Source organism: Manacus candei, unplaced genomic scaffold (genome assembly GCF_025592945.1).
Source record: "Manacus candei isolate 608988 ecotype Guabito, Panama unplaced genomic scaffold, ASM2559294v1 h1tg000032l, whole genome shotgun sequence".
Classification (NCBI taxonomy): Eukaryota; Metazoa; Chordata; class Aves; order Passeriformes; family Pipridae; genus Manacus; species Manacus candei.
Genome location: NW_026138080.1, coordinates 219,427 through 291,023, shown reverse-complemented (window position 1 = coordinate 291,023; position 71,597 = coordinate 219,427).

Below are 71,597 nucleotides of genomic sequence, written 5' to 3'. Positions count from 1 at the left end.
CAATATCCCACTAATAAGACAGGTCAAGGTATAGCTCATGAGATGGTAGAAATGGGTTACATTTTCTAGCATAGAATACCTCACGACAAGGAGTGTGAAATAACCCCTAAAAGGCGGATTTAGCAGTAAAGCAGGATAATAATGCCTCCTTTAAGCTGGCTCTGAAGCACGTACATACCGCCCGTCACCCTCCTCACAAACTATGATTAATTTTATTTATAATAAACCCTCAAACTAGAGATGAGGCAAGTCGTAACAAGGTAAGTGTACCGGAAGGTGCACTTAGTCTACCAAGGCGTAGCTATAACTAAAGCATTCAGCTTACACCTGAAAGATATCTGTTCCATATCAGATCACCTTGAAGCCTAACTCTAGCTCTTCTACCAGATTACATAGAAACCAAGTTAATACTACCTATTAAATCAAAACATTCTCTTACTCAACCTAGTATAGGCGATAGAAAGGTAAACTCGACGCAATAGAGATCATGTACCGTAAGGGAAGGATGAAATAGTAATGACAACCCAAGCAATAAATAGCAAAGACCAACCCTTGTACCTTTTGCATCATGATTTAGCGAGAAACTACCCAAGCAAAACGCCAATTTAAGCTTGCTTCCCCGAAACCCAAGCGAGCTACTCACGAGCAGCTATCTACTGAGCAAACCCGTCTCTGTTGCAAAAGAGTGGGAAGACTCGTTAGTAGTGGTGAAAAGCCAATCGAGCTGGGTGGTAGCTGGTTGCCTATGAAATGAATCTTAGTTCCCTCTTAATTCACCTCCCAGGACTACACTCAACCCACATGAAGCGAATTAAGGGCTATTTAAAGGAGGTACAGCTCCTTTAAAAAAGAGTACACTCTCCCCTAGCGGATAAATTCAATTACAGCTTAACTGTGGGCCTTCAAGCAGCCACCATTAAAGAATGCGTCAAAGCTCCTCACCTAAAAAAACCTAAACTTCCTTATGACTCCCTCTTCCCCAATAGGCCAACTTATATTAAATAAGAGACTTTATGCTAAAATAAGTAACTAGGGATCCCCTCTATGGCGCAAGCTTACATTACAACATTATTAACAATCCACAGGATATTTTTTAACCTTAACAAGACCTTATACCCAAAACTCTGTTAACCCACCTATGGAGCGCCCCCAAAGACGATTAAAATCTGTAAAAGGAACTAGGTAAATCCAAGGCCCAACTGTTTACCAAAAACATAGCCTTTAGCAAACCAAGTATTAAAGGTGAAGCCTGCCCAGTGACAATACGTTCAACGGCCGCGGTATCCTAACCGTGCAAAGGTAGCACAATCAATTGTCCCATAAATCGGGACTTGTATGAATGGCTTAACGAGGTCCTAGTTGTCTCCTACAGATAATCAGTGAAATTGATCTTCCCGTGCAAAAGCAGGAATAACCCCATAAGACAAGAAGACCCTGTGGAACTTTAAAATCTGCTACCACTCCCATTAACAATACTCACCCACAGGGCCCACACCCCCGGGATTTTGCTGGTGTGCATTTTTTGGTTGGGGCGACCTTGGAGACAAACTCAACCTCCAAATACCAGACAATCCATCTTAACCAAGAACTACCCATCAACGTGCTAATAGCAACCAGACCCAATATAATTGAGTAATGAACCTAGCTACCCCAGGGATAACAGCGCAATCTCCTTCAAGAGCCCACATCGACAAGGAGGTTTACGACCTCGGTGTTGGATCAGGACATCCTAGTGGTGCAACCGCTACCAAGGGTTCGTTTGTTCAACGATTAACAGTCCTACGTGATCTGAGTTCAGAACGGAGTAATCCAGGTCGGTTTCTATCTATGTTACAACTCCTTCTAGTACGAAAGGATCGAAGAAGTAAGGCCTATGCCACAAGCACGCCTTCGCACCCAGTAATGAACCCAACTAAATTACTAAGAGCTCCACCATAACCCCCTCCTAGAAAAGGACCGCTAGCGTGGCAGAGCTTGGCAAATGCAGAAGGCTTAAGCCCTTTACCCAGAGGTTCAAATCCTCTCCCTAGCTCCAACACAAACCACATGACAATTCACTTAACCCTCACTTACTTTATTATATCAATATCCTGTGCTCTCTCCATCCTCATCGCCGTAGCATTTCTTACCCTAGTTGAACGTAAGATTCTAAGTTATATGCAAGCCCGAAAAGGGCCTAATATTGTAGGACCATTTGGCCTCTTACAACCTATAGCAGATGGAGTAAAGCTATTCATTAAAGAACCAATTCGTCCATCAACTTCATCCCCTTACTTATTTATATCTACTCCTATCTTAGCCCTTCTCCTAGCAATTACAATCTGAACACCACTTCCCCTACCCTTTCCCCTTACTGACCTAAACCTTGGCATACTCTTCCTTCTAGCTCTATCTAGCTTGGCAGTCTACTCAATTCTATGATCAGGGTGAGCCTCTAACTCAAAATATGCCTTAATCGGCGCCCTCCGAGCAGTCGCACAAACTATCCCTTACGAAGTTACCCTGGCCATTATTCTCCTATCCGTAATTATCCTTAGTGGTAACTACACAGTCAATACCCTAGTTACAGCTCAAGAACCTCTCTACCTCATTTTCTCCTCCTGGCCCGTAGCAATAACATGATATATCTCCACTCTTGCCGAAACAAACCGCGCTCCATTTGACCTGACAGAAGGAGAATCTGAACTAGTCTCAGGGTTCAACGTAGAATATGCTGCAGGGCCATTCGCCTTGTTTTTTCTTGCCGAATATGCTAATATTGTACTAATAAATGCACTCACAACCATTCTATTCCTAAACCCCAGCTCACTTAATCTCCCTCAAGAACTCATTTCCCCTACTTTAGCTACAAAAACCCTCCTCCTTTCCGCAGGATTCTTAGGAATCCGCGTCTCTTACCCTCGATTCCGATATGATCAACTCATACATTTGCTTTGAAAAAACTTCTTACCCCTAACATATGCCTATGGCATACCAGCCTTCCTATCTCCTATGCAGGCCTACCCCCCTACCTAAGACACTCAAGGAAATGTGCCTGAATCCAAAAGGGTTACTATGATAAAGTAAACATAGAGGTATACCAACCTCTCATTTCCTAATTTTAGAAAAGTAGGAATCGAACCTACACTAAAGGAATCAAAATCCTCTATACTCCCTCTATATTATTTTCTAGTAAGGTCAGCTAATGAAGCTATCGGGCCCATACCCCGAAAATGATGGTTTAACTCTACCTTAAACCCCAAACCGTAAACCCTAAAACCTAAACCCTAACCCTTGCTAACCTTAACCCTAACCCTAACCCTAACATCTCATAGCAGAGGGAGGGAGGGGCCTGATTCCTCATCAGATATATCAACAGTCAAAAGCCTGTAAGCTCAGCTCTTGCCTTTTCAGGGCTTCACACCGTCAGCACTGGAGGGAGGGAGGGGCCCGACTGCTCATCAGAGGTATCATGCAAGTCAAAAGCCTGAAAAGTCTCCTAGAATGCATAAATCATTAACCATTTCAGTCTCTGACAATTGGTCCACACAGTAACTGCAAGCTATGCCCAAAGCCTGTTCCCTAACCTTAGAAGAGAGACTGCAACCCTCGAGATGTTGGAGGCTCGAGGCATGGTCCGTGACACTAATCATGACTATAACTCATAACTTCTTGGAGTATGGGGACTTCCCTCCTTCACCCCCGGCAGATCAAGGCCACCACTTCAACTGACAGACATGGAAGCATCGCTGGACCCCGCGGGCAGTGACTATATACATCTGTCCACTCTCAGTTTTTCTTTCTCTTACTCTCCCTTGCTCTTATCCTGCCTTTCTCTCCCCTATGCATTTTCTTTCCCCCCCCAAAGGTTATCTCTGTGTCACATTGTGGTATGACAGCACTCAAACTGCTAGCATGCCTGTTGATACAGAATTGTTAAAATAAACCTTGCCAGTATATGTTTTCAGACACCGATTATTTAGTGTCGTTTCACTTTAATCCACCCCAAGGGAATTATTAATAAAAACCTGAGTTACCCCCTCTCCCCTTTTCCTGGGGCGGGTTGTAACACCAATCAGCACTGACTCCGCCCAGTAGGCGAAGCCAGTGACGCAGAACAATCAAGACGGACTCCACCTCTTGACTCCACCCAGTGGGCGGGGCCAGTGCTCTATAGAAGCAGAGTACATACCGGACGGCAGTGGGTATTCTGCCAGACACGCAGCAGAACAGCAACAGCAAAAGCAGAGACACAAGAGAAAAAGCAAAAGATTCTGACAGTGGTGGGCACTGAATCGGGCTTATAGCCCGAGAGGGGTTTACTGGGCACCACTGCATTCCTGGAATGGGGTAAACCCGCGATAGTTAGATCCCGCATTGAGACAGATTCTGACTAACCCTAACCCTAACCTCAACCCTAACCCCTAACCCTTACCCTAACCCTAACCCTAACCCTAACCCTAACCCTAAACCCTAACCCTAACCCTAACACTTACCCTAACCCTAACCCTAGTAGCTTGCAGTCTCTTTTTTAAAGTTAGGGTTAGGGAACTGGTTTTGTGCATAGCTTGCAGTCTCTTTTTTAAGGTTAAGGTTAAGGTTAGGGAACAGGGTTTGCACATAGCTTGCATTCGCTTTTTTAGGATTAGGGTCAGGGAATCGGGTTTGCGCATAGCTTGCAGTCTCTTTTTTAAGGTTAGGTTCAGAGAAAAGGGTTTGCGTATAGCTTGCAGTCTCTTTTTTAAGGTTAGGGTTAGGTAACAGGGTTTGTGCATAGTTTGCAGTCTCTTTTTAAGGTTAGGGTTAGGGAAGAGGGTTTGCGCATAACTTGCAGTCTCGCTTTTAGGGTTAGGGTTAGGGAAAAGGGTTTGCACATAGCTTGCAGTCTCTTGGTTAGGGTTAGGGTTAGGGAACAGGGTTTGCACATAGCTTCCAGTCTCTCTTTTAATGTTGGGGTTAGGGGACAGTGCTCTATAGAAGTAGAGTAAATACTGGACGGCGGTGGGTATTCTGCCAGACACGCAACTGAACAGCAAGAGCAAAAGCAGAGACCCAAGAGAAAAAGCAAAAGATTCTGAGAGCGGTGGGCAATGAATCGGGTTTATAGCCTGAGAGGGGTTTATTGGGCACCGCTGCGTGTCCAGAATGGGCTAAAACCGCGATTGGTAGATCGCGCACTGAGACAAATTCTTCCTAACCCTAACCCTTACCCATACCCCTAACCCTAACCCTAACCCTAACCCTAACCCTAACCCTAGTCCTAACCCTAACCCTAACCCTAACCCTAACCCTAACAGTAACCCTGTCTTTTGCTAACCCTAAACCTAACCCTAACCCTAACCCTAACTTTTGCTAACTCTAACTCTAACCCTAAATTTCCTAACCCTAACCCTAACTCAAAACCTAACCCTAACCCTAACCCTAACCCTAACCTTAAACCCTAACCCTAACCCTAACCCTAACACTGAACCCTAAACCAAAAGGAAACTTCCTTTGCTATGCCTACTGGGCGGAGTCAGTGCTGATTGGTGTTACAACCCACCCCAGGAAAAGGGGAGAGGGGGTAACTCAGGTTTTTATTAATAATTCCCTTGGGGTGGATTAAAGTGAAACGACACTAAATAATCGGTGTCTGAAAACATATACTGGCAAGGTTTATTTTAACAATTCTGTATCAACAGGCATGCTAGCAGTTTGGGAGTTGGGCTATCAGTTGGGAGGCATGGCTGAAAATAGGAAACAACAGCCCTAATTCCTAGGAAAGAAAACCTGGAAGCTTTGGCTTTGTGGTGCAGTTGGTGGGCCACACTGGGCACTCCATGGGCAGGTAGCAAGAGTTTTCTGGATCTGGGAGTCAATCTGGGGGCCTCGGAGTGTTTGAGGGTGTGCTGGTTTAAAAGTTAACCAGCAGGGGGAATGAACCCAACTCAAAGGAGAGATTATAAGTCAGAATAACAATTTATTAAAATAATACAGTAAGTACAATAATACAAACAAACAATTGGTCTCAACCCACAAAAACCCAAATGTATAACCCAGTACCCTGGGGCCTGAACAAAGTGGTGTTCCTTGGGCCCTGTTTGAGTCCAAAGTAAAGGGAGAGGGGAAGAACCTGCTGGTGGGAGAGCTGCTGCAGTCTGGCCAGAACTGGTGATCGCAGTCCAGTGGTGGTCTAAGTCCGGTTGAGAGCGATGAGATGCAACCGTCCTCTGGATCCCACGAGTGGGTTGAAAAATGTTCCAAAACTCCAAGATTATATATCCTCCAGTTCAGGCAGGAATGCTTGGTACTCCCCTCAGGGTGGGGAGTTTCACAAAGGGTGTGAGGACAGAAACATCCTCCTATCTCACAGGCCTCTAACACCTAGTTTATAGCCTGAGGAGTCAGGCTCTATGGGCAGAGGGCGCGAATAGTCTATTGACAACAATAGTCTAGTTTCTGGGAAATGACATGGAAGGCTATAGAATACAGTTTTGGGTTACACCCACCATGATGAACTGATCTCAGTTGTCCTAAGTAGGACATTATCCACCCCTTATTCTATGCCATCCATGTCATGCCCAAATTAACCCCCTTTAAAAACTATATCCCTTTAAAACTATATACATCTATCTATATATATATATACAATGAAACATTACAGACCATTCTCACTCAAAATTAGGTCCCCTTGTGGTACACAACGTGTCTCCCCATCTTTTTGCATTACCCACCAGGTGGAACCAGGTCCCTGAGCAAAAACAATCCCTCAGATGGGTTTGCCTTTGCTTGAGGTGGGACTAATCCAAACAGTTTTCCCTAACATTCCTCTCATATGTACCACGGGGACTTTATCTCCATCTACAGTATGCAAAAGTTCTGATTGGGCAGGGCCAGCTCGATTGATGGAACTTCGGGTGTTGACCAACCAGGTGGCCTTTGCTAAATGCAGCTCCCAGTGTTTGAGAGTCTCCCCACACAGTGCCTTCAGAGTGGTTTTCAGCAGTCCGTTGCACCGCTCAACTTTTCCAGCAGCTGGTGCATGGTAGGGGATATGATACACCCACTCAATGCCGTGCTCTTTGGCCCAGGTGTCTACGAGGCCATTCTTGAAATGGGTCCCATTATCAGACTCAATTCTCTCCGGGGTGCCGTGTCGCCACAGGACTTGTTTTTCAAGGCCCAGGATGGTATTCCGGGCAGTGGCATGAGGCACGGGGTATGTCTCCAACCATCCAGTGCTTCCTTCTACCATGGTCAGTACGTAGTGCTTACCTTGGCGGGTTTTGGGGAGCGTGATGTAGTCAACTTGCCAGGCTTCCCCATACCTGTACTTCGACCACCGTCCACCATACCATAGAGGCTTCACCCGCTTGGCCTGCTTGATGGCAGCACATGTCTCACAGTCATGGATGACCTGTGAGACAATGCCCTTGGTTAAGTCCACCCCTCGGTCACGAGCCCATCTGTATGTTGCATCTCTCCCCTGGTGACCGGAGGCGTCATGGGCCCATCGAGCCAGAAATAATTCTCCTTTGTGCTGCCAATCCAGATCTACCTGAGAGACTTTAATCCTGGCAGCTCGGTCCGCCTGCTCGTTGTTACAATGCTCCTCATTAGCCCGTTTCTTGCCTACATGAGCGTCTACGTGACGGACCTTCACACTCAGCTTCTCTACCCGGCCAGCGATGTCCTGCCACATCTCCGCCGCCCAGATGGGTTTCCCTTGGCGCTGCCAGTTGGCCTTTTTCCATCGCTCCAGCCATCCCCACAGAGCATTGGCCACCATCCATGAGTCAGTGTAGAGATAGAGTCTTGGCCACTTCTCTCGTTCAGCTATATCCAAAGCCAACTGAACGGCTTTAAGCTCTGCAAACTGACTTGACCCACCTTGTCCTTCGGTCGCTTCTGCAACTCGCCGTGTGGGACTCCATACAGTTGCCTTCCATTTTCGGTTTGTCCCTACAATGCGGCAGGAGCCATCCGTGAAGAGCACATATCGCCTTTCATCTGCTGGTAGCTTGTCATATGGTGGGGCCTCCTCAGCTCGTGTCACCTTCTCCTCCTCTTCTTCAGAGGATAGTCCGAAACTCTCACCTTCGGGCCAATTGGTGATAATTTCCAGAATCCCAGGGCGATTAGGATTCCCTATCCGGGTTCGCTGCGTGATCAGAGCGATCCACTTACTCCATGTGGCATCGGTGGCATGATGTGTGGAAGGAACTCTTCCCTTGAACATCCAACCCAGCACTGGTAGTCGGGGTGCCAGGAGGAGCTGCGCTTCGGTGCCGATTACTTCTGAGGCAGCTCGAACTCCTTCATAGGCAGCCAGGATCTCTTTCTCAGTTGGTGTATAGCTGGTTTCAGATCCTTTGTATCCCCGACTCCAGAATCCCAGCGGTCGTCCTCGGGTCTTCCCAGGCACTTTCTGCCAGAGGCTCCAAGAAGGGCCATTCTCCCCGGCTGCGGTGTAGAGCACGTTCTTCACGTCCTGTCCTGTCCTCACTGGCCCAAGGGCTACCGCATGGGCAATCTCCTGTTTAATTTGTTCAAAGGCTTGTTGTTGTTCGGGGCCCCACTGGAAATCATTTTTCTTCCGTGTCACAAGGTAGAGAGGGCTTACAATCTGACTATACTCGGGGATATGCATCCTCCAAAAGCCCACAGCGCCTAGGAAAGCCTGTGTTTCCTTCTTGCTGGTTGGTGGGGACATGGCTGCTATTTTGTTAATCACCTCCATTGGAATTAGGCGGCGTCCATCTTGCCACTTCACTCCTAGGAACTGAATTTCCTGAGCAGGTCCCTTGACCTTACTCCGTTTAATGGCAAAACCGGCTCTTAGGAGAATCTGGATTATCTTCTCTCCTTTCTCGAAGACTTCGCCCGCTGTGTTCCCCCATACAATGATGTCATCAATGTACTGTAGGTGCTCTGGAGCCTCACCCTTTTCCAGTGCAGTCTGGATCAGTCCATGGCAAATGCTGGGACTGTGTTTCCACCCCTGAGGCAGTCGATTCCAGGTGTACTGCACACCTCTCCAAGTGAAAGCAAATTGTGGTCTGCACTCCGCTGCCAAAGGAATGGAGAAAAAGGCATTGGCTATGTCAATGGTGGCATACCACTTGGCTTCCTTGGACTCCAGCTCATACTGGAGCTCCAGCATGTCCGGCACAGCAGCACTCAGGGGTGGTGTGACTTCATTGAGTCCACGGTAATCCACCGTCAACCTCCACTCTCCGCTGGACTTACGCACTGGCCATATAGGGCTATTAAAGGGTGAGCGAGTCTTGCTGACCACCCCCTGGGTCTCCAGGTCACGGATCATCTTTTGTATAGGGGTCACAGAGTCTCGGTCGGTGCGGTATTGCCGACGGTGCACTGTTGCTGTGGCTATCGGTACCAGTTGTTCTTCAACCTTCAGCAGTCCCACAGCAGAGGGGTCCTCTGAGAGACCAGGCAAGGTGTTCAACTGTCTAATTCCCTCCGTCTCCACAGCAGCTATGCCAAAAGCCCAACGAAGTCCTTTTGGGTCTTTGAAATACCCACTCCTCAGGTAATCTATGCCAAGGATACACGGGGCCTCTGGACCAGTCACGATGGGGTGTCTGTGCCATTCCTTCCCAGTCAGGCTCACTTCAGCTTCCAGTACAGTCAGCTGTTGGGATCCCCCTGTCACCCCAGAAATGGAGATGGATTCTGCCCCTACGTATCTTGATGGCATTAATGTACATTGTGCGCCAGTGTCCACTAAAGCCTTATATCTTTGTGGTTCTGATGTGCCAGGCCACCGAATCCACACAGTCCAATAGACTCGATTGTCCCTCTCCTCTACCTGGCTAGAGGCAGGGCACCCCTAGTCCTGGTCATGGTACTCATTGTGCTCTTCTTGTGGGTATGACCTGGAGGTCCCTTCAAGAGGATCATTCCTGTACCGTCTGGAGTCTTGCCCACGAGAGACTGGAGCAACATTTACCCTTGAAGAGTTCTTTATGGTATTTGTTCCTTTTTTCAGTTCACGTACCCGGGCTGCTAAGGAAGAGGTGGGTTTCCCATCCCACTTCCTCATATCTTCTCCATGCTCACGGAGGTAAAACCATAGATCGCCACGTGGAGTGTACCTTCTCTCCTTAGCTGGGGGACGCTGGTTCCTGATAGCAGAGACTCTTGTTTGTCCTGGCGAGATATGGAAAATCCCTTCCTTAATCTCTTCTCTTAGCTTCTGGTGTCCCTCTTCAATTTTCTCTTCCAGGCTTCGGACGTGTTCAGCCAGTTTGGTTTCCACAGATGAGACGTGGGCTCGTAATGGGGCGGTGACAGTGTCTTCATAAATCCTGAGTTTGCTAACCAATGCTCCCACCTTGTCCTCTCCCTCCCTCCATTGCAGCGTTGCTAAGTAGCGGGAATACATTTCTGGCCCGAGTCGTGCAAACTTTAACCACATTTGGGAGGTGCACTGTACGCCATCTGGACTCTTAGGGAATCTTTCATCCTCTGAAAAGATTATCTCCAGTACAGCTAACTCCCTTAAGCACCGGATACCTTGTTCCATCGTGTTCCACTGTCCTTGCTGTACGTGGAGGTCCTCCTTGCAAAGGTATCTCTCCCTCACACTGGACAACAGTCGCCGCCAGAGGCTGAGAGTTTCCTGCCTCCTTCCAATCCCCTGATCAATGACTACATCTCGAGACAGGGATCCCAGCTGTCTGGCTTCACTCCCATCTAGGATCGTATCGTTAGCTGCGGCATCCCAGATTCGGAGCAGCCAGGTCAGAATGGACTCATTTGCCTGTCGTGTGAACTCTCTCCGGAGCTCACGTAGCTCACCCAGGGATAGGGACCGAGTGATTATTTCTGGCTCTGTCTCCTCCGGTGGATGTGAAGGTCCTGCCTCTTCGTCATCATTTGCTATACGGACTGATTTAGTCTTTGATTTCCTTTTCTGGACAGGGGCGACTGCTATTGGTTTTGCTTGTTCTTCTGGCTCCTCGATGGTTTGTGTGGACACGGTGCCGGTTGGTTTATTTCTTTCTCCCTCTGACTCAGCCGTGGTTTGGGTGGACGTGGTGTCTGCGGATTTGCTCCTTCTCTCCTCGCCCTGACAGTGCTGTACCATGTCAAGCAGTGCCCGGTAGGCAGTGGCCAGGGCCCAGCAGGTTGCTGTGAGCTGGCCATCTCTGGAGCTGCCAGAGCATTTTTCCTTCACCAGTCTTATCATGCTAACAGGATCCTGCAGTTGTTCAGGGGTGAATTTCCAGATCATTGGAGGAGAAAACTTTTCCAAATACTGGCTGATGTCCTCCCACTTCCTGTGCCACTCAGCATTATCTGCTCCCAGGGCAGGTGTCCAAACAACCTCCCTAAAAGGCACTTTTCTGACCCTAAACATGGTGTACACAGTACAGAGCAGACAGAGCAACACTAACAATAACATTATGCTGTCCTTAACATCAAAAGGGAACTCAATATTTTCAAAAACTGTTGTAGCAGGTCTGAAGGGGAAGAAGGAGGTGGGAGGCTGGAAACCATCCACCCCTGTTCCCCCAAAAAGCTGGGTACGATTTTTAATGAGGCCCCAGAGGTAGCAACCCAAACCAGGACAGGCAAACAGGACTGAATACACATTTATAATGAAACTCATTGCTTCTGATGTTAGAATGACATAAACATAATATACTAATAAAGCAATTTGGATCCCTCTCCCTGGTCTTAAAGAGAGCATCAAAACAGGCAAATAATACCCCATCTGTGGAAATATGAACAGGCTCAAATACAACATCCATGTGAGTGCATCAAACAACATGGTGATCAGGGAGTTTCTATATTCAAATAGACAAATGCTTAAAATGAAATTGTGATTCTGACTTCTCTCTCTCTGCCCGACGTTTGGGCGCCAAAATGTGCTGGTTTAAAAGTTAACCAGCAGGGGGAATGAACCCAACTCAAAGGAGAGATTATAAGTCAGAATAACAATTTATTAAAATAATACAGTAAGTACAATAATACAAACAAACAATTGGTCTCAACCCACAAAAACCCAAATGTATAACCCAGTACCCTGGGGCCTGAACAAAGTGGTGTTCCTTGGGCCCTGTTTGAGTCCAAAGTAAAGGGAGAGGGGAAGAACCTGCTGGTGGGAGAGCTGCTGCAGTCTGGCCAGAACTGGTGATCGCAGTCCAGTGGTGGTCTAAGTCCGGTTGAGAGCGATGAGATGCAGCCGTCCTCTGGATCCCACGAGTGGGTTGAAAAATGTTCCAAAACTCCAAGATTATATATCCTCCAGTTCAGGCAGGAATGCTTGGTACTCCCCTCAGGGTGGGGAGTTTCACAAAGGGTGTGAGGACAGAAACATCCTCCTATCTCACAGGCCTCTAACACCTAGTTTATAGCCTGAGGAGTCAGGCTCTATGGGCAGAGGGTGCGAATAGTCTATTGACAACAATAGTCTAGCTTCTGGGAAATGACATGGAAGGCTATAGAATACAGTTTTGGGTTACACCCACCATGATGAACTGATCTCAGTTGTCCTAACTAGGACAGAGGGGAAGTTGGGAGTGTCCTGTGGGACCAGGATGGGATTTGAGGGCTCCTGGAGGGGTTGGGACGGGTGTATACTGCGGGCATCGTCTAGTATTGATGGGGGTAATCAGTGAGCTGACTGTTTCATAATCATCCAAATTTTAACATACAATATGATTATTAGAATAAAAAGCAAAAAGGTAATATCAACAAAACAGTAACAGGGTGAAGCTCTTGGTTGAAGACTGGTTTCTTCTTTTTCTCCAGTGATTTTAATTCTTTTTCGTCTGGGTTTTAATCCCATCTTTGGCATTTTGCTGCCAACATTTTGTCCCCCTATCCATTGGAAATTGTATTAACTGTTGAGGAGAACAAAGTGGAATCCCAAGGTATGTGATATATTGATAGGATTTCACTGGTTGGCTTTTAATTTGTCCAGGTTTATCGCCATAATGCTTCTGCTCTTTAACCACTTGAATCAGAATGAATTGAGTTGTTTTCTGGGTCGAGTTCTCTTTTTGAGTCCAAGGTTTTTTAGTGGATTCAGTATCAGGCACAAAGGAAATTGAGGGAGGTAAAGAATAATCTTCCCTTTGTTCATTATCACAGGGATCACTCAGTCTATTTTCATTAATGTGAGGAAAGCTGGGAGACTCTAGAAACATCAGTTGAACTTCAAATTCTCCTTGTTTCTTTCTCTCCTGAGACTTAGAATCAGGGTTCTCTGTGGTTTCCCAAGTCTCAATGCCAGGGTAAGACACTGGTTTATGAAGTTGCCTGACCAAACCAGGAGCCTGTTTTTTTAGCAACAGTTTTCTCTCTGCACTCTGGCGCAACAAGACTTTGAAGGTGGTCAACCTCAGTTTGAAGCAGCTCATTTTTAGCAACAAGTTTATCCGATTTTTCTCCTGTTTCCCTCTCAAAGGCTAACGATGACTTCAGCATCACATTTTCTGATTTCAAAACAGTAGACTCAACATCAGAAATCCATTCATGACTTCCCTGTCAGCACTCCATCCAAATGTCTGTGCTCTCACTTTGACCTGAGAGAAACCTCAGGCAGGTGGAAAAGGGCAGATAAAGAAAAAACAGATGGGTCCAGCAGAAGTGATGCTGCTTCTGTCAAAAGCAGAGCAGAGACCGAAAGCACTTCAGGAAGCTGCTTACAGAAGCACTTGTGCATTCCAAGTTACAGCTCAGGAGTCTCAGTGACTTGTCCAACATGAGAGTTTCTTTTCCATTTCTCAACCCCCAGATTCCTCAGGAGTAGGAAACTGGAAACACTGACTGAGAAAAGCTGCATTCCTTCCTAATAATTGTGCTTTGTCCTTCCCATTTGACAGTGCTCTTGGAAATGTGCTGCTGTGATCTGGATCTGTGAGCAGCCCTGACCTCCCAGAGCACTCATCCAATGGCAGGAAGACCCCAGCTGGCTCCTGCTGGGGTTCTTGCCACCACAACCCAGTATGGGTCAATGGAATGGGGAGCAGGGTGGTGGGACCGGTAAGGACCAGTTAAGGGGCTTGGGGGCACTTCAGCATCTCCATCAAGGTCAGACCAGTACAGACCGGTACAAACCAGTATGGACCAGTATAGACCAGTATAAACCAGGGTAGAGCAGTATAAACTGATATAAACCAGTACGGGTCACTGAAACAGGGAATGGGGTGGTGGGATCAGTAAGGACCAGTTAAGGGGGTTGGGGGCGCTTCATCATCTCCATCAAGGTCAGACCAGTACAGACCAGTATAAACCAGTATAGACCAGTATGGACTGGTATAGACCGGTATAGACCAGTATAAACCAGAACAGACCGGTACGGGTCATTGGAATGGGGAATGGGGCAGTGGGACCAGTAAGGACCAGTTAAGGGGGTTGGGGGCACTTCAGCATCTCCATCAAGGTCAGACCAGTACAGACCAGTATAAACCAGGGTAGAGCAGTATAAACCAGTATAAACCAGTACGGGTCCCTGGAACGGGGAATGGGGTGGTGGGACTAGTAAGAACCAGTTAAGGGGGTTGGGGGCACTTCAGCATCTCCATCAAGATCAGGTCAGTATAAACCAGTATAGACCCGTATAGACCAGTATGGGTCAGTATAAACCGGTATAAACCAGTATGGACCAGTACAGGTGACTGGAACGGGGAATGGGGCGGTGGGACCAGTAAGGACCAGTTAAGGGGGTTGGGGGCACTTCAGCATCTCCGTCAACGTCAGACCAGTACAGACCAGTATAGACCAGTATAGATTAGTATAAACCAGTATGGACCAGTATAGACCAATATAAACCAATACGGGTCACTGGAACACGGAATCGGGTGGTGGGACCAGTAAGGACCAGTTAAGGTAGAACTCAGCTGGGACTTAGTGGTTTGGGGGTGGGCGTGTCCCTTCTTTAGGTGGGCGTGGTCTCTCCCTGGTGGGCGTGCCCCATCCCAAGGTGGCCATAGTCTCTGCAAGTGGGCGTGTCTTTTGCATCCTCTCCCCCTCCCTGAACTGGGAGCTCAAGTGGGACTTACTGGGTTTTGGGTGGGCGTGTCCCCTCCCAATGATGGACCCACTTTCAGCCCCTCCCCCCACCTTTAAGGGTCCCCCCAAAGCCCCTCCCCCCCCTTCCTGCACCTCCCCAACCCTCAGGGTCCCTCCTGTCCCTCCCCCACCCTCAGGGTCCCTTCCTTCCCCTCCCCCCAGTGAACCTGCTACCCCTCCCCCACTCTCAGGAGCCCTCCCTGCCCCTCCCCCACCTTCAGGGGCCCTCAGGACCCCTCCCCCAACCTCAGAGACTCTACTGCCCCTCCCCCACCCGCGGGGAACTTCCTACCCTTCCCCCACCCTCAGGGACCCTCAGGGCCCCTCCTTCACTTTCGGGGTCCCTCCCTGCCCCTCCCCAACCCTCAGGACCCTCCTGCCCCTCCCCCCACCTCGGGGTCCCTCCTGCCCCTCCCCCACCCTCAGGGACCCGCCTACCCCTCCCCCACCCTCAGGGACGGTCCTGCCCTTCCCCCACCCTCAGGGAACCTCCTGCCCTTCCCCCATGCTCAAGGACCATCCTTCCCCTCCCCCCCCCACTGGGGCTGTTACTGGTCCCTTACTGGTCTGTACTGGGAAGGGAGAGGGGAGGGGCTGCCCCCTCGAGGCCCCTACCCCCCAGTGACGTCACCGGGTCCCAAAAATAGCCCCGGGGGCCCAAACTGGAGGGGGGACCTGGAGCCGCTCCCAGTGTGACCAGTTCAGGTACTGGGAGGGACTGGGAGGGAACTGGGAGGGACTGGGAGGGACTGGGAGGGGGCAGGGTTCCCCCCCTCCCCCCCCCCGTGTCCTTGGGGTGACCTTGGGGAGGGAGGGGGATGGGCCGCTCTCAGTGGCTCCCAGTAGCTCCCAGTAACCCCAGTAATACCTCCGGTATCTCCAGCGACCCCCCCAGTAACTCCAGTGACCCCCCCAGTAGCTCCTAGTAGCTCCCAGTAACCCCAGTGTCTATCCCAGTAGCTCCCAGTAACTCCCAGTAATCCTAGTGTCCATCCCAGTAACTCCCAGTAACCCTGGTGTCCACCCCAGTACCTCCCAGTAGCTCCCAGTAAGCCCCCCAGTAGCTCCCAGTAACTCCCAGTAACCCCAGTGACCCCACCAGTAGCTCCCAGTAACTCCAGTGTCCATCCCAGTAACCCCAGTGACCCCCCCAGTAGCTCCCAGTAACCCCAGTGTCCATCCCAGTAACCCCAGTGACCCCCCCAGTAGCTCCCAGTAACTCCAGTGTCCATCCCAGTAACTCCCAGTGACCCCCCAGTGCCTCCCAGTATGTCCCAGTTTAACCCAGTTCCCCCCCCCCCCGTGGGCCCTGGGCCGGGTGGGGGAGGGGCAGGCTCACATTTCCATGGCAATATCCCTTTCCCTCTGGCCCAGTTTCTCCCAGTTCCTCCCAGTTTAACCCAGTTTTTCCCCATTTTTCCACATTTTTCCACATTTCCCCCCATTTTCCCCATTTTTCCCAGATTTCCCCCCATTTTTCCACATTTTCCTGAATTTTTCCCCATTTCCCCCCCATTTTCCAGATTTTTCCCAATTTTCCTACATTTTCCCAGATTTTTTCCCATTTTTCCCCCATTTTCCCAGATTTTTCCCCATTTTCTCCAGATTTTCCCAGATTTTCCCCCCATTTTCCCAGATTTTTCCCCATTCTTTTCCACATTTTTCCCACATTGTCACACATTTTCACACATTTTTCTCCAGATTTTCCCAGATTTTTTTTCCCATTTTTTCCACATTTTCCCCGATTTTTTCTCACATTTTTCCCAGATTTGCCCAGATTTTTTCCCCCATTTTCCTGGATTTTTCCCAGAATTTCCCATATTTTCCCCATTTTTCCAAAATTTTTTTTATCTTTCCCCATTTTTCCCCATTTCCTGGATTTTCTCCCATTTTTTCCACATTTTCCCAGATTTTTCCTCATTTCTCCCAGATTTTCCCAGATTTTTCCCCATTTTTCCCAGATTTTCCCAAGATTTTTTCCCATTTTTTAAAATCTTTCCCCATTTTTTCCCCATTTTCTGGGATTTTTTCCCATTTTTCTCCATTTCCCCCCATTTTCCCCAGAATTTCCAGCATTTCCCCCCCAGTTTGTCCTCGTTTTCCCAGATTTCTCCCAGATTTTCCCACATTTTTCCCGATTTTTTCCCCATTTTCCCGGATTTTTCCCAGATTTTTCCTCCACTTTTCCCAGAATTTCCCACATTTTCCCAGATTTTTCCCACATTTTCTCATATTTTTCTCCAGATTTTCTTCAGATTTTCCCACATTTTCCCACATTTTCCCAGATTTTCCCCCATTTTTCTTGATTTTTCCCGATTTTCCCCATTTTTCCAGATTTTTTCCCATTTTTTCCCATTTTCACACATTTTTCCTCATTTTCCCCCATTTTCACGGATTTCTCCTCATTTCCCCCATTTTCCCACAGTTTTTCCCAATTTTTTCACATTTGCCCAGATTTTTCCCCATTTTCCCCATTTTTCCCAGATTTTTCCCCATTTTGCCCCCATTTTATCGGATTTTTCCCCATTTTCCCACATTTTCCCAGATTTTCTCCCTATTTCCCCAGATTTTTCCTCAGTTTTCCCATTTTTTCCCAGATTTTTTCCCAATTATTTTCCCCATTTTCCCGGATTTCCCCCCTTTTTTCCCCACATTTCCCCGGATTTTTTCCCAATTTCCCCCCATTTTCCATGATTTTTCCCACATTTTTTCCACATTTTCCCAGATTTTTCCTCATTTCCCCCCATTTTTCCCAGATTTTTCCCCATTTTTCTCAGATTTTTTTCCCCATATTTCCAGATTTTCCCAGAATATTCCCCAGTTTCCCCCCATTTTTTTCCTATTTTCCCAGATTTTTCCCATTTTTTCCCCTTTCCCTCCCATTTTTTCCACATTTTTCCCAGATTTTCTCCCATTTTCCCCAGAATTTCCCAGGTTTTTTCCCAATTTTTCCCCATTTTCCCAGTTTTTTCCCATTTTTTTCCCATTTTCACGGATTTTTTCTCGATTTCCCCCCATTTTCCCAGATTTTCCCCCCATTTTTCCCACATTTTCCCAGATTTTCACACATTTTTCCCCATTTTCCCCCTTTTTTTCCTCATTTTTCCAGATTTTCCCAGATTTTCCCCCATTTTCCCAGAATTTCCCACATTTTCCCCCATTTTTCCCCATTTCCCCGGATTTTTCTCACATTTTTCCCAGAATTTTCCGCAATTGCCCCATTTTCCCACATTTTCCCAGATTTTTCACCATTTTCCTGATTTGCCCCCCATTTTTCTCACATTTTCACAGATTTTTCTCCAGATTTCCCCCACATTTTTCCCCCATTTCCCCACATTTTCTTGGATTTTTGGGTCCCCAGTTTTCCAAATTTCCCAAATTTCCCCAGTGGGAAAAAATGGGGGGAAAAAACCAGGAATTTGGGGGAAAATGGGGAAAAATTGGGGAAAAAAGTGGGAAATTTGGTGAACGTGAATGAAAAATTGGGAAAAATGGGGGAAAATTTGAGAAAAAAGTGGGAAATTTGGGGAAAATTGATAAAAATGGGGAAAAATGGGGGGAAATTTAGGAAAACTGGGGGAAAATCTGGGAAAATGTGGAAAAACGGGGGAAATTTTGGGGAAAAAGTCAGAAATTTGGGGAAATGGGGGATTTTGAGGGGAAATGGAGGGAAAATTGGGAAAAAAGTAAGAAATTTGGGGAAAACGGGTGAAAAATCAGGAAAAATGGGGGATAACTGGGAAAAATTAGGGGAAATTTAGGAAAAAATTGGGAAAAAATGGCGGAATTTGGGAAAAATGGGGTGAATTGAGAAAAAAATGGGGGAATTTGGGTAAAATTGGATGAAAAATTGGGGAAAGTTGGGAAAAATGGGGGGAAATTTGGGGAAAATGGGAAAAAATGGGAGAAATTTGGGAACAATGGAAGAAATTTGGAAAAAAATGGGGAAAAATTGAGAAAAATGGGGAAATTTGGGAAAAATGGGGGAATTGGGGGGAAAATTGGGGAAAGAGTGGGAAATTTGGGAGAAATGGATGAAAAACTGGGAAAAATGAGGGGAAATTTGGGAAAAACTTGGATGTCCCCACCAGGTTCGGCCCCGCAATGGCCCCGATAGCCCCGGGATCAGGTGAGACCCCTACCCCATGCCCTGACCCCTCCCCCTCCCCGAGGTCACTGCCCTGACCCCCCGAGTCCAGGCTGTGACCCCTCCCCCACCCCATGGCACCTCCCACACTTTATGGCCCCTTCCCCATTCTGTGGCCCCTACCCCACTCTGTGACCCCTCTCCCACTTCATGGACCCTCCCCCACTCTCTGACCCCTCCCCCACTCTATGGCCCCTCATCTACTTTATGGCTCTCTGAACCCTCCCCCACTCTATGGCCCCTCATCTACTTTATGGCCCCTCCCCCACTCTCAGACCCTTCCCCCACTTTATGGACCCTCCCCCACCTGTGGCTCCTCCCCCACTCTGTGACCCCTCCCCCATTCTGTGACCCCTCTCCCACTCTGGGGCCCCTCCCCCACTTTACGGCCTCTCCCCCACTCTGTGACCCCTCCCCCACCGACAGCTTCTCCCTGCAGAGAGAACAGCCAACACACTATTTCACTTCTCACTTTAACAAAGCTCTTTTCTCCTTCAAGCCCCTCAAAGGCGCCAAGGCCACATAGGAGGCCACACACAAACAGTACTCCTCTTCCCACTTGACTACACCTTCTCCCTCACTGTTCTACAGGGAACACCAGGAATCTGCTCGCAGAGGCCTCTCGTTTCCCAGCAGTAGCTCAGCACAAGGAGTTAAAGGAGCTCAAGCCTTAGGCCACAAGAGTTGACAGTGAGGAAACTTTGGGAGCAAACTCATGCTACTAACACGGACCCAGCTGAATCCAGCACACAATCACAGAATCCAAGAGTCCTTCAGCTTGGAAAAGACCTCCAAGCTCACTGAGTCTTGTGCAGCCCCTCCCCGACCACCTGCAGGGACTGGATGATGCTTTGCACAAGCACCAAAAGGAATGTTGTGAAAGCCATGGCCTGCAGAACAGAGAAGGGCTTGGTTGGGGCTGGGAAGGAGGGAACTGGCGCTGGGGGAGCGGGGATGGAGCCTCGGAGATGTGGCGCAGCAAGGACAGGGGCCCAGGCAGCTGGCAGGCGGCAAGACCTCACCCCTTGCCCCAGCAACAGCACCGGGCCCTGCCCAAGGCGCTCCTGCCAGGGGCTGGGCCCTGCAGGCAGGGGCAGAACCCACTCCCTGGGGCTACCTTGCTGCCCTGGCCCTCGTCCGGCCCAGCCTCTCCCTGTTTGCACGCTCCCCACAGCACAGGCTGCACTGGGCAGCATCCCCTGATGGACCCGGCAGAGTTGCCCCACGGGGACACTTCCCTTTTATGTCACAGGTGCCACAGCCTGTCCCAGCCAGCCCTGCCCATTGTCCCACCCCGGTTCAGTGACTCACAGTGGCCCCTGGCAACCAAAGAACCAAAGCCCCACACCCCCAGAGTGCAGCCCTACCCATGTGCAAGGGGCCCCCAAAGGGTTCCCTGCACAAAGCAGCCCCTCCAAACCTTTGTCAGATAGAAAACTGGGGGACGTGACCCTTGGATGCTTTTAGTACAGAGATACAAGCTTTTCTTGAATAATGGAGGGGCTCACTTTTTAATTATTAATATTTACAGTTATCCATTTGGGGACAGGATGTCCTACAGGCTAATGTGGTGTCACATTTGGAGTGAAAAGTACTTTTCAAAGAAACCCAGGGTGCATGGGTGATGCAGAGGAAGCTGCCAAGTCACCCAATGTGAAGCTCAACACTGCTTTGCAACAGCACTGCCCTTTCACACACATCTTTGGCAAAGACAAAGATGTCAGGCTTTAGTTTCTAAATCAGTAACACTTGACAAGACCTCTTTATGAACTGACAGCAAGAGAACTTAGGAGCAGCTTAGGGTTGGCAAGTGTAGGAGCCAAGAAGAGAAGGGCTGATGGGTATGTCATGAACACTGACAGCTGGATGGTCGTGGAGCTGACCAAGGACTGCCAGATACAAAAGACATCACCTGCTGGACTTGGCCCAAACACCAGCCCCCTCCTCTCCCTTCTCAACCACTCAACCACAGCCTGCACACACCCACACCTGCCAGGGCCAACTGGCTGTTTCTCTTCTCTTTTCTGCCTGGGGGTGAAGGAAGAAGGACAGGGAGGGCATTTGCCTTCGGGCCAGAGGGAAGGGGAAGGAGATCCCCCCAAATCCATCCCTGGCAGGATGGGGGCTGGAGGAGACATTGGGGGACCCCCAAGAATATTTTCGAGGGGAAGAAAGGATGGGGGCACCCACAGGGGGTTGGGGGGTGGGGAGGGACCCAGGAATCTCATGGTGGGACACTGGGGAGTTCCCAGTAGTTTCTTGGGGGGGTGGACCCACAGTAGTCCAGGGTGGAAAAATGGACGAAGGAATCCGCCGTAAAGGGTTGGTGACACCCAAAAGACTCTAAGAGGGGGTCGGGAGGGGCCCCGGAGTCCTGAAGAGTGTTTGGGGTCCCCAGGAGGGAGTCTGGGGGTCTGAGGTGGTCCCAGGAGATTTTCAAGGGTTAAGGGGATGCACAGGAGATTTGGGGGAGGAGGGGGAAAGGCGGAGGGTCCCCAGGAGTCCTGAGGGGATCTGGGCGGTTCCCGAGAGTCTTGGGGGAGATTCGGAGGGGTCACCAGGAGCCCCCGGACCCCCTGAACTCACCCCACACCACCATGGCCTCGTTGGGGCTGCACGTGAAAAACAGCGCGGCGGGGGGAGACCCTGGGACTGGGATCGATCGGGACCAATTGGGTTCAATCCCGATCCTCCCCTCCCCCGCCATCACCGCCCCGCTCCCGGCAGCCCCCGCGGAAGTTTCGACGTTCTATCGGGTGACTCACCGGCACAAGGACTGGGGCCCAGCAGAATTTGGCAATGACGTCATTCCAGCAGAACCGTCCTATTGACTGCGACCCACGAGGGAGCCCCAAAACCTGTTCATGGCTTGGGGGGGAAGGACAGCCGGCACGGTCAGGAACGGGGGTGCAGAGGGTGTTCAAGTGCCCAGGAAAGGGGCAAAAAACTTTCCCCTCTCCCTCCCAGTACCCCCTCAGCCCATCCCAGTGTCTCCCCTCTCCCCCAGTGCCCCCTCAGCCCATCCCGGTGTCTCCCCTGCTCTCCCAGTGACCCCGTCCATCGAGGTCCCAGCCCGGCCCTGCCCCCTGCTCTGCTCCGACCTGGATTTCTCCCCTGCAGGGGCAGCTGAGGTGGCTCCAGGGCGGGCGGGAGCTTTTGGGGCAGGGGGTGGCTCCTGACATGTTGCTGGAACCGCCCCTGTCTGGGCGGGCCCGTCAGCCTGGGGCACCTCCTCACCCGAGCCTGGGGGACGGGCCGGCAACTGGGAGGGGCTTTGGGAAGGAATGGGGAGGCTGAGAAGGGGTTGGAGGTCGTGGGGGTAACTGGGAAGGGGCTTGGGGGAGTTTGGGGGTTTGGGAGGGAGGTTGGGGAGATTGGGGCAGCTGTGAGGGGTTTTGGGGAATCATCAGGGATGTGGGAGGAACTGGGAGAGAGTTTGGGGGCATACTCAAGGGGAAGGGGGTAACTAGGAGAGGGTTTGAAAGGTCCTGGGAGGGCTGGAGGTAACTGGGAGGGGTTTGGGGGCATCTTGTATGTTTTTGTGGGTCTGGGAGGCAGTCTGGGGGCCTCGGAGGGTTTAAGGGGAAGTTGGGAGTGTCCTGTGGGACCGGGATGGGATTTGAGGGTTCCTGGCGGGGCTGGGAGGGCTTTATGCCTTTATACTGCGGACATTGTCTAGTATTGATGGGGGTAATCCGTGAGTTGACTGTTTCATAATCATCCAAATTTTAACAAGACTTTTAAGGTGGTCAACCTCAGTTTGAAGCAGCTCATTTTTAGCAACAAATTTATCCGATTTTTCTCCTGTTTCCCTCTCAAAGGCTAACGATGACTTCAACACCACATTTTCTGATTTCAAAACAGTAGACTCAACATCAGAAATCCATTCATGACTTCCCTGTCACCACTCTATCCGAATGTCTGTGCGCTCACTGTGGCCTGAGAGAAACCTGCCTGTTTGCAGCGCACTGACTGGACAACTTTTCTTTTTGCAGGTGGAAAAGGGCAGATAAAGAAAAAACAGATGGGTCCAGCAGAAGTGATGCTGCTTCTGTCAAAAGCAGAGCAGAGGCCAAAAGCACTTTAGGAAGTTGCTTACAGAAGCACTTGTGCATTCCAAGTTACAGCTCAGGAGTCTCAGTGACTTGTCCAACATGGGAGCTCCTTTTCCATTTCTCAACCCCCAGATTCCTCAGGAGTAGGAAACTGAAAACACTGACTGAGAAAAGCTCCATTCCCTCCTAATAATTGTGCTTTGTCCTTCCCATTTGACAGTGCTCTTGGAAATGTGCTGGTGTGATCTGGATCTGGGAGCAGCCCTGACCTCCCACAGCCCTGACCACACATACCTCATCCAACGGCAGGAAGAACCTGCCTGGCTCCTGCTGGGGTTCTCACCACCCACCGACAGCTTCTCCCTGCAGAGGGCTGGGCAACTACCCAGGCAGGATGAGACCTGACCCCAGCAGGCAGCAAAGTCCCTGCCCTGGCACAAAGAACCCCGGAGCACAGGGACCCTGCTCTGCAGGACAGCCCCAGGCATCCCTGGCTGCACCCTCACCTTCCCACCCCGCAGCCATCCCTGGGAGAAGGAACCCACCTGCGCTGTCCCTCTGACGGTGCTGCAGGGAAGGCCTGCCCTGGAGAACATCCTCCTCTGGCGCAACAGAGAAACTGGGAGAGTCCTGACAGATGTGCAAGGCTGTGGGATGTGGTAGCTTTAGGAGATTCCTCCAGGAACACAAGCGACATTGCCCTGCACCTGTAGACTCACTCTGCAGAGGAGTGTGAAGTTGTGTCCCCAAGTTGTGTCTCAGCTGAACACCTGCCATCTTTCTGCTGCCTTTAACCTCCCTTTGCCTTTCTTCTCTTCTCTCGTGCCTACAGGCAGTGCCCTCGGCCCTGCTGGGCTGTGCAGAGGAGCTGCTCCTGGGCAGAGCTGTCTCTCTGCAGTGCTGCCCGCTTGCCAGGATTTCCCTGTGTGCCAGGAGCCCGGCCCAGCTGAGCAGCACAGCAAGAGCCAAAGGCAGCCCTTTCTCTGCCCCTCTGGGTTCCCCACAGGTGTCCCTGGGGCTCCAGGGGAACCTACTGTGGAACAGACTGAAGGAAACAATGATGTTCCCTCTTCTCACCTCTTCAGTGACACTTCTTTCCAGCAGTGACACTTCTTTCCAGCAGTGACATTTCTCCTCTTAGAAAATTACCAGGGTATGATGATCACCTTTTCTAGTTTCATCATTACACAGGACACCAGGAGGGTGACAGCAAAGGATCTGGTAACTCCCTGGCACAGCGGGGGTTTTCCTGGAGTCACACAGAGAAATATGTCAGTGCTCTGAGAGGTGTCCAACCCTGAGCTGGACTGATGCACACACGGAGGTGTTCAGAGACACGAGTCCTTCCCTGGCACACACACAGGCAGTTCATTGCAGCAGGGGCAGTGTCTCCCTGGGCTCCTGCTACCACTCCCAGAGCCTGGAGCCACCTCAGCCCTGTAATGCTCCCACCCTGCCCACTCCTACACTTCAGATGAACATTGGGGTTTTCTAGTCACTGGAACTGCCCAGACCAGCCCCTCCCTGGTCCCCCCATCTCCCTGTCCCGCCCCAGCCCAGCAGAGCAGCACAGTCGTTTCTGGTCCTGCAGCAAGAAAGGGAGGCAATAGAGGACAGGGACAGTGACTGCATGTCTGGACTGCTCAGGAGATCATCAGCTCAGACGGCAGTTCCTGCAGCCCCAGGGCCAGACCCGCTTCCCAGTGGCCCAGGCAGCTGCTGCCACGTGGGCACAAGCTCTGCTGCCCAGGAGGGTCCTGTAGTGAAGGACTTTGCAGATGGTCACGTAGCGGTCATAGGACATGATGGTGAGAAGGGCAAGGTCCGCTGTGATCAAGAAGAAAAGCAAAAAACACCTGTGCAGCTCATCCTGAGTAGGACATGCCCCTGGTGTTCCAGAGGGAATTGGCCATGACTTTGGGGAGAGTGGTGCAGATGCAGCCCGGGTGTGTGAGGGAGAGGTGGAGCAGGAAGAAGTCCCTGGGGGGTGTGCAGGTGGTGGTGGCAGGCTACGGCGCTGAGGATGAGGCCGTTGCCCAGGAGGGCAGCCAGGGAGATGCCCAGGAAGAAGCAGAAGTGCAAGAGCAGCAGCCAGGAGGAGGAAGTAGGGGATGGAGCTGCTGTTGGACATGAGCTTCCTCCGGGCATCAGGAAATGTCCAAGGAGGAAAAGGCAGTGAAAACTTTGGGACAGGTTTCCTAGATCAAACCCATGAATTCCTCTGAGCATCTACCCTCATCCCAAGTATCTGCAGTCACACATATATAGATTCTGGACTGTAGAAGACAGGCTTAGCATGACTTTAAGATGATTTCTTCTCAATTTTTTGATTTATTTTTCTACTGCCAGGTCTGAGAGGGGCATCGTGGAACCAAAGGAACCCTGAGACATTTCAGAATCCCACATGTGTTGGGTCTGTCTGAGTTGGAGTTCATTTTCTCACTGCAGGCGTCACAGTGCTGTGCTTTGCATTGGGAGCTACAAAGGGGTTAATCACACCAGTGCTTTGGCAACCGCTGAGCAGGGCTGGTGCAACATTGTCGGCTTCGTCCCCTGAATCTGGGGCAAGATCATGGGAGGCGATACAGACAGGTCAGTTGAGCCAAATGGACCAAAGAGACATTGCAGAATATATGGCGTCAGCTCAGCTACAAGAGCTCAGGAAAGGAACAGGAAAGGGGGGAAATCCATTTTTTTACAATACATGCCTTCTGAGCGGCTTCTCTGTGTGGTGAAACCCTGCTTCCCATGAAGTGGCCAGGTATCGCTGCTGACAGGAAGTAGAGAGAAAATATTTTTATTTTCCTCTTCACTTATGCATGCGCAAACTTTGGCTTTTGCTTTAGTAAAGTGCCTGATCTCAAGGTAGAAATAATTTTCCATCTTATTCTGTCTCTTCTGTCTGGCTGGGAAGGGCAGCAATAGAGCAGCTTGGTGGGCACGTGGCATCCAGGTAAGGTCAACCCACTGCAACATTGCAGGGTCTCATGGAACCAAAGGACTGCTGGGAGACTGGGGGAACTCACAGAATCAAGTGGTCGTCGTGGCACTGCCCTGCATCATAGAAGCAAATGTTCCCTGGGAAACTACAGAAACCAGGGACTTAAGGGACATCATTGGGATGTGCGGGACCTCATGGAATTAAACAAACCGTGGGATATCTTTGGAACTTCATGGAATCAAAGGGATAAAACAAAAGAATTAAACCTCATGACCAGAAACCATTGGATCGAACGTTTCTTTAATATGCCAACTGGGGATTCATGGGGGTACTCTGCCATGCATGAATCAAAGAATCAGTATAAATTTCGGAGTATAAATACAGTGATACTTGAAAGACCCTCCCCTTCACAAGCAGTCCAAAATTCTCTTCTGATTTTAGGGTCAAATAGCCTCTTGGATTTTATTCGTGGAGCAAGACTGCCATCTAGCGTCCATTTCTTCTGGGAGGGGCAGTCCTTTTCACAGAGTGGTCTTCTCCCTTAGCAGGCCTCGTAGCATCTCTGATTGATCTATCCGACCCCTAACCCCTAAACTAAATGCTTTAGGACCAGCTAAGACGTGTCTTAGAAATTCCCATTTGCTTAAAAAATGTATAATTGACTTTCTTCTTAACAGAACAATCTCTTATTAAACAAGGGCCTCATGGAAGACGGAGACCCCACAGAGAGACCTCAAATCAGAGCTTTGGGCAATCCTCAACCAGAGGAAGTTCAACAAGGGGAAGTACCAGATTCTGTCCCTGTGATGGGGCAACCCCGAATGTCCGGACAGACTGGGAATGATATTCTGCATAGCAGCGCTGGAAAATGGCCTCTGGGGTCCTGGTGGATGGCCAGTTGGCCAAGAGAGTCAGTGGTGCTCTGGCCGGGGTTCACTGCTCGGTCACAGGAGGGTTTTCAAACACACGAGTCCTTCGCTTGCACACAGAACCAGACAATTCATGGCAGCAGGGGCAGTATCTCCTGGGGTTCCTGCTACCACACCAGGAGCCTGGATGCACCTAAGCCCTTGTGGGGTGCCACCTGCTCTGCCACTATCTGAGACGTCCCACCGCCTGAGAGATGGAAACGCAGAGCTCTGTCCAAGAGAAGTACATCCCAGAGCTGCACGCATGGGCTTTGCCAGGATTTAGAACCGTAAATGCAATGTGACACCGAGACACTCTTTGTCCCACCTAACTTCAAGGCCTCCCCAGGAGGTTGATGGCAATTGTTCTTGCTCAGGGTCATCTCCCCACACCAACAGCAGGTGTGTGCTCAAGACTTGTCTGTGCAATGCAAACAGATACACCCTGTCTAGTTCTTCCGGTCTCTCCAAGGAAGGCAAAAGAATCCCTGTGTGCCGGGTGAGAAGCCAGTGCTGGAAGTTGTGGTTCTATTGTGAGTGCCAAGAGCGGATGGCAGGTCTGTGATGAATGCCCTGAGGAGATGACCTCGGTTTTCCAGTGCACGTGGCAATAGATCACACCCTGCTTTGGTGGTCATGTATGTCCTACGGAGGTGACAGATATGGGAAAGAGAATGAAATTTTTGAATGTGCCTCTGAGTGCCCCTCAGCCTGCTGCAAATGTGCAGATTCCAGTACATCCAGTTCAGGTGTGAGAGGCTGTTCCCTGGTCCTCTGAGCAAGAAGAGCTGGACGAGGGACACAGCAGAACTCACTTACTGAGACTGCATCTCCATGAATCCCAAAGCAAGTGCGAGGTGTTATGCCACGTCCGAGTTTTCTCGGGGGAAGGTGTTTCTCCCATGCTCTGCCTCCCCGTGGCACCGGTGCCACAGCCCCCGACAAAACCACAAGTGGTCTTTGCCCCTAGCAAAAGTGCTCCTACTACTAGCAGGGATGTTCCACGGGAAAGGCCAGGAGAGGTTGAGCCCGGAGGGCACTGAGTCCGGAGGGATGTTCTGCCTCTCGTGCCCCTCGACAATTCTCGGAAGCGCTTGCCCTGGAGGACAATTCAGAAGTCTCCACGTGGCAAAAGAGAGATGTGAGGGAAGAGACAATGGCGGTGTAAGAAGCACATGGCCTGTCAATCTGAAGATCCTCGATACCAAACACCACCCCTGCCACCCAGCCCGGCCCCACCGGTTCTACGTTGCAGAGCACGGACCGCCGCCGCGCTGCCGCCGCTGTCGCCTAGCCTCCGCCTCCAGCCAGCACCCTAGGAGAGCCCGAGAGGCGCCGGCCCCTGTCCCAACCCCGGGGCGGATTTGTTGGAGGAGGACAGAGGAGGAGGGACAGGAAGGCAGAGGAGGTGCAGAGGAGGCGACCCACCAGGAGCAGAGAGTCGGGGCTGGCGGGGGCAGTGGGGCGCCGGGAAGCGGATCGGCGGCTACGGCGCTGACGGAAAGTGGGACTGGAGGTGCTGGCCGCGGTTTTGATCTGTGCGCAGGGCTGGCGGACGGAGACGTAGGGGCCGGGGCAGTCCCCTGGGGTGGACGTGCATATTCCTCGAGGCTGCCCTCCTGTCTGGTAGGTTCTTCACAAAGCTCTTCTCCCGAACTATCTTCCCAGCCCTCCTTTCCTTTGGTCCATAAAGTATTCCCTGGGAACACTCATCGCTTTTTTCTTTGTCGAGCCGTTATTCTTTCCTTTCTTTACTCTCTGTCCTTCAGTGAATTCGTGCAGTCCGTCATTCTCCTTTCCTACTTTTCTTCCTCTCTTCGCTTGTCTTAATCCCGCAGCTTTCCATTCTTGAGTGACTTCACCAATCCACTTCTCTTTTCCGCTCACCTCTCTCCAGCAAATATTAATGGACATTTCAACTACTACACACCTTTATATCCTCTTAAAATTCTTCTCCGTATTGGCTTGACTGCTGCTGTGCCCTTTGTTTTGGGAAAAAACATCCAGTGCAAAAACACTTCCGACGGCTTTTCTTCATCCTCCTTCCAGTGTCTGAGGGTAGAGCCCAGGTGCAGCAGGACCCATTAGTAGAGACCAGCGAGAGCAGTGAAATCACCAAGTGCTCACCCGCCAACATACGAAACGGTGAATTTATCCATTCCTACCGGCAGCACCCGGGTCACAGCCCCGAGTTCCTCGGTGCTAAACGGTCCAGAGAGCTGCTAAATAGTCCAGAGAGTTGCGGGCACCAACGGGGCGGCTGTGGGTGACGGGTGATGGTCTTTCCACCGTCCTCTGCCTCTCCGGGCACCGTCATGGAGACGAGTTGGGTATTAGCGTTTCTATTAAAACAAGGTTTTCAGCCATACAAAGAGAACAGACTTGAGGACCTGGGTGCCAAGTGACGTAAAAAGCACAGCGCAACGCAAGAGGCACCAGTGCTAGAACACTGAATTTACCCCAGGCCTATCAAATCCTCATCTCACTAAACTTAAGAATGCATCAGATTCTGCTTCCAGGCTGCCTCTGGCACGACCTCCAGTTTTCTGCAGGCTGCCCAAATAGTTAGAACTCTCTGTTTTCAGGACAAACATACATATTTCAGGTGTTCCCTAGTCTTCTGAGCAGGAGAAGTGACACAACTGGGATCTCATCACGGAGGCTGTATCTCCATTGGTCCAAAAATGGGTGGGAGATGCCATGCCGTGATTTCTCATGGGCAGGTGCTTCACCCATGCGCTGCTTTGGCGTAGAACTGGTGCCACAGCCCAAGTCTAAAACTAAGGTGCTATTTGTCTCCAGCAGAAATGCCGCTGCTGACAGCTCCGCTCCCCACAGACGTCGATCGGTCTCCCGGTGTATCGCAGCCCCCGTAAGCCATGGCCCACTGCAAACAGAGAGATTTGAATATGTTACCAGCTGGGGAAAACTGGAAGTCGTGCCAGAGGTAGCCTGCATTTTGAAAGGGATGCATTAATAAAGTTAGTGAGATGAGAGGTTGATGGACCTGGAGCAGCTTTGGAATGATCTCCTGATTTTCTTTAGAAAAGGAGAAATGTGTGACTGGAGAGGGAGCAGAGATATCTTTTGGTGGCAGCATGTGGAGGAGAGGACAGACGGAGAGGGATAGCGAAGTTGAAGTGGTGAGCAGAGAGAGAGAAGGAGGCCTGAGCTTTCTCTTCTTTCCCTCTTTATTTCTTTAGAGAAGTAAGATCGCCTGGAGTGAACACATGAAGGACAGCAAGTACATGATCTGCAGCGATGTTTCTCTATTCAGTTGTATTCCCCCACGGGGCCTGAAAAGGCAGTTGACTATTTCCTGGGAGGAAAAAGAATGCATTTATGCAAAGCTGGGATATAGAGAGGAGGTGTACCAGGCAGAAAGTGACGGCGAGGTAGCCAAAATTCATGCTGAGACGAACCTGCTTGTTTGCCGAGAGTATCAGAAATCTCCACCCTGTGCCGAGAGAAGAGAGCTGCCAGAAACGAATCTCTTAGAGGGGGAGCAAAGGAAGCAGGAGGGCCGAGAAATGAACAGTACCTCAAATGCTCTCTTTGGGTTTCTCCGTCCCCAAGCAACAACCCGTCTGGTTCCTGCAGCCGATGGCATTCTGAGCATTGCCTGGCTCTGGGGTCTCACTCATGGGCAGAGATTGTTCCCAGTCAACTCGCAGTGCAGTCCTCCCCTCCCCAGTTGCAATCGCCTGTTCTGCTGCACACCCACTGATGTGCTTTTGGGAGCTCCGGGCTTCTACCGTTCTGCACCTTTCACATCTTCCCGTGCTGTCCTCAGCTCTCTGGGTTGCTTGCAGTTTCCTCGGGGAACACGTGTCTCCTCCGCTTCTGTGGCTTTTCCCCTGTCCTTCTTCATCTGCCTGGGAAGAATGCCTTTCTCCCAGCTCCCCGGGAAAGAGAGATGAGCCCTGCTGGGCAGCAGCCCAGTGTCTCTACATTTGCCTTTCTCTTCTGCGAAAACGCAAAGTCTGAGAGGAACGTGGCTCCAGCAGGGCTGCTGGATATCCCAGCTCCAGAGATGGTAAGGAGAGCATATTCCCTAGGGAATGTGCTGAGGGATGGGCAGGGAACAGGATGAAGACCCTGACGCACATACAGGGAGCACATGGGGTAACTGCCAGAGTGCTGCTTGCGAGTGGTGGGGCTAGGAGAGCCCTGGCCCACCCAGGGCAGTTGAAGGTCTGGGGACTTGGCAGATGGAGACCCTTACACCCAGCCCCTTCCCTAAACCAAGTCCAGAGGGATCCCAGGCACCCATCACACCACAGGAAACAGAGGTTTTCACATGCTTCCCAGGTGGAAGAGCATTATCGAGTTCACCCTCCCTATGCCTTTGTGCTCCTGAAAATTTTCTACCATCTTAAGTATCAGAGGAGAGATAAGTATCAGAGAGATAGCACATTTAGAGGAAGCTGAGAATTCTGCATTTTTACTGAGAGGCTAATGAAGGATGGTCCTGCAACCATCCTTCCTGAGGCCAGGGCCACATGGCTGGAGGTCTCTCCTTTCTTACTGCTTTGCTTTCCTCTCTCACCACCTCTAACGCTTGGTCTGGCTTGGTTGCACCTCGCTCCTTCGCACTGTCTGCTTTCACAGCTTCTTCAGAACACGTCCGGAGATGTAGTGTTCAGATCCTTGACGAGTGACACTCCAAATCTTACGGACCCTTACTCTCTGTCTTTTCCACACTCCAGGTAAGGCAAGAACCCCTCCTCCTATCCAAAGAGAAAGATCTTCATGAACCAGAGAATCGCGGCTCCTACCTGGAGTGGATCAGAGTAACCAGGAGACGATGCCTCAAGAGAAGTTTGGGACACACGTGGCAACTGACTGCAGGATGCCCAGATTTGCGCTGCCCAGTGCTGTATAAATCACTTTGCACTCAGGCATTCTCTCGCAAGCCTGTGCTCTGTGTAGGAATGAAAAGCCATGTTTTCATAGGGGTGCTAATTTGCTCTGCCGTAGAACCAATTAACCGAGTTTTGTTTCTCAGAGAATCAACTGAAATCTCTGAAGACGACATTGTCAATGAGTCCGTGTCTTCCAGGGCCCAGGAATACAGAGCCGCGTTCCCATGATGGGGCTCGGATAGCCAGAGGACGGCGGAAAGACCGTCTCCCGTCACCAACAGCCACCCCGTTGGCGCCCGCAGCTCTCTGGACCATTTAGCAGCGCGTACGAGGAGTTCGGGTTTGTGACCAGGGAGCTGCCGGTAGGAATGGATACGGTCTCCGGTCGCCAGCGCTGCGTACAGATCAAAACCGCGACCAGCACCGCCAGACCCGCTCCCCGACAGCGCCGCAGAAGCCGATCCGCTTCCCGGCGCCCCGCTGCCCCCGCGTGCCCCGACTCTCTGCTCCTGCTGGGCCGCCGACTCTCTGCTCCTGGTGGGCCGCTTCCTCTCTGCCTCCTCTGCCTTCCTCTCCCTCCTCCCCTGTCCTCCTCCGACAAATCCGCCCCGGGGATGGGACAGGGGCCGGTGCCTCTCGGGCTCCTCTCGGGTGCTGGTTGGAGGCGGAGGCCAGGCGACAGCGGCGGCAGCGCGGCGGCGGTCCTTGCTCTGCACCGAAGAACCGGCGGGGCCGGGCTGGGCTTGCGAGAATGGTCGACCAACCAGGAGAAGATTTTGCGATTTCGCAGAAGAGAAAGGCAAATCTAGAGACACTGGGCTGCTGCCCAGCAGGGCTCATCTCCCTTTCCCGGGGAGCTGGGAGAAAGGCATTCTTCCCAGGCAGATGAAGAAGGACAGGGGAAAAGCCACAGAAGCGGAGGAGACACGTGTTCCCCGAGGAAGCTGCAAGTAGCCCAGAGAGCTGAGGACAGCACGGGAAGATGTGAAAGGTGCAGAACGGTAGAAGCCCGGAGCTCCCAAAAGCACATCAGTGGGTGTGCAGCAGAACAGGCGATTGCAACTGGGGAGGGAAGGACTGCACTGCGAGCTGACTGGGAACAATCTCTGCCCATGAGTGAGACCCCAGAGCCAGGCAATACTCAGAATGCCATCGGCTGGAGGAGTCACACGGGCTGTTGCTTGGGGACGGAGAAACCCAAAGAGAGCATTTGAGGTACTGTTCATTTCTCGGCCCTCCTGCTTCCTTTGCTCCCCCTCTAAGAGATTCGTTTCTGGCAGCTCTCTTCTCTCGGCACAGGGTGGAGATTTCTGACACTCTCGGCAAACAAGTAGGTTCGTCTCAGCATGAATTTTGGCTACCTCGCCGTCACTTTCTGCCTGGTACATCTCCTCTCTATATCCCAGCTTTTCATAGATGCATTCTTTTTCCTCCCAGGAAATAGTCAACTGCCTTTTCAGGCCCCGTGGGGGAATGCAACTGCATAGAGAAACATCGCTGCAGATCATGTATTGCTGTCCTTCATGTGTTCACTCCAGGTGATCTTACTTCTCTAAAGAAATAAAGAGGGAAAGAAGAGAAAGCTCAGGCCTCCTTCTCTCTCTCTGCTCGCCACTTCAACTTCGCTATCCCTCTCCGTCTGTCCTCTCCTCCACATGCTGCCACCAAAAGATATCTCTGCTCCCTCTCCAGTCACACATTTCTCCTTTTCTAAAGAAAATCAGGAGATCATTCCAAAGCTGCTCCAGGTCTATCAACCTCTCATCTCACTAACTTTATTAATGCATCCCTTTCAACATGCAGGCTGCCTCTGGCACGACTTCCAGTTTTCCCCGGCTGGCAACATATTCAAATCTCTCTGTTTGCAGTGGGCCATGGCTTACGGGGGTTGCGATACACTGGGAGACCGATCGACGTCTGTGGGGAGCGGAGCTGTCAGCAGGGGCATTTCTGCTGGAGACAAATAGCACCTTAGTTTTAGACTTGGGCTGTGGCACCAGTTCTACGCCGAAGTAGTGCATGGGTGAAGCACCTGCCCATGAGAAATCACGGCATGGCATCTCCCACCCGCTTCGGAACAATGGAGATACAGTCTCCGTGATGAGATCCCAGTTGTGTCACTTCTCCTGCTCAGAAGACTAGGGAACACCTGAAATATGTATGTTTGTCCTGAAAACAGAGAGTTCTAACTATTTGGGCAGCCTGGAGAAAACTGGAGGTCGTGCCAGAGGCAGCCTGGAAGCAGAATCTGATGCATTCTTAAGTTTAGTGAGATGAGGATTTGATAGGCCTGGGGTAAATTCAGTGTTCTAGCACTGGTGCCTCTTGCGCTGCGCTGTGCTTTTTACGTCACTTGGCACCCAGGTCCTCAAGCCTGTTCTCTTTGTATGGCTGAAAACCTTGTTTTAATAGAAACGCTAATACCCAACTCGTCTCCATGACGGTGCCCGGAGAGGCAGAGGACGGTGGAAAGACCATCACCAGTCACCCACAGCCGCCCCGTTGGTGCCCGCAACTCTCTGGACCATTTAACAACTCTCTGGACCATTTAACCGTGAGGAACTCGTGGCTGTGACCCCGGAGCTGCCGGTAGGAATGGATAAACTCACCGTTTCGTATGTTGGCGTGTGAGCACTTGGTGATTTCACTGCACTCACTGGTCTCTACCAATGGGTCCTGCTGCACCTGGGCTCTACCCTCAGACACTGGCAGGGAGATGAAGAAAAACCGTCGGAAGTGTTTTTGCACTGGATGTTTTTTCCCAAAACAAAGGGCACAGCAGCAGTCAAGCCAATACGGAGAAGAATTTTAAGAGGATATAAAGGTGTGAAGTAGTTGAAATGTCCATTAATATTTGCTGGAGAGAGGTGAGCGGAAAAGAGAAGTGGATTGGTGAAGTCACTGAAGAATGGAAAGCAGTGGGATTAAGCCAAGTGAAGAGAGGAAGAAAAGTAGGAAAGGAGAAGGACGGACTGCACGAATTCACTGAAGGACAGAGAGTAAAGAAAGGAAAGAATAACGGCTCGACAAAGAAAAAAGTGATGAGTGTTCCCAGGGAATACTTTATGGACAAAAGGAAAGGAGGGCTGGGAAGATAGTTCGGGAGAAGAGCTTTGTGAAGAACCTACCAGACAGGAGGGCAGCCTCGAGGAATATGCACGTCCACCCCAGGGGACTGCCCCGGCCCCTACGGTCTCCGTCCGCCAGCCCTGCGCACAAATCGAAACCGCAGCCAGCGACACCAGCCCCACTCTCCGTCAGCGCCGCCGCCGCCGATCGGGTTCCCCGCGCCCCGCTGCCCCCACCAGCCCCGACTCTCTGCTCCTGGTGGGTCGCCTCCTCTGCACCTCCTCTGCCTTCCTCTCCCTCCTCCCCTGTCCTCCTCCAACAAATCCACCCCCTGGTTGGGACAGGCGCCGGCGCCTCTCGGGCTTTCCTCGGGTGCTGGTTGGAGGCGGAGGCCAGGCGACAGCGGCGGCAGCGCGGCGGCGGTCCGTGCTCTGCACCGTAGAACCGGCGGGGCCGGGCTGGTTGGCAGGGGTGGTGTTTGGTATCGAGGATCTTCAGATTGACAGGCCATGTGTTTCTTACACCGCCATCGTCTCTTCCCTCACATCTCTCTTTTGCCACGTGGAGACTTCTGAATTGTCCTCCAGGGCAAGCGCTTCCGAGAATTGTCGAGGGGCACGAGAGGCAGAACATCCCTCCGGACTCAGTGCCCTCCGGGCTCAACCTCTCCTGGCCTTTCCCGTGGAACATCCCTGATAGAAGTAGGAGCACTTTTGCTAGAGAGAAAGACCACTTGTGGTTTTTTCAGGCGCTGTGGCACCAGTGCCACGGGGAGGTAGTGCATGGGAGAAACACCTTCCCCTGAGAAAACTCGGACGTGGCAAAACCCCTCGCACTTGCTTTGGGATTCATGGAGATGCAGTCTCAGTAAGCGAGTTCTGCTGTGTCCCTCGTCCAGCTCTTCTTGCTCAGAGGACCAGGGAACAGCCTCTCACACCTGAACTGGATCTGCCCATTTGCAGCAGGTTGAGGGGCACTCAAAAGCACATTCAAAAATTTCATTCTCTTTCCCATCTCTTTCACCTCCGTAGGACATAAATGACCACCAAAGCAGGGTGTGATCTATTGCCATGTGCACTGGAAAACCGAGGTCATCTCCTCAGGGCATTCATCACAGACCTGCCATCCGCTCTTGGCACTCACAATAGAACCACAACTTCCAGCACTGGCTTCTCACCCGGCACACAGAGATTCTTTTGCCTTTTTTGGAGAGACTGGAAGAACTAGACAGCGTGTATCTGTTTGCATTGCACAGGCAAGTCTTGAGCACACACCTGCTGTTGGTGTGGGGAGATGACCCTGAGCAAGAACAATTGCCATCAACCTCCTGGGGAGACCTTGAAGTTAGGTGGGACAAAGAGTGTCTTGGTGTCACATTGCATTTACGGTTCTAAATCCCGACAAAGCCCATGCGTGCAGCTCTGGGATGTACTTCTCTTGGACAGAGCTCTGCGTTTCCATCTCTCAGGCGGTGGGACGTCTCAGATAGTGGCAGAGCAGGTGGCACCCCACAAGGGCTTAGGTGCATCCAGGCTCCTGGTGTGGTAGCAGGAACCCCAGGAGATACTGCCCCTGCTGCCATGAACTGTCTGTGTCTGTGTGCAAGCGGACTCGTGTGTCTGAAAACCCTCCTGTGACCGAGCAGTGAGCCCCCGCCGGAGCACCACTGACTCTAAAACTAAGGTGCTATTTGTCTCCAACAGAAATGCCCCTGCTGACAGCTCCGCTCCCCACAGACGTCGATCGTTCTCCCAGTGTATCGCAACCCCCGTAAGCCATGGCCCACTGCAAACAGAGAGATTTGAATATGTTGCCAGCCGGGGAAAACTGGAAGTCGTGCCAGAGGCAGCCTGCATGTTGAAAGGGATGCATTAATAAAGTTAGTGAGATGAGAGGTTGATAGACCTGGAGCAGCTTTGGAATGATCTCCTGATTTTCTTTAGAAAAGGAGAAATGTGTGACTGGAGAGGGAGCAGAGATATCTTTTGGTGGCAGCATGTGGAGGAGAGGACAGACGGAGAGGGATAGCGAAGTTGAAGTGGCGAGCAGAGAGAGAGAAGGAGGCCTGAGCTTTCTCTTCTTTCCCTCTTTATTTCTTTAGAGAAGTAAGATCACCTGGAGTGAACACATGAAGGACAGCAATACATGATCTGCAGCGATGTTTCTCTATGCAGTTGCATTCCCCCACGGGGCCTGAAAAGACAGTTGACTATTTCCTGGGAGGAAAAAGAATGCATCTATGAAAAGCTGGGATATAGAGAGGAGGTGTACGAGGCAGAAAGTGACGGCGAGGTAGCCAAAATTCATGCTGAGACGAACCTGCCTGTTTGCCGAGAGTGTCAGAAATCTCCACCCTGTGCCGAGAGAAGGGAGCTGCCAGAAACGAATCTCTTAGAGGGGGAGCAAAGGAAGCAGGAGGGCCGAGAAATGAACAGTACCTCAAATGCTCTCTTTGGGTTTCTCCGTCCCCAAGCAACAGCCCGTGTGACTCCTCCAGCCGATGGCATTCTGAGTATTGCCTGGCTCTGGGGTCTCACTCATGGGCAGAGATTGTTCCCAGTCAGCTCGCAGTGCAGTCCTTCCCTCCCCAGTTGCAATCGCCTGTTCTGCTGCACACCCACTGATGTGCTTTTGGGAGCTCCGGGCTTCTACCGTTCTGCACCTTTCACATCTTCCCGTGCTGTCCTCAGCTCTCTGGGCTACTTGCAGCTTCCTCGGGGAACACGTGTCTCCTCCGCTTCTGTGGCTTTTCCCCTGTCCTTCTTCATCTGCCTGGGAAGAATGCCTTTCTCCCAGCTCCCCGGGAAAGGGAGATGAGCCCTGCTGGGCAGCAGCCCAGTGTCTCTAGATTTGCCTTTCTCTTCTGCGAAATCGCAAAATCTTCTCCTGGCTGGTCGACCATTCTCGCAAGCCCAGCCCGGCCCCGCCGGTTCTTCGGTGCAGAGCAAGGACCGCCGCCGCGCTGCCGCCGCTGTCGCCTGGCCTCCGCCTCCAACCAGCACCCGAGAGGAGCCCGAGAGGCACCGGCCCCTGTCCCATCCCCGGGGCGGATTTGTCGGAGGAGGACAGGGGAGGAGGGAGAGGAAGGCAGAGGAGGCAGAGAGGAAGCGGCCCACCAGGAGCAGAGAGTCGGCGGCCCAGCAGGAGCAGAGAGTCGGGGCACGCGGGGGCAGCGGGGCGCCGGGAAGCGGATCGGCTTCTGCGGCGCTGTCGGGGAGCGGGTCTGGCGGTGCTGGTCGCGGTTTTGATCTGTACGCAGCGCTGGCGACCGGAGACCGTATCCATTCCTACCGGCAGCTCCCTGGTCACAAACCCGAACTCCTCGTACGCGCTGCTAAATGGTCCAGAGAGCTGCGGGCGCCAACGGGGTGGCTGTTGGTGACGGGAGACGGTCTTTCCGCCGTCCTCTGGCTATCCGAGCCCCATCATGGGAACGCGGCTCTGTATTCCTGGGCTCTGGAAGACACGGACTCATTGACAATGTCGTCTTCAGAGATTTCAGTTGATTCTCTGAGAAACAAAACTCGGTTAATTGGTTCTACGGCAGAGCAAATTAGCACCCCTATGAAAACATGGCTTTTCATTCCTACACAGAGCACAGGCTTGCGAGAGAATGCCTGAGTGCAAAGTGATTTATACAGCACTGGGCAGCGCAAATCTGGGCATCCTGCAGTCAGTTGCCACGTGTGTCCCAAACTTCTCTTGAGGCATCGTCTCCTGGTTACTCTGATCCACTCCAGGTAGGAGCCGCGATTCTCTGGTTCATGAAGATCTTTCTCTTTGGATAGGAGGAGGGGTTCTTGCCTTACCTGGAGTGTGGAAAAGACAGAGAGTAAGGGTCCGTAAGATTTGGAGTGTCACTCGTCAAGGATCTGAACACTACATCTCCGGACGTGTTCTGAAGAAGCTGTGAAAGCAGACAGTGCGAAGGAGCGAGGTGCAACCAAGCCAGACCAAGCGTTAGAGGTGGTGAGAGAGGAAAGCAAAGCAGTAAGAAAGGAGAGACCTCCAGCCATGTGGCCCTGGCCTCAGGAAGGATGGTTGCAGGACCATCCTTCATTAGCCTCTCAGTAAAAATGCAGAATTCTCAGCTTCCTCTAAATGTGCTATCTCTCTGATACTTATCTCTCCTCTGATACTTAAGATGGTAGAAAATTTTCAGGAGCACAAAGGCATAGGGAGGGTGAACTCGATAATGCTCTTCCACCTGGGAAGCATGTGAAAACCTCTGTTTCCTGTGGTGTGATGGGTGCCTGGGATCCCTCTGGACTTGGTTTAGGGAAGGGGCTGGGTGTAAGGGTCTCCATCTGCCAAGTCCCCAGACCTTCAACTGCCCTGGGTGGGCCAGGGCTCTCCTAGCCCCACCACTCGCAAGCAGCACTCTGGCAGTTACCCCATGTGCTCCCTGTATGTGCGTCAGGGTCTTCATCCTGTTCCCTGCCCATCCCTCAGCACATTCCCTAGGGAATATGCTCTCCTTACCATCTCTGGAGCTGGGATATCCAGCAGCCCTGCTGGAGCCACGTTCCTCTCAGACTTTGCGTTTTCGCAGAAGAGAAAGGCAAATGTAGAGACACTGGGCTGCTGCCCAGCAGGGCTCATCTCTCTTTCCCGGGGAGCTGGGAGAAAGGCATTCTTCCCAGGCAGATGAAGAAGGACAGGGGAAAAGCCACAGAAGCGGAGGAGACACGTGTTCCCCGAGGAAACTGCAAGCAACCCAGAGAGCTGAGGACAGCACGGGAAGATGTGAAAGGTGCAGAACGGTAGAAGCCCGGAGCTCCCAAAAGCACATCAGTGGGTGTGCAGCAGAACAGGCGATTGCAACTGGGGAGGGGAGGACTGCACTGCGAGTTGACTGGGAACAATCTCTGCCCATGAGTGAGACCCCAGAGCCAGGCAATGCTCAGAATGCCATCGGCTGCAGGAACCAGACGGGTTGTTGCTTGGGGACGGAGAAACCCAAAGAGAGCATTTGAGGTACTGTTCATTTCTCGGCCCTCCTGCTTCCTTTGCTCCCCCTCTAAGAGATTCGTTTCTGGCAGCTCTCTTCTCTCGGCACAGGGTGGAGATTTCTGATACTCTCGGCAAACAAGCAGGTTCGTCTCAGCATGAATTTTGGCTACCTCGCCGTCACTTTCTGCCTGGTACACCTCCTCTCTATATCCCAGCTTTGCATAAATGCATTCTTTTTCCTCCCAGGAAATAGTCAACTGCCTTTTCAGGCCCCGTGGGGGAATACAACTGAATAGAGAAACATCGCTGCAGATCATGTACTTGCTGTCCTTCATGTGTTCACTCCAGGCGATCTTACTTCTCTAAAGAAATAAAGAGGGAAAGAAGAGAAAGCTCAGGCCTCCTTCTCTCTCTCTGCTCACCACTTCAACTTCGCTATCCCTCTCCGTCTGTCCTCTCCTCCACATGCTGCCACCAAAAGATATCTCTGCTCCCTCTCCAGTCACACATTTCTCCTTTTCTAAAGAAAATCAGGAGATCATTCCAAAGCTGCTCCAGGTCCATCAACCTCTCATCTCACTAACTTTATTAATGCATCCCTTTCAAAATGCAGGCTACCTCTGGCACGACTTCCAGTTTTCCCCAGCTGGTAACATATTCAAATCTCTCTGTTTGCAGTGGGCCATGGCTTACGGGGGCTGCGATACACCGGGAGACCGATCGACGTCTGTGGGGAGCGGAGCTGTCAGCAGCGGCATTTCTGCTGGAGACAAATAGCACCTTAGTTTTAGACTTGGGCTGTGGCACCAGTTCTACGCCAAAGCAGCGCATGGGTGAAGCACCTGCCCATGAGAAATCACGGCATGGCATCTCCCACCCATTTTTGGACCAATGGAGATACAGCCTCCGTGATGAGATCCCAGTTGTGTCACTTCTCCTGCTCAGAAGACTAGGGAACACCTGAAATATGTATGTTTGTCCTGAAAACAGAGAGTTCTAACTATTTGGGCAGCCTGCAGAAAACTGGAGGTCGTGCCAGAGGCAGCCTGGAAGCAGAATCTGATGCATTCTTAAGTTTAGTGAGATGAGGATTTGATAGGCCTGGGGTAAATTCAGTGTTCTAGCACTGGTGCCTCTTGCGCTGCGCTGTGCTTTTTACGTCACTTGGCACCCAGGTCCTCAAGCCTGTTCTCTTTGTATGGCTGAAAACCTTGTTTTAATAGAAACGCTAATACCCAACTCGTCTCCATGACGGTGCCCGGAGAGGCAGAGGACGGTGGAAAGACCATCACCCGTCACCCACAGCCGCCCCGTTGGTGCCCGCAACTCTCTGGACTATTTAGCAGCTCTCTGGACCGTTTAGCACCGAGGAACTCGGGGCTGTGACCCGGGTGCTGCCGGTAGGAATGGATAAATTCACCGTTTCGTATGTTGGCGGGTGAGCACTTGGTGATTTCACTGCTCTCGCTGGTCTCTACTAATGGGTCCTGCTGCACCTGGGCTCTACCCTCAGACACTGGAAGGAGGATGAAGAAAAGCCGTCGGAAGTGTTTTTGCACTGGATGTTTTTTCCCAAAACAAAGGGCACAGCAGCAGTCAAGCCAATACGGAGAAGAATTTTAAGAGGATATAAAGGTGTGTAGTAGTTGAAATGTCCATTAATATTTGCTGGAGAGAGGTGAGCGGAAAAGAGAAGTGGATTGGTGAAGTCACTGAAGAATGGAAAGCTGCGGGATTAAGACAAGCGAAGAGAGGAAGAAAAGTAGGAAAGGAGAATGACGGACTGCACGAATTCACTGAAGGACAGAGAGTAAAGAAAGGAAAGAATAACGGCTCGACAAAGAAAAAAGCGATGAGTGTTCCCAGGGAATACTTTATGGACCAAAGGAAAGGAGGGCTGGGAAGATAGTTCGGGAGAAGAGCTTTGTGAAGAACCTACCAGACAGGAGGGCAGCCTCGAGGAATATGCACGTCCACCCCAGGGGACTGCCCCGGCCCCTACGTCTCCGTCCGCCAGCCCTGCGCACAGATCAAAACCGCGGCCAGCACCTCCAGTCCCACTTTCCGTCAGCGCCGTAGCCGCCGATCCGCTTCCCGGCGCCCCACTGCCCCCGCCAGCCCCGACTCTCTGCTCCTGGTGGGTCGCCTCCTCTGCACCTCCTCTGCCTTCCTGTCCCTCCTCCTCTGTCCTCCTCCAACAAATCCGCCCCGGGGTTGGGACAGGGGCCGGCGCCTCTCGGGCTCTCCTAGGGTGCTGGCTGGAGGCGGAGGCTAGGCGACAGCGGCGGCAGCGCGGCGGCGGTCCGTGCTCTGCAACGTAGAACCGGTGGGGCCGGGCTGGGTGGCAGGGGTGGTGTTTGGTATCGAGGATCTTCAGATTGACAGGCCATGTGCTTCTTACACCGCCATTGTCTCTTCCCTCACATCTCTCTTTTGCCACGTGGAGACTTCTGAATTGTCCTCCAGGGCAAGCGCTTCCGAGAATTGTCGAGGGGCACGAGAGGCAGAACATCCCTCCGGACTCAGTGCCCTCCGGGCTCAACCTCTCCTGGCCTTTCCCGTGGAACATCCCTGCTAGTAGTAGGAGCACTTTTGCTAGGGGCAAAGACCACTTGTGGTTTTGTCGGGGGCTGTGGCACCGGTGCCACGGGGAGGCAGAGCATGGGAGAAACACCTTCCCCCGAGAAAACTCGGACGTGGCATAACACCTAGCACTTGCTTTGGGATTCATGGAGATGCAGTCTCAGTAAGTGAGTTCTGCTGTGTCCCTCGTCCAGCTCTTCTTGCTCAGAGGACCAGGGAACAGCCTCTCACACCTGAACTGGATGTACTGGAATCTGCACATTTGCAGCAGGCTGAGGGGCACTCAGAGGCACATTCAAAAATTTCATTCTCTTTCCCATATCTGTCACCTCCGTAGGACATACATGACCACCAAAGCAGGGTGTGATCTATTGCCACGTGCACTGGAAAACCGAGGTCATCTCCTCAGGGCATTCATCACAGACCTGCCATCCGCTCTTGGCACTCACAATAGAACCACAACTTCCAGCACTGGCTTCTCACCCGGCACACAGGGATTCTTTTGCCTTCCTTGGAGAGACCGGAAGAACTAGACAGGGTGTATCTGTTTGCATTGCACAGACAAGTCTTGAGCACACACCTGCTGTTGGTGTGGGGAGATGACCCTGAGCAAGAACAATTGCCATCAACCTCCTGGGGAGGCCTTGAAGATAGGTGGGACAAAGAGTGTCTCGGTGTCACATTGCATTTACGGTTCTAAATCCTGGCAAAGCCCATGCGTGCAGCTCTGGGATGTACTTCTCTTGGACAGAGCTCTGCGTTTCCATCTCTCAGGCGGTGGGACGTCTCAGATAGTGGCAGAGCAGGTGGCACCCCACAAGGGCTTAGGTGCATCCAGGCTCCTGGTGTGGTAGCAGGAACCCCAGGAGATACTGCCCCTGCTGCCATGAATTGTCTGGTTCTGTGTGCAAGCGAAGGACTCGTGTGTTTGAAAACCCTCCTGTGACCGAGCAGTGAACCCCGGCCAGAGCACCACTGACTCTCTTGGCCAACTGGCCATCCACCAGGACCCCAGAGGCCATTTTCCAGCGCTGCTATGCAGAATATCATTCCCAGTCTGTCCGGACATTCGGGGTTGCCCCATCACAGGGACAGAATCTGGCACTTCCCCTTGTTGAACTTCCTCTGGTTGAGGATTGCCCAAACCTCTGATTTGAGGTCTCTCTGCGGGGTCTCCGTCTTCCATGAGGCCCTGGAGTGTTACAATGGCCCCTTGATTGCTTGGGAATGTGCAGTGGTCTGTGTTCCATGTGTTACATGAGGCCCCATATTGTCACAATGGCACTGAAATGAGAGAGGATCTCCATCCTTAATGGCTTCGTAAATCACAAGTTTTTCTTAGATAAAAATCCTAATCAACAAAGGGGTTTGCTTTCTTGGCATGGTAGCAGTCTTTTCTTTTCTTTTAAGACTACAATTAGTTGTAGGAGAGAGAATGTAGATGATACATGGAAAGTAATAGAGAGTGTATCATATGCCCATCTTCAAGAAATTAGCTGACAGGCCTCAGAAAACTTGTTTAATAAGAGATTGTTCTGTTAAGGAGAAAGTCAATTATACATTGTTTAAGCAAATGGGAAGTTCTAAGAAACGTCTTAGCTGGTCCTAAAGCATTTAGTTTAGGGGTTAGGGGTCGGATAGATCAATCAGAGATGCTACGAGGCCTGCTAAGGGAGAAGACCACTCTGTGAAAAGGACTGCCCCTCCCAGAAGAAATGGACGCTAGATGGCAGTCTTGCTCCACGAATAAAATCCAAGAGGCTATTTGACCCTAAAATCAGAAGAGAATTTTGGACTGCTTGTGAAGGGGAGGGTCTTTCAAGTATCACTGTATTTATACTCCGAAATTTATACTGATTCTTTGATTCATGCATGGCAGAGTACCCCCATGAATCCCCAGCTGGCATATTAAAGAAATGTTCGATCCAATGGTTTCTGGTCATGGGGTTTAATTCTTTTGTTTTATCCCTTTGATTCCAATCCCTTTGATTCCATGAAGTTCCAAAGATATCCCACGGTTTGTTTAATTCCATGAGGTCCCGCACATCCCAATGATGTCCCTTAAGTCCCTGGTTTCTGTAGTTTCCCAGGGAACATTTGCTTCTATGATGCAGGGCAGTGCCACGACGGCCACTTGATTCTGTGAGTTTCCCCCAGTCTCCCAGCAGTCCTTTGGTTCCATGAGACCCTGCAATGTTGCAGTGGGTTGACCTTACCTGGATGCCAGGTGCCCACCAAGCTGCTCTATTGCTGCCCTTCCCAGCCAGACAGAAGAGACAGAATAAGATGGAAAATTATTTCTACCTTGAGATCAGGCACTTTACTAAAGCAAAAGGCAAAGTTTGCGCATGCATAAGTGAAGAGGAAAATAAAAATATTTTCTCTCTACTTCCTGTCAGCAGCGATACCTGGCCACTTCATGGGAAGCAGGGTTTCACCACACAGAGAAGTCGCTCAGAAGGCATGTATTGTAAAAAAATGGATTTTCCCCCTTTCCTGTTCCTTTCCTGAGCTCTTGTAGCTGAGCTGACGCCATATATTCTGCAATGTCCCTTTGGTCCATTTGGTTCAACTGACCTGTCTGTATCGCCTCCCATGATCTTGCCCCAGATTCAGGGGACGCCGCCGCCAGTGCTGCACCAGCCCTGCTCAGCAGTTGCCAAAGCACTGGTGTGATTAACCCCTTTGTAGCTCCCAATGCAAAGCACAGCACTGTGACGCCTGCAGTGAGAAAATGAACTCCAGCTCAGACAGACCCAACACATGTGGGATTCTGAAATGTCTCAGGGTTCCTTTGGTTCCACGATGCCCCTCTCAGACCTGGCAGTAGAAAAATAAATCAAAAAATTGAGAAGAAATCATCTTAAAGTCATGCTAAGCCTGTCTTCTACAGTCCAGAATCTATATATGTGTGACTGCAGATACTTGGGATGAGGGTAGATGCTCAGAGGAATTCATGGGTTTGATCTAGGAAACCTGTCCCAAAGTTTTCACTGCCTTTTCCTCCTTGGACATTTCCTGATGCCCGGAGGAAGCTCATGTCCAACAGCAACTCCATCCCCCACTTCCTCCTCCTGGCTGCAGCTCTTGCACTTCTGCTTCTTCCTGGGCATCTCCCTGGCTGCCCTCCTGGGCAACGGCCTCATCCTCAGCGCCGTAGCCTGCCACCACCACCTGCACACCCCCCAGGGACTTCTTCCTGCTCCACCTCTCCCTCACACACCCGGGCTGCATCTGCACCACTCTCCCCAAAGCCATGGCCAATTCCCTCTGGAACACCAGGGGCATGTCCTACTCAGGATGAGCTGCACAGGTGTTTTTTGCTTTTCTTCTTGATCACATCGGAGCTTGCCCTTCTCACCATCATGTCCTATGGCCACTACGTCGCCATCTGCAAAACCCTTCACTACAGGACCCTCCTGGGCAGCAGAGCTTGTGCCCACGTGGCAGCAGCTGCCTGGGCCACTGGGAAGCGGGTCTGGCCCTGGGGCTGCAGGAACTGCCGCCTGAGCTGATGATCTCCTGAGCAGTCCAGACATGCAGTCACTGTCCCTGTCCTCTATTGCCTCCCTTTCTTGCTGCAGGACCAGAAACGACTGTGCTGCTCTGCTGGGCTGGGGCGGGACAGGGAGATGGGGGGACCAGGGAGGGGCTGGTCTGGGCAGTTCCAGTGACTAGAAAACCCCAATGTTCATCTGAAGTGTAGGAGTGGGCAGGGTGGGAGCATTACAGGGCTGAGGTGGCTCCAGGCTCTGGGAGTGGTAGCAGGAGCCCAGGGAGACACTGCCCCTGCTGCAATGAACTGCCTGTGTGTGTGCCAGGGAAGGACTCGTGTCTCTGAACACCCCCGTGTGTGCATCAGTCCAGCTCAGGGTTGGACACCTCTCAGAGCCCTGACACATTTCTCTGTGTGACTCCAGGAAAACCCCCGCTGTGCCAGGGAGTTACCAGATCCTTTGCTGTCACCCTCCTGGTGTCCTGTGTAATGATGAAACTAGAAAAGGTGATCATCATACCCTGGTAATTTTCTAAGAGGAGAAATGTCACTGCTGGAAAGAAGTGTCACTGAAGAGGTGAGAAGAGGGAACATCATTGTTTCCTTCAGTCTGTTCCACAGCAGGTTCCCCTGGAGCCCCAGGGACACCTGTGGGGAACCCAGAGGGGCAGAGAAAGGGCTACCTTTGGCTCTTGCTGTGCTGCTCAGCTGGGCCGGGCTCCTGGCACACAGGGAAATCCTGGCAAGCGGGCAGCACTACAGAGAGACAGCTCTGCCCAGGAGCAGCTCCTCTGCACAGCCCAGCAGGGCCGAGGGCACTGCCTGTAGGCACGAGAGAAGAGAAGAAAGGCAAAGGAAGGTTAAAGGCAGCAGAAAGATGGGAGGTGTTCAGCTGAGACACAACTTGGGGACACAACTTCACACTCCTCTGCAGAGTGAGTCTACAGGTGCAGGGCAATGTCGCTTGTGTTCCTGGAGGAATCTCCTAAAGCTACCACATCCCACAGCCTTGCACATCTGTCAGGACTCTCCCAGTTTCTCTGTTGCGCCGGAGGAGGATGTTCTCCAGGGCAGGCCTTCCCTGCAGCACCGTCAGAGGGACAGCGCAGGTGGGCTCCTTCTCCCAGGGATGGCTGCGGGGTGGGAAGGTGGGGGTTCAGCCAGGGATGCCCAGGGCTGTCCTGCAGAGCAGGGTCCCTGTGCTCCGGGGTTCTTTGTGCCAGGGCAGGGACTTTGCTGCCTGCTGGAGTCAGGTCTCATCCTGCCTGGGTAGTTGCCCAGCCCTCTGCAGGGAGAAGCTGTCGGTGGGTGGTGAGAACCCCAGCAGGAGCCAGGCAGGTTCTTCCTGCCGTTGGATGAGGTGTGTGGTCAGGGTTGGGGGAGGTCAGGGCTGCTCCCAGATCCAGATCACACCAGCACATTTCCAAGAGCACTGTCAAATGGGAAGGACAAAGCACAATTATTAGGAAGGAATGCAGCTTTTCTCAGTCAGTGTTTTCAGTTTCCTACTCCTGAGGAATCTGGGGGTTGAGAAATGGAAAAGGAGCTCCCATGTTGGACAAGTCACTGAGACTCCTGAGTTGTAACTTGGAATGCACAAGTGCTTCTGTAAGCAACTTCCTAAAGTGCTTTCGGCCTCTGCTCTGCTTTTGACAGAAGCAGCATCACTTCTGCTGGACCCATCTGTTTTTTCTTTATCTGCCCTTTTCCACCTGCAAAAAGAAAAGTTGTCCAGTCAGTGCGCTGCAAACAGGCAGGTTTCTCTCAGGCCACAGTGAGTGCACAGACATTCGGATGGAGTGGTGACAGGGAAGTCATGAATGGATTTCTGATGTTGAGTCTACTGTTTTGAAATCAGAAAATGTGATGTTGAAGTCATCGTTAGCCTTTGAGAGGGAAACAGGAGAAAAATCGGATAAACTTGTTGCTAAAAATGAGCTGCTTCAAACTGAGGTTGACCACCTTCAAAGTCTTGTTAAAATTTGGATGATTATGAAAGAGTCAACTCACGGATTACCCCCATCAATACTAGACAATGCCCGCAGTATAAAGGCATAAAGCCCTCCCAGCCCCTCCAGGAACCCTCAAATCCCATCCCGGTCCCACAGGACACTCCCAACTTCCCCTTAAACCCTCCGAGGCCCCCAGACTGCCTCCCAGACCCGCAAAAACCCACAGGATGCCCCCTAACCCCTCCCAGTTACCTCCAGCCCTCCCAGGACCTTTCAAACCCTCTCCTAGTTACCCCCTTCCCCTTGAGTATGCCCCCAAACTCTCTCCCAGTTCCTCCCACATCCCTGATGATTCCCCAAAACCCCTCACAGCTGCCCCAATCTCCCCAACCTCCCTCCCAAACCCCCAAACTCCCCCAAACACCTTCCCAGATACCCCCACGACCTCCAACCCCTTCTCAGCCTCCCCATTCTTTCCCAAAGCCCCTCCCAGTTGCCGGCCCGTCCCCCAGGTTCGGGTGAGGAGGTGCCCCAGGCTGACGGGCCCGCCCAGACAGGGGAGGTTCCAGCAACATGTCAGGAGCCACCCCCTGCCCCGAAAGCTCCCGCCCGCCCTGGAGCCACCTCAGCTGCCCCTGCAGGGGAGAAATCCAGGTCGGAGCAGAGCAGGGGGCAGGGCCGGGCTGGGACCTCGATGGACGGGGGCACTGGGAGAGCAGGGGAGAGACCAGGATGGGCTGAGAGGGCACAGGGGGAGAGGGGAGACACTGGGATGGGCTGAGGGGGCACTGGGAGGGAGAGGGGAAAGTTTTTTGCCCCTTTCCTGGGCACTTGAACACCCTCTGCACCCCCGTTCCCGGCCGTGCCGGCTGTCCTTCCCCCCCAAGCCATGAACAGGTTTTGGGGCTCCCTTGTGGGTCGCAGCCAATAGAACGGCTCTGCTGGAATGACGTCATTGCCAAATTCTGCTGGGCCCCAGTCCTTGTGCCGGTGAGTCACCCGATAGAACGTCGAAACTTCCGCGGGGGCTGCCGGGAGCGGGGCGGTGATGGCGGGGGAGGGGAGGATCGGGATTGAACCCGATTGGTCCCGATCGATCCCGGCCTCAGGGTCTCCCCCCGCCGCGCTGTTTTTCTCGTGCGGCCCCAACGAGGCCATGGTGGTGTGGGGTGAGTTCAGGGGGTCCGGGGGCTCCTGGTGACCCCTCCGAATCTCCCCCAAGACTCTCGGGAACCGCCCAGATCCCCCCCAAGACTCCCCCCCAAGACTCCCCCCCAAGACCCTCCGCCTTTCCCCCTCCTCCCCCAAATCTCCTGTGCATCCCCTTAACACTTGAAAATCTCCTGGGACCACCTCAGACCCCCAGACTCCCTCCTGGGGACCCCCAAACACTCTTCAGGACTCCGGGGCCCCTCCCGACCCCCTCCTAGAGTCTTTTGGGTGTCACCAACCCTTTACGGCGGATTCCTCCGTCCATTTTTCCACCCCGGACTGCTGGGGGTCCACCCCCCCAAGAAACTACTGGGAACTCCCCAGTGTCCCACCACGAGATTCCTGGGTCCCTCCCCCCCCCAACCCCCTGTGGGTGCCCCCCTCCTTTCTTCCTCTTGAAAATATTCTTGGGGGTCCCCCAATGTCTCCTCCAGCCCCCATCCTGCCAGGGATGGATTTGGGGGGATCTCCTTCCCCTTCCCTCTGGCCCAAAGGCAAATGCCCTCCCTGTCCTTCTTCCTTCAACCCCAGGCAGAAAAGAGAAGAGAAACAGCCAGTTGGCCCTGGCAGGTGTGGGTGTGTGCAGGCTGTGGTTGAGTGGTTAAGAAGGGAGAGGAGGGGGCTGGTGTTTGGGCCAAGTCCAGCAGGTGATGTCTTTTGTATCTGGCAGTCCTTGGTCAGCTCCACGACCATCCAGCTGTCAGTGTTCATGACATACCCATCAGCCCTTCTCTTCTTGGCTCCTACACTTGCCAACCCTAAGCTGCTCCTAAGTTCTCTTGCTGTCAGTTCATAAAGAGGTCTTGTCAAGTGTTACTGATTTAGAAACTAAAGCCTGACATCTTTGTCTTTGCCAAAGATGTGTGTGAAAGGGCAGTGCTGTTGCAAAGCAGTGTTGAGCTTCACATTGGGTGACTTGGCAGCTTCCTCTGCATCACCCATGCACCCTGGGTTTCTTTGAAAAGTACTTTTCACTCCAAATGTGACACCACATTAGCCTGTAGGACATCCTGTCCCCAAATGGATAACTGTAAATATTAATAATTAAAAAGTGAGCCCCTCCATTATTCAAGAAAAGCTTGTATGTCTGTACTAAAAGCATCCAAGGGTCACGTCCCCCAGTTTTCTATCTGACAAGGGTTTGGAGGGGTTGCTTTGTGCAGGAAACCCTTTGGGGGCCCCTTGCACATGGGTAGGGCTGCACTCTGGGGGTGTGGGGCTTTGGTTCTTTGGTTGCCAGGGGCCACTGTGAGTCACTGAGTCAGGGTGGGGACAATGGGCAGGGCTGGCTGGGACAGGCTGTGGCACCTGTGAGATAAAAGGGAAGTGTCCCCGTGGGGCAGCTCTGCAGGGCCCATCAGGGGATGCTGCCCAGTGCAGCCTGTGCTGTGGGGAGCGTGCACACAGGGAGAGGCTGGGCCGGACGAGGGCCAGGGCAGCAAGGCCTCCCCAGGGAGTGGGTTCTGCCCCTGCCTGCAGGGCCCAGCCCCTGGCAGGAGTGCCTTGGGCAGGGCCCGGTGCTGCTGCTGGGGCAGGGGGTGAGGCCTTGCCGCCTGCCAGCTGCCTGGGCCCCTGTCCTTGCTGCACCACATCCCCGAGGCTCCATCCCCGCTTCCCCAGCGCCAGCTCCCTCCTTCCCAACCCCAACCAAGCCCTCCTCTGTGTCCTCCTGCAGGCCATGGCTTTCACAACATTCCTTTTGGTGCTTGTGCAAAGCATCATCCAGTCCCTGCAGGTGGTCGGGGAGGGGCTGCACAAGACTCAGTGAGCTTGGAGGTCTTTTCCAAGCTGAAGGACTCTTGGATTCTGTGATTGTGTGCTGGATTCAGCTGGGTCCGTGTTAGCAGCATTAGTTTGCTCCCAAAGTTTCCTCGCTGTCAGCTCTTGTGGCCTAAGGCTTGAACTCCTTTAACTCCTTGTGCTGAGCTACTGCTGGGAAACGAGAGGCCTCTGCGAGCAGATTCCTGGTGTTCCCTGTAGAACAGTGAGGGAGAAGGTGTAGTCAAGTGGGAAGAGGAGTACTGTTTGTGTGTGGCCTCCTATGTGGCCTTGGCGCCTTTGAGGGGCTTGAAGGAGAAAAGAGCTTTGTTAAAGTGAGAAGTGAAATAGTGTGTTGGCTGTTCTCTCTGCAGGGAGAAGCTGTCGGTGGGGGAGGGGTCATAGAGTGGGGGAGAGGTCGTAAAGTGGGGGAGGAGCCACAGAGTGGGGGAGGGTCCATAAAGTGGGGGAAGGGTCTGAGAGTGGGGGAGGGACCATAAAGTGGATGAGGGGCCATAGAGTGGGGGAGGGTTCAGAGAGTGAGGGAGGGGCCATGAAGTGGGAGAGGGGTCACAGAGTGGGGTAGGGGTTACAGAATGGGGTAGGGGCCACAGAATGGGGAAGGGGCCATAAAGTGTGGGAGGGGCCACGGGGTGGGGGAGGGGTCACAGCCTGGACTCTGGGGGTCAGGGCAGTGACCTCGGGGAGGGGGAGGGGTCAGGGCATGGGGTAGGGGTCTCACCTGATCCCGGGGCTATCGGGGCCCTGGTGGGGCCGAACCTGGTGGGGACACCCAAGTTTTTCCCAAATTTCCCCTCATTTTTCCCAGTTTTTCATCCATTTCTCCCAAATTTCCCACTCTTTCCCCAATTTTCCCCCCATTTCCCCCATTTTTCCCAAATTTCCCCATTTTTCTCAATTTTTCCCCATTTTTTTCCAAATTCCTTCCTTTGTTCCCAAATTTCCCCCATTTTTTCCCATTTTCCCCAAATTTCCCCCCATTTTTCCCAACTTTCCCCAATTTTTCATCCAATTTTTCCCAAATTCCCCCATTTTTTTCTCAATTCACCCCATTTTTCCCAAATTTCCCCATTTTCCCTAAATTCCGCCATTTTTTCCCAATTTTTTCCTAAATTTCCCCTAATTTTTCCCAGTTATCCCCCATTTTTCCTGATTTTTCACCCGTTTTCCCCAAATTTCTTACTTTTTTCCCAATTTTCCCTCCATTTCCCCTCAAAATCCCCCATTTCCCCAAATTTCTGACTTTTTCCCCAAAATTTCCCCCGTTTTTCCACATTTTCCCAGATTTTCCCCCAGTTTTCCTAAATTTCCCCCCATTTTTCCCCATTTTTATCAATTTTCCCCAAATTTCCCACTTTTTTCTCAAATTTTCCCCCATTTTTCCCAATTTTTCATTCGTGTTCACCAAATTTCCCACTTTTTTCCCCAATTTTTCCCCATTTTCCCCAAAATTCCTGTTTTTTCCCCCCCATTTTTTCCCACTGGGGAAATTTGGGAAATTTGGAAAACTGGGGACCCAAAAATCCAAGAAAATGTGGGGAAAAGGGGAAAAATGTGAGGGAAATCTGGAGAAAAATCTGTGAAAATGTGGGAAAAATGGGGGGCAAATCAGGAAAATGGTGAAAAATGTGGGAAAATGTGGGAAAATGGGGAAATTGCAGAAAATTCTGGGAAAAATGTGAGAAAAATCCTGGGAAATGGGGGAAAATGGGGGAAAATGTGGGAAATTCTGGGGAAAATGGGGAAAAATCTGGGAAAATATGGAAAAATGAGGAAAAAAAGGGGGAAAATGGGGAAAAATGTGTGAAAATCTGGGAAAATGTGGGAAAAATGGGGGGAAAATCTGGGAAAATGGGGGAAAATCGAGAAGAAGTCCATGAAAATGGGGAAAAAATTGGGAAAAAACTGGGAAAATGGGGAAAAATTGGGAAAAAACCTGGGAAATTCTGGGGAAAATGGGAGAAAATCTGGGAAAAATGCGGAAAAAATGGGGGGGAAAGGGGAAAAAATGGGAAAAATCTGGGAAAATAGGGAAAAAATGGGGGGAAATGGGGAATATTCTGGGAAAATCTGGAAATATGGGGAAAAAATCTGAGAAAAATGGGGAAAAATCTGGGAAAAATGGGGAAAAATGAGGAAAAATCTGGGAAAATGTGGAAAAAATGTGGGGGAAATCATGGAAAATGGGGGGAAATTGGGAAAAAATCCGGGGAAATGTGGGAAAAAAAGGGGGGAAATCCGGGAAAATGGGGAAAATAATTGGGAAAAAATCTGGGAAAAAATGGGAAAACTGAGGAAAAATCTGGGGAAATAGGGAGAAAATCTGGGAAAATGTGGGAAAAAATTTGGGAAAATGTGGGAAAATGGGGAAAAATCCGATAAAATGGGGGTGAAATGGGGAAAAATCTTGGGAAAATGGGGAAAATGGGGAAAAATCTGGGCAAATGTGAAAAAATTGGGAAAAACTGTGGGAAAATGGGGGAAATGAGGAGAAATCCGTGAAAATGGGGGAAAATGAGGAAAAATGTGTGAAAATGGGAAAAAATGGGAAAAAAATCCGGAAAAATGGGGAAAATCGGGAAAAATCAAGAAAAATGGGGGAAAATCTGGGAAAATGTGGGAAAATGTGGGAAAATCTGGAAGAAAATCTGGAGAAAAATCTGAGAAAATGTGGGAAAAATGGGAAAAAATGTGGGAAAAATCTGGGAAAATGTGGGAAATTCTGGGAAAAGTGGAGGAAAAATCTGGGAAAAATCCGGGAAAATGGGGAAAAAATCGGGAAAAATGTGGGAAAATCTGGGCGAAATCTGGGAAAATGGGGACAAACTGGGGGGGAAATGCTGGAAATTCTGGGGAAAATGGGGGGAAATGGAGAAAAATGGGAAAAAATCCCAGAAAATGGGGAAAAATGGGGAAAGATTTAAAAAAATGGGAAAAAATCTTGGGAAAATCTGGGAAAAATGGGGAAAAATCTGGGAAAATCTGGGAGAAATGAGGAAAAATCTGGGAAAATGTGGAAAAAATGGGAGAAAATCCAGGAAATGGGGAAAAATGGGGAAAGATAAAAAAAATTTTGGAAAAGTGGGGAAAATATGGGAAATTCTGGGAAAAATCCAGGAAAATGGGGGAAGAAATCTGGGCAAATCTGGGAAAAATGTGAGAAAAAATCGGGGAAAATGTGGAAAAAATGGGAAAAAAAATCTGGGAAAATCTGGAGAAAAATGTGTGAAAATGTGGGAAAATGTGGGAAAAGAATGGGGAAAAATCTGGGAAAATGGGGGGAAAATCTGGGAAAATCTGGAGAAAATGGGGAAAAATCTGGGAAAATGGGGTAAAAATGGGAAAAAATCTGGGAAAATGTAGGAAAATTGGGAAAAATCTGGAAAATGGGGGGGAAATGGGGAAAAATTCAGGAAAATGTGGAAAAATGGGGGAAAATCTGGGAAAAATGGGGAAAATGGGGGGAAATGTGGAAAAATGGGGAAAAATGGGGAAAAACTGGGTTAAACTGGGAGGAACTGGGAGAAACTGGGCCAGAGGGAAAGGGATGTTGCCATGGAAATGTGAGCCCGCCCCTCCCCCACCCGGCCCAGGGCCCACGGGGGGGGGAACTGGGTTAAACTGGGACATACTGGGAGGCACTGGGGGGGACACTGGGAGTTACTGGGAGCTACTGGAAGCTACTGCGGAGGTCACTGGGGTTACTGGGATGGACACTGGAGTTACTGGGAGCTACTGGGGGGGTCACTGGGGTTACTGGGAGTTACTGGGAGCTACTGGGGGGCTTACTGGGAATTACTGGGAGCTACTGGGATGGACACTAGGATTACTGGGAGTTACTGGGAGCTACTGGGATAGACACTGGGGTTACTGGGAGCTACTAGGAGCTACTGGGGGGGTCACTGGAGTTACTGGGGGGGTCGCTGGAGATACCGGAGGTATTACTGGGGTTACTTGGAGCTACTGGGAGCCACTGGGAGCGGCCCATCCCCCTCCCTCCCCAAGGTCACCCCAAGGACACGGGGGGGGGGGGGAAGCCCTGCCCCCTCCCAGTCCCTCCCAGTCCCTCCCAGTTCCCTCCCAGTCCCTCCCAGTACCTGAACTGGTCACACTGGGAGCGGCTCCAGGTCCCCCCTCCAGTTTGGGCCCCCGGGGCTATTTTTGGGACCCGGTGACGTCACTGGGGGAGAGAGGCCTCGAGGGGGCGGCCCCTCCCCTCTCCCTTCCCGGTACAGACCAGTAAGGGACCAGTAATGGCCCCAGTGGAGGAGGGAGGGGAAGGAGGGAACACTGAGGGTGGGGATGGAGCAGGATGGTCCTTGAGCATGGGGGAAGGGCAGGAGGTTCCCTGAGGGTGGGGGAAGGGCAGGACCGTCCCTGAGGGTGGGGGAGGGGTAGGCGGGTCCCTGAGGGTGGGGGAGGGGCAGGAGGGACCCCGAGGTGGGGGGAGGGGCAGGAGGGTCCTGAGGGTTGGGGAGGGGCAGGGAGGGACCCCGAAAGTGAAGGAGGGGCCCTGAGGGTCCCTGAGGGTGGGGGAAGGGTAGGAAGTTCCCCGAGGGTGGGGGAGGGGCAGTAGAGTCTCTGAGGTTGGGGGAGGGGTCCTGAGGGCCCCTGAAGGTGAGGGAGGGGCAGGGAGGGCTTCTGAGAGTGGGGGAGGGGTAGCAGGTTCACTGGGGGGAGGGGAAGGAAGGGACCCTGAGGGTGGGGGAGGGACAGGAGGGACCCTGAGGGTTGGGGAAGTTCAGGAAGAGGGGGGAGGGGCATTGGGGGGGCCCTTAAAGGTGGGGGGAGGGGCTGAAAGTGGGTCCATCATTGGGAGGGGACACGCCCACCCAAAACCCAGTAAGTCCCACTTGAGCTCCCAGTTCAGGGAGGGGGAGAGGATGCAAAAGACACACCCACTTGCAGAGGCTATGGCCACCTTGGGATGGGACACGCCCACCAGGGAGAGACCACGCCCACCTAAAGAAGGGACACGCCCACCCCCAAACCACTAAGTCCCAGCTGAGTTCTGCCTTAACTGGTCCTTACTGGTCCCACCACCCCATTCCGCGTTCCAGTGACCCGTACTAGTCCATACTGGTTTATACTGGTCCATCCTGGTTTATACTGGTCTGTACTGGTCTGACCTTGATGGAGATGCTGAAGTGCCCCCAACCCCCTTAACTGGTCCTTACTGGTCCCACCACCCCATTCCGTGTTCCAGTGACCCGTACTGGTTTATATTGGTCTATACTGGTCCATACTGGTTTATACTAATCTATACTGGTCTATACTGGTCTGTACTGGTCTGACGTTGACAGAGATGCTGAAGTGCCCCCAACCCCCTTAACTGGTCCTTACTGGTCCCACCGCCCCATTCCCCGTTCCAGTCACCTGTACTGGTCCATACTGGTTTATACCGGTTTATACTGGCCCATACTGGTCTATACGGGTCTATACTGGTTTATACTGACCTGACCTTGATGGAGATGCTGAAGTGCCCCCAACCCCCTTAACTGGATCTTACTGGTCCCACCACCCCATTCCCCGTTCCAGGGACCTGTACTGGTTTATACTGGTTTATACTGTTCTACCCTGGTTTATACTGGTCTGTACTGGTCTGACCTTGATGGAGATGCTGAAGTGCCCCCAACCCCCTTAACTGGTCCTTACTGGTCCCACTGCCCCATTCCCCATTCCAGTGACCCGTACCGGTCTGTACTGGTTTATACTGGTCTATACCAGTCTATACTGGTTTATACTGGTCTGTACTGGTCTGACCTTGACGGAGATGATGAAGCACCCCCAACCCCCTTAACTGGTCCTTACTGATCCCACCACCCCATTCCCTGTTTCAGTGACCCGTACTGGTTTATATCGGTTTATACTGCTCTACCCTGGTTTATACTGGTCTATACTGGTCCATACTGGTTTGTACCGGTCTGTACTGGTCTGACCTTGATGGAGATGCTGAAGTGCCCCCAAGCCCCTTAACTGGTCCTTATCGGTCCCACCACCCTGCTCGCTGTTCTAGTGACCTGTACTGGTCCATACTGGTCCATACTGGTCCGTACTGGTTTTTTACTGGTCTATACTGGTCTATACTGGTCTATACTGGTCTATACTGGTCTACACTGGTCTATACTGGTCTATAATGGTCTGACCTTGATGGAGATGCTGAAGTGCCCCCAAGCCCCTTAACTGGTCCTTATCGGTCCCACTGCCCCATTCCCCATTCCAGTGACCCATATTGGTCTATACCGATCTATACTGGTCTATGCTGCTCTGTACTGGTCTGACCTTGATGGAGATGCTGAAGTGCCCCCAACCCCCTTAACTGGTCCTTACTGGTCCCACCACCCTGTTCCCCATTCCATTGACCCATACTGGGTCGTGGTGGCAAGAACCCCAGCAGGAGCCAGCTGGGGTCTTCCTGCCATTGGATGAGTGCTCTGGGAGGTCAGGGCTGCTCACAGATCCAGATCACAGCAGCACATTTCCAAGAGCACTGTCAAATGGGAAGGACAAAGCACAATTATTAGGAAGGAATGGAGCTTTTCTCAGTCAGTGTTTCCAGTTTCCTACTCCTGAGGAATCTGGGGGTTGAGAAATGGAAAAGAAACTCTCATGTTGGACAAGTCACTGAGACTCCTGAGTTGTAACTTGGAATGCACAAGTGCTTCTGTAAGCAACTTCCTAAAGTGCTTTCGGTCTCTGCTCTGCTTTTGACAGAAGCAGCATCACTTCTGCTGGACCCATCTGTTTTTTCTTTATCTGCCCTTTTCCACCTGCCTGAGGGTTCTCTCAGGTCAAAGTGAGAGCACAGACATTTGGATGGAGTGCTGACAGGGAAGTCATGAATGGATTTCTGATGTTGAATCTACTGTTTTGAAATCAGAAAATGTGGTGCTGAAGTCATCGTTTGCCTTTGAGAGGGAAACAGGAGAAAAATCGGATAAACTTGTTGCTAAAAATGAGCTGCTTCAAACTGAGGTTGACCACCTTTAAAGTCTTGTTGCGCCAGAGTGCAGAGAAAACTGTTGCTAAAAAAACAGGCTCCTGGTTTGGTCAGGCAACTTCATAAACCAGTGTCTTACCCTGGCATTGAGACTTGGGAAACCACAGAGAACCCTGATTCTAAGTCTCAGGAGAGAAAGAAACAAGGAGAATTTGAAGTTCAACTGATGTTTCTAGAGTCTCCCAGCTTTCCTCACATTAATGAAAATAGACTGAGTGATCCCTGTGATAATGAACAAAGGGAAGATTATTCTTTACCTCCCTCAATTTCCTTTGTGCCTGATGCTGAATCCACTAAAAAACCTTGGACTCAAAAAGAGAACTCGACCCAGAAAACAACTCAATTCATTCTGATTCAAGTGGTTAAAGAGCAGAAGCATTATGGCGATAAACCTGGACAAATTAAAAGCCAACCAGTGAAATCCTATCAATATATCACATACCTTGGGATTCCACTTTGTTCTCCTCAACAGTTAATACAATTTCCAATGGATATGGGGACAAAATGTTGGCAGCAAAATGCCAAAGATGGGATTAAAACCCAGACGAAAAAGAATTAAAATCACTGGAGAAAAAGAAGAAACCAGTCTTCAACCAAGAGCTTCACCCTGTTACTGTTTTGTTGATATTACCTTTTTGCTTTTTATTCTAATAATCATATTGTATGTTAAAATTTGGATGATTATGAAACAGTCAGCTCACTGATTACCCCCATCAATACTAGACGATGCCCGCAGTATACACCCATCCCAGCCCCTCCAGGAGCCCTCAAATCCCATCCTGGTCCCACAGGACACTCCCAACTTCCCCTCAAACACTCCGAGGCCCCCAGATTGACTCCCAGATGCAGAAAACTCTTGCTGCCTGCCCATGGAGTGCCCAGTGTGGCCCACCAACTGCACCACAAAGCCAAAGCTTCCAGGCTTTCTTTCCTGGGAATTAGGGCTGTTGTTTCCTGTTTTCAGCCATGCCTCCCAACTGATAGCCCAACTCCCAAACTGCTAGCATGCCTGTTGATACAGAATTGTTAAAATAAACCTTGCCAGTATATGTTTTCAGACACCGATTATTTAGTGTCGTTTCACTTTAATCCACCCCAAGGGAATTATTAATAAAAACCTGAGTTACACCCTCTCCCCTTTTCCTGGGGTGGGTTGTAACACCAATCAGCACTGACTCTGCCCAGTAGGCATAGCAAAGGAAGTTTCCTTTTGGTTTAGGGTTTAGTGTTAGGGTTAGGGTTAGGGTTTAAGGTTAGGGTTAGGGTTAGGGTTAGGTTTTGAGTTAGGGTTAGGGTTAGAAAGGGTTAGGGTTAGGGTTAGGAAATTTAGGGTTAGAGTTAGAGTTAGCAAAAGTTAGGGTTAGGGTTAGGGTTAGGTTTAGGGTTAGCAAAAGACAGGGTTACTGTTAGGGTTAGGGTTAGGTTTAGGGTTAGGGGTATGGGTAAGGGTTAGAGTTAGGAAGAATTTGTCTCAGTGCGCGATCTAACAATCGCGGTTTTAGCCCATTCTGGACACGCAGCGGTGCCCAATAAGCCCCTCTCAGGCTATAAGCCCGATTCATTGCCCACCGCTGTCAGAATCTTTTGCTTTTTCTCTTGGGTCTCTGCTTTTGCTCTTGCTGTTCAGTTGCGTGGCTGGCAGAATACCCACGGCTGTCCAGTATGTACTCTACTTCTATAGAGCACTGTCCCCTAACCCCAACATTAAAAGAGAGACTGGAAGCTATGCGCAAACCCTGTTCCCTAACCCTAACCCTAACCAAGAGACTGCAAGCTATGCACAAACCTTTTTCCCTAACCCTAACCTTAAAAGTGAGAATGCAAGCTATGCGCAAACCCTTTTCCCTAACCCTAACCCTAAAAACGAGACTGCAAGTTATGCGCAAACCCTCTTCCCTAACCTTAAAAAAGAGACTGCAAACTATGCGCAAACCCTGTTACCTAACCCTAACCTTAAAAAAGAGATTGCAAGCTATACGCAAACCCTTTTCTCTGAACCTAACCTTAAAAAAGAGACTGCAAGCTATGCGCAAACTCGATTCCCTGACCCTAATCCTAAAAAAGCGAATGCAAGCTATGTGCAAACCCTGTTCCCTAACCTTAACCTTAAAAAAGAGACTGTAAGCTCTGCACAAAACCAGTTCCCTAATCCTAACTTTAAAAAAGAGACTGCAAGCTACTAGGGTTAGGGTTAGGGTTAGGGTAAGGGTTAGGGTTGGGGTTAGGGTTTAGGGTTAGGGTTAGGGTTAGGGTAAGGGTTAGGGGTTAGGGTTGGGGTTGGGGTTAGGGTTAGTCAGAATCTGTCTCAATGCGCGATCTAACTATCGCGGGTTTACCCCATTCCAGGAACACAGTGGTGCCCAGTAAACCCCTCTCGGGCTATAAGCCCGATTCAGTGCCCACCGCTGACAGAATCTTTTGCTTTTTCTCTTGGGTCTCTGCTTTTACTGTTGATGTTCTGTTGCATGTCTGGCAGAATACCCACCACCGTCCGGTATGTACTCTGCTTCTATAGAGCACTGGCCCCGCCCACTGGCTGGAGTCAAGAGGTGGAGTCCATGTTGATTGTTCTGCGTCACTGGCTCCGCCTACTGGGCAGAGTCAGTGCTGATTGGTGTTACAACCCGCCCCAGGAAAAGGGGAGAGGGGGTAACTCAGGTTTTTATTAATAATTCCCTTGGGGTGGATTAAAGTGAAACGACACTAAATAATCGGTGTCTGAAAACATATACTGGCAAGGTTTATTTTAACAATTCTGTATCAACAGGCATGTTAGCAGTTTGGGTGCTGTCATACCACAATGTGACACAGAGATAACCTTTGGGGGGGGAAAGAAAATGCATAGGGGAGAGAAAGGCAGGATAAGAGCAAGGGAGAGTAAGAGAAAGAAAAGCTGAGAGTGGACAGATGTATATAGTCACCGCCCGCGGGGTCCAGCGATGCTTCCATGTCTGTCAGTTGAAGTGGTGGCCTTGATCTGCCGGGGGTGAAGGAGGGAAGTCCCCATACTCCAAGAAGTTATGAGTTATAGCCATGATTAGTGTCACGGACCATGCCTCGAGCCTCCAACATCTCGAGGGTTGCAGTCTCTCTTCTAAGGTTAGGGAACAGGCTTTGGGCATAGCTTGCAGTTACTGTGTGGACCAATTGTCAGAGACTGAAATGGTTAATGATTTATGCATTCTAGGAGACTTTTCAGGCTTTTGACTTGCATGATACCTCTGATGAGCAGTCGGGCCCCTCCCTCCCTCCAGTGCTGACGGTGTGAAGCCCCGAAAAGGCAAGAGCAGAGCTTACAGGCTTTTGACTGTTGATATATCTGATGAGGAATCAGGCCCCGCCCTCCCTCTGCTATGAGATGTTAGGGTTAGGGTTAGGGTTAAGGTTAGCAAGGGTTAGGGTTTAGGTTTTAGGGTTTACGGTTTGGGGTTTAAGGTAGAGTTAAACCATCATTTTCGGGGTATGGGCCCGATAGCTTAATTAGCTGACCTTACTAGAAAATAATATAGAGGGAGTATAGAGGATTTTGATTCCTTTAGTGTAGGTTCGATTCCTACTTTTCTAAAATTAGGAAATGAGAGGTTGGTATACCTCTATGTTTACTTTATCATAGTAACCCTTTTGGATTCAGGCACATTTCCCTGAGTGTCTTAGGTAGGGGGTAGACCTGCATAGGAGATAGGAAGGCTGGTATGCCATAGGCATATGTTAGGGGTAAGAAGTTTTTTCAAAGCAAATGTATGAGTTGATCATATCGGAATCGAGGGTAAGAGGCGCGGATTCCTAAGAATCCTGCGGAAAGGAGGAGGGTTTTTGTAGCTAAAGTAGGGGGAATGAGTTCTTGAGGGAGATTAAGTGAGCTGGGGTTTAGGAATAGAATGGTTGTGAGTGCATTTATTAGTATAATATTAGCATATTCGGCGAGAAAAAATAAGGCGAATGGCCCTGCAGCATATTCTACGTTGAACCCTGAGACTAGTTCAGATTCTCCTTCTGTCAGGTCAAATGGAGCGCGGTTTGTTTCGGCAAGAGTGGAGATATATCATGTTATTGCTAAGGGCCAGGAGGAGAAAATGAGGTAGAGAGGTTCTTGAGTTGTAGCTAGGGTATTGAGGGTGTAGTTACCACTAAGGATAATTACGGATAGGAGAATAATGGCTAGGGTAACTTCGTAAGAGATAGTTTGTGCGACTGCTTGGAGGGCGCCGATTAAGGCATATTTTGAGTTAGAGGCTCACCCTGATCATAGAATTGAGTAGACTGCCAAGCTAGATAGAGCTAGAAGGAAGAGTATGCCAAGGTTTAGGTCAGTAAGGGGAAAGGGTAGGGGAAGTGGTGTTCAGATTGTAATTGCTAGGAGAAGGGCTAAGATAGGAGTAGATATAAATAAGTAAGGGGATGAAGTTGATGGACGAATTGGTTCTTCAATGAATAGCTTTACTCCATCTGCTATAGGTTGTAAGAGGCCAAATGGTCCTACAATATTAGGCCCTTTTCGGACTTGCATATAACTTAGAATCTTACGTTCAACTAGGGTAAGAAATGCTACGGCGATGAGGATGGAGAGAGCATAGGATATTGATATAATAAAGTAAGTGAGGGTTAAGTGAATTGTCATGTGGTTTGCATTGGAGCTAGGGAGAGGATTTGAACCTCTGGGTAAAGGGCTTAAGCCTTCTGCATTTGCCAAGCTCTGCCACGCTAGTGGTCCTTTTCTAGGAGGGGGTTATGGTGGAGCTCTTAGTAATTTAGTTGGGTTCATTACTGGGTGCGAAGACGTGCTTGTGGCATAGGCCTTACTTCTTTGATCCTTTCGTACTAGAAGGAGTTGTAACATAGATAGAAACCGACCTGGATTACTCCGGTCTGAACTCAGATCACGTAGGACTGTTAATCGTTGAACAAACGAACCCTTGGTAGCGGTTGCACCACTAGGATGTCCTGATCCAACATCGAGGTCGTAAACCTCCTTGTCGATGTGGGCTCTTGAAGGAGATTGCGCTGTTATCCCTGGGGTAGCTAGGTTCATTAATCAATTATATTGGGTCTGGTTACTATTAGCACGTTGATGATATTTGGAGGTTAAGTTTGTCTCCAAGGTCGCCCCAACCAAAAAATGCACACCAGCAAAATCCTGGGGGAGTAGGCCCTGTGGGTGAGTATTGTTTATGGGAGTGGTAGCAGATTTTAAAGTTCCACAGGGTCTTCTTGTCTTATGGGGTTATTCCTGCTTTTGCACGGGAAGATCAATTTCACTGATTATCTGTAGGAGACAGCTAAGACCTCGTTAAGCCATTCATACAAGTCCCGATTTATGGGACAATTGATTGCGCTACCTTTGCACGGTTAGGATACCGCGGTCGTTGAACGAATTGTCACTGGGCAGGCTTCACCTTTAATACTTGGTTTGCTAAAGGCTATGTTTTTGGTAAACAGTCGGGCCTTGGATTTACCTAGTTCCTTTTACAGATTTTAATCGTCTTTGGGGGCGCTCCATAGGTGGGTTAACAGAGTTTTGGGTATAAGGTCTTGTTAAGGTTAAAAAATATCCTGTGGATTGTTAATAATGTTGTAATGTAAGCTTGCGCCATAGAGGGGATCCCTAGTTACTTATTTTAGCATAAATTCTCTTATTTAATATAAGTTGGCCTATTGGGGAAGAGGGAGTCATGAGGAAGTTTAGATTTTTTTAGGTGAGGAGCTTTGACGCATTCTTTAATGGTGGCTGCTTGAAGGCCCACAATTAAGCTGTAATTAAATTTATCCACTAGGGGAGAGTGTATTCTTTTTTAAAGGAGCTGTACCTCCTTTAAATAGCCCTTAATTCGCTTCATGTGGGTTGAGTGTAGTCCTGGGAGGTGAATTAAGAGGGAACTAAGATTCATTTCATAGGCAACCAGCTATCACCCAGCTCGATTGGCTTTTCACCACTACTAACGAGTCTTCCCACTCTTTTGCAACAGAGACGGGTTTGCTCAGTAGATAGCTGCTCGTAAGTAGCTCGCTTGGGTTTCGGGGAAGCAAGCTTAAATTGGCGTTTTGCTTGGGTAGTTCTCGCTAAATCATGATGCAAAAGGTACAAGGGTTGGTCTTTGCTATTTATTGCTTGGTTTGTCATTACTATTTCATTCTTCCCTTACGGTACATGATCTCTATTGCGTCTTGAGTTTACCTTTCTATCGCCTATACTAGGTTGAGTGAGAGAATGCTTTGATTTAAGGGGTAGTATTAACTTAGTTTCTATGTAATCTGGTAGAAGAGCTAGAGTTAGGCTTCAAGGCGATCTGATATGGAACAGATATCTTTCAGGTGTAAGCTGAATGCTTTAGTTATAGCTACGTCTTGGTAGACTAAGTGCACCTTCCGGTACACTTACCTTGTTACGACCTGCCTCATCTCTAGCTTGGGGGTTTATTATAAATAAAATTAATCATAGCTTGTGAGGAGGGTGACGTGCTTCAGAGCCAACTTAAAGGAGGCATTATTATCCTGCTTTACTGCTAAATCCGCCTTTTAGGAGTGATTTCACACTCCTTGTCGTGAGGTATTCTATGCTAGAAAATGTAGCCCATTTCTACCATCTCATGAGCTATACCTTGACCTGTCTTATTAGTGGGATGTTGCTGTTGTGCCCACTGTTAAACCCTCAGTTTAGGGGTGGGCTGACGACGGCGGTATATAGGCTGATTTGGCAAGGGATGGTTGGGTGTATCGTGGGTTATCGGTTATAGAACAGGCTCCTCTAGGTGGGTTTGGAGCACCGCCAAGTCCTTAGAGTTTTAAGCGTTTGTGCTCATAGTTCTCAGGCGGATGCTTAAGTGGTGAAAGCATCAGGATTTAGGGCCAGGCATAGTGGGGTATCTAATCCCAGTTTGTGTCCTGGTTTTCGTGGAGTTTTGTTGATCATGAAGCTAAGATCATTTCTATGGGAGTATTGGATGCATCTTGTGCTTATAACAGCTTGGTTACATTTCAGTCTTAGTTGAAGTGATAATGAAAAACCACTCTTTACGCCGTATAAAGTTAATTTGGGTTTCTTGTGTGACTGCGGTGGTTGGCACAAGATTTACCAACCCTGGTAAGTTGCTTTAACTAAGTCAAGTTTACACTTATTGCTTAATATTGATTACTGCTGAAAACCCGTGGGGGTGTGGCTAGGCAAGGCGTTTTGGGCTACAATTGGAGTGGTGTGCCTGATGCCTGCTCCTGCTGTCTTTTTAGTGTGCTGAGGGCATTTTCACTGGGATGCGGATACTTGCATGTATATATTTGGCAAGAACTAACTGTAAGGTTAGGACTAAGTCTTTTTTGTCCTTGGGTATGTGTAATAGCCGTCTTAACATCTTCAGTGTTATGCTTTATTGTAAGCTACAAGGACTAAGGCTGTTATAGGCATAGTGATTATTATTGGGGCTTGTTTTAGTTGTAGTAATAGTTGCTATTGATTTAGGATTTGTTTAGTGGTTGGAAAAGTAGTTCTAGTGGATAACAAAAATGTGTTGTTGAGAAGTTAGAAGAGTAGAAAGGGGCAGGATTGTAGTGTTGTGGGCGGGTTTGTTAAGGTTTTATGTTCTTGTAGTTGAAATTACAACGATGGTTTTTCAGGCCAAAGGTCTTGGATAGAGGCCAAGCAGGAATTGTTATGACGTACTTTATACTATTTTTAAGTGTTAGTTTTATTTTGGGAGGACTAGCAGTTGCTTCCAATCCTTCTCCATACTATGCAGTAGTGGGGTTAGTGTTGGCGTCTATTGTAGGGTGTGGATGGTTAATGAGTTTGGGGGTGTCTTTTGTATCACTAGTGTTATTTCTGGTATATTTAGGTGGGATGTTAGTGGTTTTTGTGTATTCGGTTTCATTTTCAGCAGATCCATTTCCTGAGACCTGAGGGGACTGGCAGGTTGTTGGGTATGGTGCTGGGTTAGTTTTAGTGTTGGGGGGTGGGGTGTTTATTATAGGGCTATCTGAGTTAGAGTGGTTAGGGATAAACACGGTGGATAGTGGGGGTGTTTTATCTATTTGGTTGGATTTTGAGGGAGCGGCTATGTTTTATTCTTGGGGGGTGGGACAATTTTTAATTGCGGGCTGGGGTCTGTTGCTGACGTTGTTTGTTGTGCTAGAACTTGTACGAGGGTTGTCTGGTGGGGCAATTCGGGCGGTTTAAGGAGGTGTGGTTCAGAGAATAGTTTAATGAAAATGCCAGCTTTGGGAGTTGGTGATAAAGGTTTGATTCCTTTTTTTCTGAAGGGTTGGAAAAAAGTTTGGGACCAACTGTTAAAGGTGTATGTGGGTGGAATATTAGTTAGAGTAGTGGGGGCGATTAATTGGGGAGGTAAGAGGGTGAAAGGAAATGATGGGGTAGATTAAAGTGTAAACAAACAAATGAACAAATGAATGATGAAAGGAAATGATGGGGTAGATTAAAGTGTAAAGAAACAAATGAACAAATGAATGATGAAAGGAAATGATGGGGTAGATTAAAGTGTAAACAAACAAATGAACAAATGAATGGAGAAAGGAAATGATGGGGTAGATTAAAGTGTAAACAAACAAATGAACAAATGAATGATGAAAGGAAATGATGGGATAGATTAAAGTGTAAACAAACAAATGAACAAATGAATGATGAAAGGAAATGATGGGGTAGATTAAAGTGTGTTAAAAAAATTTAACAAATTGATGATGCAAATGTCTTAATTGGAAAATTAGGGGAATGGAAAGTTTGTAAAATTTGAAATTTTTGTTAAAAAATTTAAAAACAAAAATTAATGATGAATAGAGGGAAAGTCCCTAGATCATTGCAAAAAATGATAAAATTTTTGTAATTTTTTGTGAAATTGACAGCAAAAAATATGTCTGGCGTTAGGGTTAGGAGGAGTGCTCAGGTGTTTAGATAGGAGGTGTTAAGACTTTCGATAATGAGATCTTTTGAGTAAAATCCTGCTAAAAATGGTGTTCCTATGAGAGCTAAATTTCCGATTGTCAGGCATGAGGTAGTTGTAGGGAGTAGTTTCTGTAATCCTCCTATTTTTCGAATGTCTTGTTCACCGTTAAGGCTGTGAATGACAGACCCAGAGCAAAGGAAGAGTATGGCTTTAAAGAATGCATGTGTAGAGATGTGTAGGAAGGCTAGTTGAGGTAGATTTAGGCCAATAGTGACTATTATTAGTCCTAGTTGGCTGGATGTAGAGAAGGCAATAATTTTTTTGATGTTGTTTTGGGTAAGAGCGCATGTAGCGGCAAATAGGGTGGATAGGGCACCTATACAAAGGCACATAGTTAGGGCAATTTGGTTGTTACATAATATGTGGTGAGTGCGAATAAGTAGAAAGATTCCGGCAACTACTATTGTGCTGGAATGGAGTAGGGCAGATACAGGGGTTGGTCCTTCTATAGTTGCTGGGAGTCATGGATGCAGGCCAAATTGGGCGGATTTACCTGTGGTGGCTAGGATGAGCCCTAAGAGAGGGAGAAGGGATATTTGGTTTGGGGAGGATTGCTGTTGAATTTCTCAAGTGTTTATTGAGGATGCTAGTCATGCTATGCAGAGGATTAGTCCAATATCCCCAATACGGTTGTAAAGTACGGCTTGAAGTGCAGCGGTGTTGGCTTCTGCTCGACCGTGTCACCATCCAATCAGGAGGAAGGATATAATTCCGACTCCCTCTCAGCCAATAAATAAGAGGAATATGTTATTAGCGATGATTAAGATGAGTATTGCAATGAGAAAGATTAGAAGGTAAAGAGAGAATTTTGTGGTGTGGGGTTCTGAGACTATATATCATGTTGTAAATTGAAGAATAGATCATGTTACGAATAGTGCAATAGGAAAAAATGTTAAGGAGTACTGGTCTATTTTAAGGCTAAAAGGGATTTTGAAGTTCGCAATAAATTTTCATTCTCAATAGAAAGTGGTATTTTCCATATTTAAGTAGATGGAGAGGATTATGGGAATTAAACTAACTATGAAGGAAGTTTTAACAGTGTGTATGATGGTTGTTGGAGAGTTTAGATAGTTTTTGGATAGGAGGGGGAGTAGGATGGGTATAGAGAGGGTAGCCAGGGTCAAGAATATGGAGGTGTTGAGGATTAATGGGAAGTCCATTACTTTTACTTGGACTTGCACCAAGATGAATGGCTCCTAAGACCAGTGGATTGCTATTATCCTTTAAAAGTAAGGGGGCTGAGGCCTTAGGCTCAGATGCAAGAGTTAGCAGTTCTTGTTGGTTAAACCTCCCCTCGGCAGACAAGAAGAGTTTAACTTCTATTTTTAGGATCACAGTCTAATGTTTGGTTTAAAACTATGCTTGCATGTGGGAATTCCTGAGATTAGCTCTGGTTTTAGGATGAGGAGGAGGGAGGGTAGGATATGAAGTGTTATAAGGAGATCTTCTGGTGTGTTTGAATTTTGAGTGGTTGTAATATAGGTTGGAGTTGGACCTCGTTGGGTTATAAGGAGTATGTAGAGGGTATAGGCTGCAGTTAGTAGAGTTGCGGCTCCGGTTAGGATAATGGTGAAGGTAGATCAGTTGAAGAGTGCAATTATGATAGTTAATTCAGCTATCAGGTTAGTGGTAGGAGGAAGGGCTATGTTTGTTAGGTTGGCTAGGAGCCATCAGATTCCTGTTAGAGTTAAAAGGGGTTGTAGGCCTCGTGTTAGAAGGAGAGTACGACTATGTATGCGTTCATAGTTTGTATTAGCTAGGCAAAATAGTATGGAAGAGGTGAGTCCATGTGAAATCATTAGGATTATGGCCCCTGAAAAGGATCAGTGGGTTTGGATTATTGTTGCAGCAATGACTAGACCTATGTGGCTTACTGAGGAGTAGGCGATTAATGACTTAAGGTCGATTTGGCGTAGGCAGATGGAGTTTGTCATTAGTGCCCCTCATAAGGCTAGGGTTAAAAATGGGTAGTAGAGGTAGTCTAATAGGGAGTTTGTAATTATTGAGGTACGCATAGTGCCATATCCCCCAAGTTTGAGGAGGAGCGCAGCTAGGAGTATGGATCCTGCGATTGGTGCCTCTACATGGGCTTTTGGGAGTCATAGGTGTAGTCCGTAAAGGGGAGCTTTCACTATGCAAGCGAGCAATAGGGTTAGACTTGATATGAGGCCTGTTCAGGAGTTTGTACGAGGTGAGTGTGAAAGTTTTATTATAGTGATGTGTATAGTTCCTGTTTGAGTGTGAAGATAGAGAATCACTACTAATAGGGGAAGAGAACTAATTAGTGTATAAAATAAGAGGTAGATTCCAGCACTTAAACGTTCTGGTTGGCTACCCCATCGTGTGATTAGAATTAGGGTAGGGATTAGGGTAGCTTCGAATGCGATATAAAATAATATCAGTTCTAAGGCTGAGAAGGCCAAGATAATGAATGGTTGGGTGAGGATTATGGTTATGGTAAAAATATATTTTCGTGTGGGAGGTTCTTGTTGAAGGTGATTTTGGCTTGCCAGAATTATAAGAGGTAGAAGTCAACAAGATAGAACTAATAAGGGGGATGAAATTTGATCAGTTCCAAGTCATGGTGATAGGTTTTTGCTAGGGTAATAGGTTGAAGGAAGTCATTGTAAGCTAGCGGTTGCAATTAAGAGGTTGTGCGAGGTGACGTTGAGTCATAGGAATTTTGGAGGAGATAGGAGAGTTATGGGGAGTAATATGATTGTAGGGAGAATAATTTTTAACATTGTAGAAGGTTTAGATTGTGTAAATGGTCTGATCCATGAGTTCGGGTGGAAGCTACTAGGACTGCTAGACCAGCACCTGCTTCACAGGCTGAGAATGCTAACATAAGAATGGACATTAAGGTGGGGGATGTTGTTTGAGTTTGAATAGGTCATATGGAGAGGGCAATGTATATTGATAGTATTATACTTTCTAAGCATAGTAGGGCAGAAATTAGGTGTATTCGGTGAAAGGCTAGTCCTAGACTACTTAGGGTGAAGGCAGAGTAGAAGCTTAAATGCAGAAAGGTCATTGAGAAAGTCACGGGGTAGGACTGTGGTTTGTTGAACCGAAATCAACTGTCTTTGCTAGACTAACTTTCTGAAGTTATTCTGCTCATTCTAAGCCCCCTTGAATTCATTCATAAATTAGCCCTAGTCCGAGGAGGAGAATGACTGTAGAGGTTCATGTTAAGGTAGTGAGGGGGGAGAGGAGTTGAGTAACCCATGGGAGGGGCAGTAGGAGGGTAATTTCTAGGTCGAACAAGAGGAATAAGATTGCAACAAGGAAGAATCGGATTGAAAATGGGAGGCGGGCAGAGCCCAGTGGGTCAAAGCCACATTCGTATGGGGATAATTTTTCTGAATCTGGATTTATTTGAGCTAATCAAAGGTCTAGTGAAGTTAGGTTAATACATAGTGATAGGGAAATTGTGAATATAAAGAGGATGATGTTAATTGCCTTTCTCTGGTTTTGATCCAGATTTTAGAGATTGGAAGTCAATTGTAATTAATATACTAGAAGGGCAAGATCCTCATCAATAGATTGTTATGTAGAGGAACAGTCAGATAATGTCAACAAAATGTCAGTATCAGGCCGCTGCTTCAAAGCCAAAGTGGTGGTTGGATGTGAAGTGGAATTTTACGAGGTGGAGGAGGCAAATCAAGAGGAAGGAGGATCCAATGATTACGTGGAGACCATGAAATCCTGTGGCGACAAAAAAGGTTGATCCATAGACTCCGTCGGCAATTGAGAATGGAGCTTCATAATATTCTATTGCTTGAAGTGCTGTAAAGTAGAATCCTAATAGGACGGTTATAAGTAGGGCTTGGGTAGCTTGGTTCCGATTGCCCTCTGTAATGCTGTGATGTGCTCATGTGACAGTGACTCCTGAGGCTAGGAGGATAGCAGTGTTTAGTAGGGGGACTTCTATTGGATTGAGAGGTTTGATTCCTATAGGAGGTCATTGTCCTCCGAGTTCTGGAGTGGGATAGCAGTGTTTAGTAGGGGGACTTCTATTGGATTGAGAGGTTTGATTCCTATAGGAGGTCATTGTCCTCCGAGTTCTGGAGTGGGGACTAAGCTGGAGTGGAAGAATGCTCAGAAGAATCCTAGGAAGAAGAATGTTTTGGATGTAATAAATAAAATTATTCTGTAACGTAAGCCCTTTTGGACTGTAGGGGTATGGTAGCCTTGGAATGTGCTTTCTCGTACGATGTCATGTCATCATTGGAGTATCACTAGGATTATAGAGAGTAGGCCTAGGAGTAAGAGTTGGATAGAGTTGTGGTGAAATCATATGGCTAATCCAGAGGTAGTGAGGAGGGCGGTTGCTGCTCCAAAAATGGGTCAAGGGCTTGGGTCTACTATGTGAAATGAGTGGGCTTGGTGTGTCATGAAGGGTTAAATGTTTTCTTGTAAGTAAAGGCTTAGGAGAAGTACAAAGACATACGCTTGGATTATTGCCACGGCCACTTCTAGAATTGTTAAGAGGAGTAGAATTGTTCTAGTTAGAAGGGACACGGTAGGTATAATGGGAAGGAGGACGGTAGTGGCTGTTGAAATAAGTTGGATGAGCAGGTGTCCTGCTGTGAGGTTGGCTGTGAGGCGAACTCCTAAGGCTAAAGGACGAATGAGAAGGCTTGTTGTTTCAATTCTGATGAGGGCAGGAATTAGAGGTGTTGG